General features: G+C 38.2%; 4 protein-coding genes across 4 annotated transcripts; 3 read left to right on the top strand and 1 right to left on the bottom strand.

The window, feature by feature from the left end:
• The first annotated feature begins 11,706 nt into the window (after positions 1-11,706).
• LOC127411529 (speedy protein A-like) lies at positions 11,707-14,080 on the top strand. The gene is made up of 6 exons (XM_051647183.1): positions 11,707-12,442; positions 12,552-12,610; positions 12,698-12,783; positions 13,010-13,181; positions 13,399-13,699; positions 13,935-14,080. Exons 1-6 carry the CDS (start codon positions 12,247-12,249, stop codon positions 13,994-13,996), a joined length of 876 nt encoding a protein of 291 aa, XP_051503143.1. The 5' UTR covers positions 11,707-12,246; the 3' UTR covers positions 13,997-14,080.
• Positions 14,081-14,204: 124 nt separating this feature from the next.
• Positions 14,205-18,003, bottom strand: LOC127411528 (tRNA (adenine(58)-N(1))-methyltransferase, mitochondrial-like). The gene is made up of 7 exons (XM_051647182.1): positions 16,953-18,003; positions 16,733-16,835; positions 16,323-16,513; positions 16,016-16,107; positions 15,668-15,864; positions 14,787-14,870; positions 14,205-14,552 (listed from the first exon to the last, which is right to left on the bottom strand). Exons 1-7 carry the CDS (start codon positions 17,682-17,684, stop codon positions 14,518-14,520), a joined length of 1,434 nt encoding a protein of 477 aa, XP_051503142.1. The 5' UTR covers positions 17,685-18,003; the 3' UTR covers positions 14,205-14,517.
• A 2,149-nt stretch (positions 18,004-20,152) lies between these two features.
• Positions 20,153-57,157, top strand: LOC127410798 (WD repeat-containing protein 43-like). Its single transcript, XM_051646003.1, has 18 exons — positions 20,153-20,389; positions 21,637-21,771; positions 25,761-25,882; positions 27,712-27,832; positions 27,936-28,054; positions 30,496-30,598; positions 44,376-44,440; positions 45,665-45,827; positions 45,907-45,993; positions 49,135-49,263; positions 49,367-49,510; positions 49,640-49,726; positions 51,182-51,213; positions 51,298-51,361; positions 54,840-54,953; positions 55,215-55,284; positions 55,880-55,935; positions 56,017-57,157. The coding sequence occupies exons 1-18, from the start codon at positions 20,189-20,191 to the stop codon at positions 56,161-56,163; spliced, it is 1,959 nt and encodes a 652-aa protein (XP_051501963.1). The 5' UTR covers positions 20,153-20,188; the 3' UTR covers positions 56,164-57,157.
• A 122-nt stretch (positions 57,158-57,279) lies between these two features.
• LOC127410804 (gap junction beta-4 protein-like) lies at positions 57,280-60,164 on the top strand. The gene is made up of 2 exons (XM_051646012.1): positions 57,280-57,859; positions 58,394-60,164. The coding sequence occupies exon 2, from the start codon at positions 58,438-58,440 to the stop codon at positions 59,227-59,229; it is 792 nt and encodes a 263-aa protein (XP_051501972.1). The 5' UTR covers positions 57,280-57,859; positions 58,394-58,437; the 3' UTR covers positions 59,230-60,164.
• Positions 60,165-72,089: the final 11,925 nt, after the last annotated feature.

Raw genomic sequence — 72,089 nt, forward strand, 5'->3', positions numbered from 1 at the left:
TATTCACATCAGTAAAATAACAGAGAAAGAGAATGACGAGTTAGAGTTAGGGTACTGTTACTTTAATCCCATTTGACTAAAAATGATCAAAACATTAGGGAACTATAAAACAATGAATCTGGTCTGTCTCTTCGGATTCCTAATGATTCTCTTTGGTAAGATGGAGTTTATAAGATTTTTATATTATTATATTAGAATTTTTGGAAGTGTAATGTTTTAGTTGTATGTATGTAAAACCAGAGTCACATTTCATTGGTACATTACAATTATTAAATAATATTAAGTAACATTTTTGTGCAGCTGGTGCTGAGAATTCTCCATATGAGGCCAATCCCATGTGTGAGAAGGAACAGGCAGTCACGTCCCATGACAACTTGGCAGGTGGCTGTAATCACTCCAAGGTAAAATGAATTGGGTTATACAGTATCTGTAAGAACATCTCAAGAACAACGTCATCTCTCAACCTTTATGTAAAGAAGGAAAAAGCATGTACAAGATATTCTTTCTTTTTTATTTTTTTTTACTTTGGAATAATCCTTTATTATTATTTAAACATTAATATTAAATAATATATATATATATATATATATATATATATATATATATATATATATATATATATATATATATATAAAGAAATAAAACAAATTTGTTTTAAAGTGTTATAAGTTTTGAAACATTATCTATTTATTTTATTATTATTATTTATATTTTTTTTACAAGAGATTCTTAATACAGATAGTGTGGTGGTGGAGGGTGCTAGTTTGTGGAGTATGCTTTCCATCAAGGTGCCACACCTGGGTATTCTGTATGGGCAGAATTTATTTTACACTGATCCTGAGATCTGCTGAGATAATGATAATATTATATGATATTAGAAATATTGCCATTATTACCATTTTCAGTTGTTATCTAATTTTAATCTCTCTTCCTAGAGGATCACCATAAAATGCTGTGTATGTTTGAAAACAATAAAGAAATATTTACCCATGGTAAATGCTTTCATCAACAAGGTAAATTTGTAACTAATTCTAAATATTTTTTTTTTTCATTTTTGGTCATTTTTTTAAAAAAATAGCACAAAATTTTATTTTAAACATATAACTTTATTTGAAATGAGAGAGAAAAAAATAATGTTTTAAATGCTATTTGCTAACTAAACCATCCCAGGAAATATCATGGCCACATTTCTGCTATTTATATTCTCTATGAAACTATTTACACTATTGAATGATTCTCAGTAAAATGACATATCTTTGTCTGTTATACAACTCACATTTTTTACATTGTTTAAGTTCATTTAATTGAAACATTTTATTATTTGATTCCTCCCTCAGAAAATAAATGCAATATGCAATGCCGTTTTTTTTCTCAGAGGACCATGCAAAAGGTTTGCCTTCGGTGTAAAAAATAAAGTGATCAGAGGATTTTTCCCTGGAGGTCCTGTGCTGTCCTGTATCAAGTACAAAATGTGCACAAGAAAGGCTTGATTAACCTAACAAAATAGCACAAAAAAGAAGTCAATCAAAAATCTGCTCTGGGAGCTGTTGGGAAGTATTATTTTAGTTAATAGTTTTTTCACATTAAGGCAATAAATATTTTAAATTCAAAAATAGTGTGTGGAGATGACTCATTCTGTTCTTTTCAATTACATTTAAAATACATCTAAATTAAAGGAAAAAGAAGCAAGCAAGAAAGTAACTGAAATCTAAACACAAAACACAAAGGTAATAGTCTAAGATGGGCTACAATGATGATGTTCTTTTTGCCTCTTAGCCTATACTGTTCTACGTTTGTATAGTGTCACTTAGCAGTTTAATAGCTGCACATCAGGTTTGGTGCATGGTGCAAAATATGAAACATCAATTACTAAATAATTCAATTATTCTAGAATTCAGGCAAAACCAAAAATGTAATACTGATGGTAAGGTGAACCAAAAAGAAAGCAGACAGTGTGGAAAACACTGACAGTGCAGCTCCATAAAAACACGTTTGACACTTTGGTCCACAATGGTTTTGCAGCCCTTAACATCAGCACTCCAAAAGACTTGAGTAGACATTTATTAACCTCAATGGTCTACTTAACTGTGAGAGAAGAGATGGACATACATAGAGATGGACAGATAGACAGAGAGAAAGAGACAGAGTTTACAAAGTATCACTTCAACTGAAATTCACACCTTAAAGGGTGTTTAGGGTGTGATCCATAAAGAAAGCAGACATGTTGTAGCAAAGCACCAGTCCAGCAGCTTCTTTCTAACTCGAAGATTCAAAGGATCATGTCACCTGTCACTCATTTTGGACTGCTTATTGCATGCTCAGGTGAGAAGAGCTATCTATAGTAAATATGAATTTGGACTCAAAATATTTTTATTGTGGCTCTTTTGTTGTGTAGTACTGACATTTAATTCAGGATTGCTTCCATTTGCATACTTAATTTATTCAATCAATAGAGGTAGCTATTATATTTATCAAATACATTTTGTTCTCTCTTTGTGGCACAGTTCTTGTTGGGTGTAGCAGCATTCCTAACAAGGCCGACTGGAAAAGCATGCTGGAAAGAAATAAGCTGTACTTTCCTGAAGAAGTCAATAACAGTCACAAATTAAATATAGAGGTACACAGATGGATAATGCAATGATATACAATAGATTGACTGGGCAAATTGACTGTCACAGCTAAAAGTAAGCACATTTTTAATTTGAGGTCTTTACTTTCCTCAGACGTCTGAGATGAATGTCATTTTGTGCTGGGTTTGCAAGAAGACAATTCATGAGATCAAGGTCATGGTTCTTCATGAGATTAAAAAGGTAAACTGAAACTCCTTTTACAGTACTTCAACTCAGTTTAACTGTACTGTTTCAGCCTCTATACAGCAGATTTGGGCTAAACTTGCATGCAGAGATCAGTTTTTAGCTCACTTGAAAATGCCTTCTGAACCCTTAATAAAATTAAGTGTGTTGTGTGTGTTTTCTTTTTCTTTTATTTTGTCCAAAAGGAAATAAAGGCAGTATGCAAAAAATTGCATTTCATCGAAAACAGCTGTGAACAACATGCTTATAAATACCAATACCTGATTCTTTGCCTGCTGTTCCATGGTAATAGCAGAGAAATCTGTCAGCATTGGAGCATGTGTCATTGAATTTTACTGCTCTATTATAATGAACATGGCAATTACTTTGTGTCATCAATGGAATTTCATTTTCTAAATGATTTAATAAATTGCAGTGTTGCCTGTTTGCTTTGTTGGACTATGTGCTCTCAGAGTCGTTTGCATTTATTAAAACATGTCATTCAAAAACTTTGGTTATTTCCAACTCAGAAAAATAAATAATAAAATAAAAAAATACTGTTAGCTTTCTAGAATATTTTGTGCATAAGCCTACACTGTCCAAACCATCTAAGCAAAGTTTCTGGAGTCTATGTCAGGAACTGTGTAGAGAGGGCAAGGACTCTTAGAAAGTGAGAAGAATGGGCTTTTATTTAATACTCAAAAAATAAACAAAACAAACAAAACTACCCTAAAGGGGAAAACTCCAAAGTTCAGGGCAGAACACTGCAGAACAGACTAGGTTCGATGCTCCGGACTGGAACAGACAAGACAGAGCAAGACAGGAATGACACGGGAGAACCTACCAGGGTGATAAATCACAACGAACTGGCACAAGACAAAAAAACACAATGGAGTTAAACAGGAAAGAAAGCGAGGAGGGTAAGAAGGAAAGCAGGTGAAGCAAATTAACAAATAATAAGGTAACAAGGGGGCAGGGTCAGGACGAGAGACAGGAGAGCACATGGCAAACAACTTATCAAGAACCATGTGCTCACACCAAACACAACAGAACAGACAGGAAGAGCACATGGCAATGAAGCTGTCATTAGCCATGTTCTCAAACAAACAGACAAAATCAGACAAGAGCGCATGGCAAATGACCCGAAACCGATCACGAAGCCATGCGCTCACAAAGACAAGACATGGAGCACGAATGTCCGGATCCCAACTCAGAAACAAGACCGAACCACCCTTACACAAAGAAAATATATTTCCTTATATATTAAGGCTCAATATATTAAATAATTTTCAGTATATTCATAATTATATAGTTAATATATTACAATATACTGAGTAATACATAAGGAATTGCCACTTTTCATATATTGGGAAATATATGACAATATATGTCCTTATATATTGTAATGTATGTCATTTTATATTCAATAATACACTTCATAATATATAGATGTGCATATGATTAAAAATGGTAGTGTGTGCTTAAATATATTTTAACATACTTGCTGTACATAGTCACATTTATATGTGAACATGTATGTAAAATATATGTACACAATTCTGAGCAAAATATATACTGAAATATATATCCATATATATATATATATATATATATATATATATATATTTATATTCATATAGTTACAAATATATCTATATTGAGTATACATACATTTGAAAATATATGCACTATATTTTAACATAGATATGGGAACATGTATGTTAAATATATATACACAAATCTGAGAGAAATATATTCTGTAATATATATCCATATGTATTAATATATACACTACCGGTCAAAAGTTTTGAAACACTTGACTGAAATGTTTCTCATGATCTTAAAAATCTTTTGATCTGAAGGCGTATGTTTAAATGTTTGAAATTAGTTTTGTAGACAAAAATATAATTGTGCCAACATATTAATTTAATTCATTATAAAACTAAAATGTAATAAAAAAAAAAGTTTTTTAAATGGATGACTTGGACCAAATAAGTGCCAATAAGTGCCCAACATAGATGGGAACTCCTTCAATACTGTTTAAAAATCATCCCAGGGTGATACCTCAAGAAGTTGGTTGAGAAAATGTCAAGAGCACATGTCTGCAAATTCTAGGCAAAGGGTGACTACTTTGAAGATGCTAAAATATAACACAGTTTTGATTTATTTTGGATTTTGTTTAGTCACAACATAATTCCCATAGTTCCATTTATGTTATTTCATAGTTTTGATGACTTCACTATTATTCTAAAATGTGAAATAAAAATTATAATAAAGAATGAGGAAGTGTTTCAAAACTTTTGACCGGTAGAGTGCATATATATATACACATATATACAGTGCATCCAGAAAATATTCACAGCGCTTCACTTTTTCCACATTTTGTTATGTTACAGCCTTATTCCAAAATGGATTAAATTCATTATTTTCCTCAAAATTCTACAAACAATACCCCATAATGACAACGTGAAAGAAGTTTGTTTGAAGTCTTTGCAAATGTATTAAAAATAAAAAACAGGAAAAAAAAAATCACATGTACATAAGTATTCACAGCCTTTGCTCAATACTTTGTTGAAACACCTTTGGCACCAATTACAGCCTCAAGTCTTTTTGAGTATGATGCTACAAGCTTGGCACACCTATTTTTGGGCAGTTTCTCCCATTCTTCATTGCAGGACCTCTCAAGCTCCATCAGGTTGAATGGGGAGCGTCAGTGCACAGCCATTTTCAGATCTCTCCAGAGACGTTCAATCGGGATCAAGTCTGGGCTCTGGCTGGGCCACTCAAGGACATTCACAGAGTTGTCCTGGAGCCACTCCTTTGTTATCTTTGCTGTGTGCTTAGGGGCGTTGTCCTGTTGGAAGATGAACCTTCGCCCCAGTCTGAGGTCCAGAGCGCTCAGGGGCAGGTTTTCATCAAGGATGTCTCATTGCTGCATTCATCTTTCCCTCAATCCTGACTAGTCTCCCAGTTCCTGCCGCTGAAAAACATCCCCACAGCATGATGCTGCCACCACCATGCTTCACTCTAGGGATGGTATTGGCCAGGTGATGAGCGGTGCCTGGTTTCCTCCAGACATGACGCTTGCCATTCAGGCCAAAGAGTTCAATCTTTGTTTCTCATGGTCTGAGAGTCCTTCAGGTGCCTTTTGGCAAACACCAGGCAGGCTGTCATGTGCCTTTTACTGAGGAGTGGCTTCCGTCTGGCCTGATCGGTGGAGTGCTGCAGAGATGGTTGTTCTTCTGGAAGATTCTCCTCTCTCCACAGAGAAATGCTGGAGCTCTGTCAGAGTGACCATCGGGTTCTTGGTCACCTCCCTGACTAAGGCCCTTCTTCCCCGATCGCTCAGTTTGGCCGGGCGGCCAGCTCTAGGAAGAGTCCTGATGGTTCCAAACTTCTTCCATTTACAGATGATGGAGGCCACTGTGCTCATTGGGACCTTCAATGCTGCAGAAATTTTTCTGTACCCTTCACCATATCTGTGCCTCGATACAATCCTGTCTCGGAGGTCTACAGACAATTCCTTGGACTTCATGGCTTGGTTTGTGCTCTGACATGCACTGTTAACTGTGGGACCTTATATAGACAGGTGTGTGCCTTTCCAAATCATGTCCAATCAACTGAATTTATCACAGGTGGACTCCAATCAAGTTGTAGAAACATCTCAAGGATGATCAGTGGAAACAGGATGCACCTGAGCTCAATTTTGAGTGTCATGGCAAAGGCTGTGAATACTTATGTACATGTGTTTTTTTTTCATTTTTTATTTTTAATAAATTAGCAAAGATTTCAAACAAACTTCTTTCACGTTGTCATTATGGGGTATTGTCTGTAGAATTTTGAGGAAAATAATGAATTTAATCCATTTTGGAATAAGGCTGTAACATAACAAAATATGGAAAAAGTGAAGCGCTGTGAATACTTTCTGGATGCACTGTATATATATATATATATATATATATATATATATATATATATATATATGTGTGTGTGTGTGTGTGTGTGTGTGTGTGTGTGTGTGTGTGTTTTCACACATTAAATATATAATACTATGTGGAAAGCAAATCTGTCACTGAATTTACATTTATGTCTTCATTTGCCTGAATCTGTAAAGAATGGTGGACCTTTGTAGGCATATTGGGAATATATTTTTGAGACATTTAATGCTGTATGTAAACCCATGCGTTAACTAATGAAAGAGAAATTATTTGAGTGTTTCAATAAAGCTATCACATGTAAAAATGTAGTACAGTTTTTGTCTTGTTATTGCTATATATTTTTTTTTATATGTATCAATATATAGCATACATAGTTCATGCATATATTGCGGAATATTGAAAAATATAAGCACTAGATTCCCATATATGAAAATAGCATACAACCATACTACTCTTACTGTTTCTGCAATATACAGATAGGGCCAAACTAGTAAGAGTAGTATACTAGTATGCTGTTCAAAACAGCGAAAGAGACACTGCCGCATTCATCGCTTTTGTGAATTTAAATGAGAAACGGAAAACTGGAGAAATAAGGTGATCAAAAATGGATATCCAACAGTTTTGTGTTAAAAAACACACACCACACAAATCGTCAGATGAGAAAAAGGATGAAGAAGCAGTAAAAACCTCCTCATGGTTTGGGCAGCTGCATTCCCAGCACCAGCCTGAAGATTCATCTGACCCAGGTAGACTGTTTGTGCTTGGACAGGTTAACATGTTGTTCCAGAGTAGCTTTAGGCTGGAGAAAGTAAACCAGAGGCATACAGTACACAGTATATAAACTACAGCTAACTTCCTTGAACCTCATGAATGAAAGAAGCTGAATTTATGTCTTCTGTTAAGCTGTTATAATCAATATTACTCTGGTCAGTTTCAAATATTTAGATATATAACCCTTAAAACAAAGAGTGTTACATGTGTGCTCTGGGAATTAGCTTTTAAATCAAGAGCCAGGACATTTGCATTTTTTTGCTAAACTCTTTTATTAAGACACAATGCCATGAACCTCGCAAACATTGCAAAAATCTACCAAATATTTGTTCTTCTAAGCACAAATTTTAGCATATTTACAGACTACATGCTACATGCAAGTTACAACTTAGCCTAGTTGTGGCGTAAATGGGCACTAAGTCACAATTTACACAACACTAAATATTTGAGCATTGCACCATTAAACTTAGGCAGGACATAACCCTACGTATAAACTAAATATTTACGGAAGACTCCGACCAGGAGTAACGGATGGAACAAAAAAGCAGACAGATATTTTATGACATCAGAGAGCTCATGTTTTGGGTGACAGGCATCAATCATTTCAACATACAGTATGATGTTGACATTTATACTCGTTTACATTTACGAGAGAGAAAAAAACAAACTTTCTCAGAGCACCTGTAACTTTTCAGTATGAAACCAATCTAACAGTGAAGTTTTCAGGGTGCGTTTTCTCCCCAATTTGAAATGCCCAATTCCCAATGCGCTCTAAGTCCTCATGGTGGTGTAGTGACTCGCCTCAATCAGGGTATGAGGAAGAATCTCAGTTGCCTCCACGTCTGAGACTGTCAATCCGCGCATCTTATCATGTGGCTTGTTGAGCGCGTTACCATGGAGATGTAGCGCGTGTGGAAGCCCAAACTATTCTCCGCAGCATCCACGCACAACTCACCGCGTACCCCACAAAGAGCGAGAACCACATTATAGTAACCATGAGGAGGTTACCCCATGTGACTCTACCCTCCCTAGCAACCAGGCCAATGAGGTTGCTTAGTAGACCTGGCTGGAGTCACTCAGCACACCCTGGATTTGAACTCGCGACTCCAGGGGTGGTAGTCGGTGTCAATACTCGCTGAGCTACCCAGGCCCCCTAAGTTTAAACACATTTAAAATATATGTAGGATATTAAAATGAATAAATTTCTATTTTTCCAACCTGTTGTAATAGTATTTATTTATCACCCCTTATTTATTTTAGATGCAGTTCCTATATATTGTTATTTACACAGGGCAAATATACTATTTATCAAATCTACTTTTATTACTTATCGTATTATAATGGGGATATAATTTATTACAGCTGACAGTTGCATGAGCAAACAAGGTTTGAACATAAACTGTGTAACAAGATTAAATTTCACAGCTTTTTAATACTTCTGTGTACAAATTTGAAAGCTGTTTATTGGATCAATACAGGTAAACGTCATAATATGCGACTACACATTACTTTACGGAGAGCTTACGATCTACTAGTTAAGTCTTGCCTTAAGAACAGGTGGTGCAACCAAATTAAGCACTGACTTAGTTACAAACTAACTAGTAGTTACTAAGCCCTTAGTGTGAACTTTACGTCCCAACTTATGTGAGACCTTACGCACAGCTGGTGCAACCCTACCCAGGTGCATTAATAATAAGCGGTAAAACTGTCAGTTGTATACAATGTGCGGTAAACTACGGAAACACAAAAGGGACATAATAATAGTGTTTTTTAAACCACATTTTAAAATACATAGTATTAAAAATACACAATTTCTGATATTTGAGCAGCATATCTGAGACAAAAGTGAGTAGGATGTTTTATTTTTAGTTTCAGTAATATTTAAATATTAATTATATAAATGACACCTCACAGATGTAACATTTAAAACTTTTATTATAAAGTGTTTTATATTACTAAATGTAATCAAAGGTGGCCTTACGTATCCACAGGAGTCTGGGCTTAGCCCCGAATATCCACTGACCCTAGAAACGCACCTGGTGATAATAAAGGCACTTCTGGTTTTGTTTCTAATGGTCAGTCCTTTAATCGGATGTGGGTCCAAATCATTTGTTGGATTCAGGCCTTAAGGTTTTGTTTTATCATTTCAAACTGAATAATGATTGTTTAATATAATAAACCACATGAGAGACTTCATAGTAGACCTATAACTAAGTGACAATAATCTCCTTTAAAGGGGACAAATTATGCAAAATCCACTTTTTCTATTTTTTTTTTTTTTTACATAATTATTTGTCCCCAGTGTGTGTAGACAACCACAAATATGGTAAAAGACCATCCCCTCGTTTCTTTCCTTTCCCTTATGACGTCAAAAGGGGAAAGGTACCACCCATTTTCCGTGTAATAAAACCGTACATTAATTCAAAAACGATTATGAAACGATAGTGGTATTTTCGACAAATAGCTGTTTTTCATATTTCATAACTCGACCTTTGTTATGCAGAATACAGTAAGATGATTGACTCAGTGTGTTCTCCGTGTTTATAATTTTTTTACTGTTTAAGTTCTCCTGCATTGTTGTCGCGGAGGTATCCATGGCACCAGCAGGAAAGGCACAGCCCACTTCCAGCTCTTTGCATTTAAAGCTACAGACACAAAAACATCCCGTTTGGGAAAAGTCTACAAAGGCATGGTAGAATAAACAATCTGTGAGGTATTTTGAGCTGAAACTTGACAGACAAATGGGGAATTAATTAATTCATTGGGCTAATGGGGGAAATAGCAAGCCTATGACACATAATGCGACCAGTAGCGGTTTTAACCACCACGCAAACGCAAAAAAATGCTTGAGGGGTGACATGTTGTTCTCGGTACATGCGCAAATACACTGTTGTCAGCGCTCTTGGAGCGGTTCACGTTAGAAACCGCTGGGGTCGGGACAGCTGAGTTTTTTTAAGTAGGGTTCGGGTTTGTAATTTATGAAAAAATATATAGGCCGTCCGAAATTGTTTCGTGCACGCGCTCTCACTCACAGATACGCGCAAACTGATGAGTTAGGGGCTGTTCACACCGAACGTGTTTTTGCCTGCGTCTGCTCTGTTTTGCCATTGTTTTCCTGTGTAAACACGCGCTGGACAAACGTGCTGCACCGCGTCTCGTTTCTTCAGTGTCTCGGCACATTTTTAGACACTGTGTCAAGTTAATAAGAGCTTCAGGTTTCAAAAATGCACACCGAGACACCTGCGTTCTGTATCAGTCGTTGAACTGTGTCTAGATTGTTTTTTTTAGCGCAGGTGTCACAAAGATTTTACGTTCTGAACAAGTTCAGTTGCAAAGAGGGGACTGTTTCAATTATTCCAGATTGTTCTGCAACAAGCAAATTTCAGCGCTTGATAAACGGCAATGTTTTTTTTCCCTTCTACTCTAGTGTGCTGAGGGGCCGCCGTGCTTTGTATGTTTATTGTTAGTTACGAATGTTGCCTACAATGCTTACATAAAATATAGCCTCAGTGTCAGAATATAAGCTCCAGGTGAAAGTAAAGTAAATAAGACAGGCATATATTACTATTGTATACAACAAATCCTCAAAGTAATCAAAATACTGTATCATATTATAATTACTAACTGGACAACAATAAATAAATGTTGGTTTATAAAATTAATAAATAACAACTGAATTCCAAAATGTTACTGGGTGAAGTAGTAGATTTTGCACACCCTGTTCAAAAAAATGTTTGTATAAATGTATGTAGGTAAATATTGCTTTTATTTTTATTACTGTACTGTGGAAAAACTGGAAAATATGCATTAATTACCTTTAATTAGATTTTTATTTCATTAAACATTTTGAATGTACTTGGCTACAATGGTTGATAGGATAAATTAAAAATTATGATTTAAAATAAATGTTATGTAATTTTTTTAAGCAAAAAGTTTCAAAATGGGGCCCCAGCTTGGTCGGTTGCATGGGGCCTCAGAAATCATAAACGTGCCCCTTAATGCTACTGTGGGATATTTCTCTGGTTCTGTTCCTACACCAGTCTGCAACACTGAATACAGAATACATCTTGTAAATACATCATTTTGTGAACAGAATAAAGTAATCAGAATAAGATAATTTTATCTTATCTATCATACGGTAACACGTGTTCTCCCACCTCTGATTGAAATGACCATGTGACTGATGACAGAATTCCCGCGCTGCCTGAGAAAGAGTAGGCGCTCGTGCGCGAGACTTCCATATTGAGAGGTTTAAATTGTTAATTTCTTTTTAATCCTCATGTACAAAAATGACACATCAGTTAATACTAAATCTTACCTGCGCCGGTGGTCGATATAAGGACTTACCTAAGGGCGCGTGTCATTACCGAGTCGCGGGTTTTTAAACTGAGGTAAAGTTGTGGTAAAGGATAAAACAGAAACGCAAAACTCGTTCATATTCGACCAAAAGCCACCATAACCACATAAATTGCAGTATACAAATATTTGCGCTTTAATTTATGTCGGATATGATTGTTCAAATCTATTTTGTTCTTTAACTGATGCTGGCTGATTTCGCCGAGATTTAGCTAGTTTAAAAGCACAGTTGTAATGAATTTAGCAGCAGTCTGAGACTAGAAACAACACATCAGAGAACTCAAATTAAGCCATTCCTACTAACATATTTTTTAAAGCTATTTCGCTTCAGCATTAATACTTACGCGGCGGATACAAAGTCCTGTAATCTCGGGTGATTTTGGAGAGACATGATTAAACTGAGCCGTGCGTGGACCGAATCCGCCCCGGCTCACGGTCTGCAAATCCGGAGAGGCCAGCGGAGACCGAAACCGAACCAAGCTGGCCGGAAGCAGCCTGACGCCTGTCAGCAGCAGCGCAAGCAGACGGCGGGCCCGACCTTGCTGATCCAGAGGCAGGAGATGGCCTCCTTTTTCAGACTGTTCGGTGGGTTCAGCAAAACTTCTGCTCATGAAACATTATTTACATAATGATTATTACACCTGAGTTTAGCTCTAATCTAATGCCAGTATTCTGTGATTTGCTGTCTGCTCAGATGATGATCTGATACAGGATTTTCTGTGGATGGACTGCTGCTGCAAACTTACAGACAAGGTAAGATGCAATCTGCTAGGTTTGTGATTTTAGAAACGTGTATATGTGTCTCTGTTGCTAAATCTCAGTGTTTGTAAATTGTTCTAGTATTTGCTGGCTATGGCGTTTGTGTACTTCAGGAGGGCTCGTTTCAGTGTCAGTGAACACAACAGAATGAATTTCTTCATTGCCCTGTGAGTTTATTGTTGTTTGCATGTGGATGTTCTGTAGGGTTGGACTTGAGCTTGAAAAGATGTTCATTTAAAAGCATTTCACTGTATTGTGTTTTGGGTCTGATGCTTTATTTGGAGTGGAATCAACACTCGTATATATTTCTGAAGAAACCCTGCCATTATATTTATGCTGTGAATACTCAGCTATAATGCCTTGAAACGAAGCACTGAATTTTTTCTATTGCAGTTATCTGGCAAACACGATGGAAGAGGATGAGGAGGAGATGAAGTATGAGATCTTTCCCTGGGCTCTTGGAAAGAGCTGGAGGAAAAATTTCCCTCGATTCCTGAGGCAAAAAGACCAACTGTGGGCACGCATAGAGTACCGAGCTGCTGTCAGCAGACGAAGCTGTGAGGAGGTATATACAGCTCTCCCTCTCAGACAGATGTCCACTCTACGAAGTGCTTCCTGAACATTCTGAAGTGTTTTTTACAAGTTGATGAATCTGATCAGTCCATCATACAGCTCATCAAATATTTCAGCCTTGTGACATACCATCTCTGATCGCCTTAATATCGTTATCACTTGCGTGGTTGTTTAGCTTTGTGATGCTCACAACTTACGCGTGTTTACAGGTAATGGCTATCGTGCCATCTCACTTCATCTGGCAGCGGGAGCGTTCAGAACATCACAGTGGAGCTCAGAGACAGGACCGAAACCGGGAGGAGATCCTCATTCCCCGTGGGCCCTCTGGTTCTCCAGAGACTTGTTCTCTATGTGCCAAGACCTCTTCTCATCCCCCACATCGTCCATCCTCTGCTAGCACCCGCTCTTCATCTGTGCCCCTAGAGACTAACCCACAAAAGTCCCAAACTTCTTGTAGATCTAGTAAGATGTCAAAGGCTCAGGGCACCTGTAACTTCTCAAATAGAGCAGGTGAGTGTATGATTCCCTCTTGTGGTGAAAAAATGGAAATGATCAATTTATGGGCTTCACCAGGTTGTGCACCCATGTTTGATGTTGTAATATTTCAGGATACCAAATAATCCTGTTAAGATCTGATACGATACGCATTTTTCTGTTGTGCTGCCCAAACGTTTACCATGGCCTCAGCTGACAATGTCCTTCCTTAGAAATATTTGTCATTGGAGTCTCTTATTCTTGTTTACAGGAGGTGATGTGACCAGTGAAATGTGTCGAGATAATTCGATGGACTGGATCAGTGAGGAGTAGCTGAATTGCATGACAAACTGACTACTTCAGAGGCACTTTAGTCTCTAAACTGACCTTATGTTGTACAGTATTTGAATGAGTAGGGTTATGTAATTTATAATGTAACAATCATTATTCCTTATTGTTGTACAAAATACTTCATTTCTCTGGACATCTAAATCAGCCCTTTATTTTATTCAGGGGAAGTCTCTTAGACATACAGTAAATGTAAATGTTAACTGGTTTATTATTACTGAAAGGATTTGCTGCATTAAGTGAATCTCTTAATGAAACAAGTACAACACCTGACTGAAACATAAATATGAATAAACAAACACATGAAAATCCCATGAGTGAAGCAGATTATTAGACAGCCACTATTTATTTTATGCTTTGAAATACTCAAAGCAGGAAAGGAAAAATGTATAACAAAAAGCAAATGATTTATTGTAGAAGCTTATTAATTGAAAAAAGAAAAAAAAAAGCAGTTGAAGTGTTGAAATTTTTTGTCCTCTTGTACACACATTTAATGTGTGGAACAGCTACTTCAAGATCTTTCGTAATTTTACAAGGAAGGCTGAAAAGAATTACAACATGGCATGAAAATCATACATTTAAACAGAATGCTTAAATATGCATTGACTCACAATCACATGCAATGTCCTTTTTACATACATGCTCAGCTATCACATTACACACAACAGATGTGAAGGACAACGCAGATCGGTATCAACTGAATCAATGCAATATTGCTGCTGAAATGCCTGCTTAGGTATTGTAGTGCATTGCAAAGGTCTTTGCTATAACTCACCTGTATGGCCTGTCTGTTCCGGATGAGGACGTGCAATGTATGGAACATCTCCGAACGGCACTAGATCTGCCCGTGTCCGATCCCCTTTAACACATATGGTTATCCTGAGTTTGATTCTAAACAGGATTGATTTGCACACATATTTCTGTTTGTGTAATGCATGTGAAATATGTGTTTGTAAAAGGCTCCAGCATCCCTGCACATGCAGTGAAACAAAATTTAAAGGAATAGTTCACCCCACAATGAATATTTTCTAATTTACTCATCCTCTTGCCATCCCAGAGGTGTTTGACTTTTTTCTACTGAACACAAACTAAGATTTTTAGAAGAATATCGCAGCTCTGTTGGGCCATACAATGCAAGTGAATGGTAGCCAAAACTCTGAAGGTCAAAAAAGCACAAAGGCAGCATAAAAAGTGATTTAATCCATGTCTTCAGAAGCAATATGATAGGTGTGGGTAAAAACAGATGACATTTTTTTACTATAAATCTCCACTTTCACTTTGGGCAATTTGCTTGCTTCATGCATATCACCAACTACTGGGAAGGGAGGAGTATTTATAGTAAAAAAGGATTAAAATATTCATCTGTTTCTGAAGATACATATTTAACCACTGGAGTCCTATGGATTACTTTTATGATGTCTTTATGTGCATTTTGGAGCTTCAAAATTTTGGGACCCATTCACTTGCATTGTATGGACCCACAGAGCTGAAATACTCTTCTCAAAAACGTTGTGTTTTTATCAGAAGAAAGAAAGTCATACATATCTGGGACAGCATTAGGATGAGTAAATGATGAGAACATTTTCTTTTCTGGGTGAACTATCCCTTTAAGAACCGTGTAAACATCTGAGGAAATATATTGCTATATCATCTCACCTTCAGCATCTTCACTGGGTTCATATTCATTATCATCATCATCTTCCCTAGGGGCTTTTCGTCTGTTAAATGTGCCATCTTTTTTGAGCGATGGGGCAACAAGCCAATCCCTGTACTGAACCTCAACAATGCGTTCGCACACCAGAGGAAGTTTAGAGCATCGCAGACCCTCCATCAGATCAATGACCTGTGTAATACTAAAACACACAAGAAATCAGTTACATTGCTATATCAATGGTAACTTTTCAAACAAATGAATTCAGCTTCTTGACCAAGCAACCTGACTCTTAAACAACCTTACATTTGCAAGCTGTGCAGTTTACATTGATATGTTAGAGTTTGCATTACTTTGCTTGATAGACAGCACACACAGATCCAGGATGGAGGTGAGGTACCACAGCAGGTAAAGCCAAATGGGGATTAACCATATCCAGGGCAATCTAACATGCAAAAGAAAAAAAAAACAAAAAAACTTCACCACACTTGTTCCTCTCCAATACACAATGCAGTGAGTAAACAGAATTTCACTCCACAGTTTTTGGCCTGCAAGTTACTGCTCTAACTTTGATCAGCCAGTTGAAGGCCACCTTTTAAAAATCACTCTTTTGTAGATAGCAAATGATTCTGATATAATAAAGAACATTTGGCTCTTTACCGAGTTAAAACCCCGTCCAGCTAGAAGAGAGCTGGCAGATATGAGGTCACCATGGTAAAAGTGGACATTGTCAGGCCATTCCTCCCCTCGCTGAAGGATCCACGAGGAGCACCAGCGCTGGTAGTTTAATACAGCACGTCTGTGATGGTCCTCCCGAATCTCCACACTCAAAACACTTCCTTTAGAGCCCACTGATGACACAAACATATATATGTATATTGCAACTTGAACACTGAATACAAAGATCATTTCAGAGGGATGTATTGCTATAGTATGCCTAGATCAGTGTATAGATATATACAGTACATGTGCAGGACAATACTGTTTAGCAACTGAGGTCAGATTCACAGACAGGTGATCCATCATTACATTGCTGCTGATGCATATCTATCAGAAATAGTATCACAAACCTGCCCTGGACAGGAAGAGGCTCATAGCACCAGACCCAGATCCTGATTCCAGAACACAATCTCCTTCAGTGACATCCATCATGGTTAACATTGCACTGGCATCCTGCAAAGGAAAGGAGGGTCTGTTAAACTCTTTTTAATCATACATGAAAACAAAGTGCAGATTTTACAGATTCACAAATATATAGATGACTGCTGTTTTGTGATATTGATTTCTTACTTTAGGATATGCAATAGCTGGCCCTCTCTTCATGAAGAGGGTGAACTCCTCCAGGCTAGGTCGGCGAATAAGAATTGGGATTCCCATTGAAGTGTGCAGAACGCTTCCAGAAGGACGCCCTTCCATGTGTTCATGAGGTATTAATCCCCAATTACTATGGAGCTTCAGCCCCTCCTGAAGTTGGAACATCTTCCGGAACTCTAAACGTCTGTTTCGACGGTATTCAGCAAGCAGAGTCTCTCCAAATAATATAGGCCTTTCCGCAGGGACACACACATGATGTGAAGCAAAAGAGCCTTGCGGTTCTAATGTCACCTGTACATGAGAAGTTGCATCCTCTCTCTCCTTCCCTTGAATGCCCTGTTCCACATCACTTCCTCTCTTTTCTATATTTTGCAAATCTGTGTTTCTAGTGTCTCGCAGATCCCAAACTTCCTGACTCAGACTGTCTTCAGGTAACAGCTGACTGACCCGCTCCAGTGGGGACAAAGGTCGACGTCTACCAAATAAAGAAGCTCTCTGAGAGAACTGTGGGAATGTGGAAGCAGGTGTCACTGATGCATCTGAGCCACTGTTGTCTCTATCAGAATCATTCGGGTCAGTCCCAAAGCTCCTCAGACCACTGATAAATGGTTTAACTCGAACCACATTATGTCTCTCCAAACAGATGACACAAACTCTGACAAATTTACGAGTTATAAAGGAGAAACCCAAATGTAGTCCAACTGTCATAGTTTATGACTTAGTAGGACTGAAGGATGAAGATGGTCAACAAACACAGTAGCTACTTGACACTGATCAAAACTTCAGATTGTGTGGAGCAGCTGACATATTGTGCATCATGTCTTTCACTGCAATCACTTTAACCTCTGTAGATCACAATAGCCTTTATAAAATACAGTCAAACAAAGTTAGATGGTAATTTCAAACGACCGGATTCAAAATAGTGTCAGAATACAAACGTAAGAGGAAACTTAACTTATGTCAATTAACTGCGAAGCCCTGTACAGATAACAGGACGTCACTGGAAAGCAGCGTGATTCTCACAGGGCAGCGCCATGATGAAAATAAATATTTCAGACGTCACTGGCAGATGCTTTACCACCTGGTCATCGGCAGATGGAGCGCTTTACTCTTATTTATAACAGCACTTTATTGATGTTGAAAATAGCTTTATCTGGGCAAGTTTCTCTTACAAAAAAGAATCGTTTTTTATCTTTTAAATAGAAATGCCATGGCATGTACATGTTCATCTCTGTATTTCCAATTTCAAATTACTTTGCAAGATTGTGTTTACATACAATATTGCCAAAGCAACAATACACACAACGAGCAATGAAAATAAGTATAGAGAATAATAATAATTAAGCACTAAACAATAAAAATATAATTAGAATAAGGTGCCAATTAAAGGTACTAAAATAATATCAATATACACTATTATTATACTAATATAATCTAAAACAATATATTTCTATCTTTATATCTCTATATCTTTATCTCTGTACACAACAGCTACAGGTCTTTTCTAATTTTGATTAGGTCATACGTTTAGGATATAAATATGTTTTATATAAAACTCAGTCAATATAAATATTTTGCTAAAGCCTCACAATAACCGAATTCTGAATTTATATAATATTGGAACTCTTTTTTAAATGGAAAAATGATTATGCATTGAGAAAAAAAAATATGGTTACAAATCCACCATCTACCCTAGAAGTACCATTACAGAAACCAGGTTAATAAGGTGACTTTTAAACTTATACACTGATTCTATACAGTGTCATTATTTACAGAAATTCAAAAAAGATATAAATACTGACTGTTGTTTTTTTATTTTTATATTAAATGTTTTCTGCCATGACAACCATGAAACTACTTTGCATTTATTTTGACATTGCATTCATGCAGTTGCATTGTGGTGTAATTAATGAGATTCAGTGTTTAAGACCCCCTTTTTTGGTGGTTGTAGGAAAATATAATTTGTGCTTTACCAAAAGAAGATGCATTTTTTAAATCTTATTAATATAATTATAATTCTTACCAAATTTAAATATAAATAACTTTGAAATAAGACTTTGAATATTGGTGAGCTTTAGAAAGTGTTTATTTGAACTATATATGTACTTTTTGTACATTTACTTCATTTTGTTTTACATACTATTATGTCCCCCCTACAATTTTCTTTTTAGGGCCCAAGCACTGAAAGTGCAGAGGCCCTATTTTTCTTCTAAGGATTATTATTATATACGCTGTAGTGCCCCCTTTAAAATGGGCGTGTAAGACGGCCTCTGTAGCACCCCCATTTTCACCTACTGTCACCAAAATTGGTACATATACAGTTCTCATTAAGCCAGACAACTTTCATAATTATAATTATTAGCTCTGCCCAACAGGAAGTCAGCCATTTGGATTTTTTTAAATTGCAGTCTCTGAACTTTTAAACACTCCTCCATGAGACTGTCACCACCACATTTAGACAACATTATGCAAAGACATTGAAGATGCTAAATTGTGAACAGATTTTTGATAAATCAAACGGTGTTGCCATGGCGAGGCATTAAATTAATGGCAAAAAATGGGAAACAGGAAGTGTGTCTTGTCTTCTGTGTGCAATGTGTGATTTAGATCAAAATTGAGATGTATGTTTACCCTTGGGGGCTAATCACATGGATTTGACTATTTTGGGTCACGGTCATAGCGCCACCACCTGGCAGCAGGAAGTGTGGCTCTTACAACAGCCTTTAAAATAGTCCTCTTATATTTGCCCAAATTGCTTCAAAATTGTTTAGAATAGTGTCAAATGCCAAATGCATGTGTCCACCTTGCATTGTTTTCCGAAAGCCACTGGGTGGAATGGACCCATGGTGCTTCGGCCCGTCATCGCTTGCAGCTATATTTTTTCTATTTTTTTTTTTGTCCTCCAAGTATTTTTACACATATCTTGATGTAAAATTTGTAATATGCAGAATTATAAAACATTTATAATATTTATGTTTATTGAATAAGAAATAAAAAGGGAAAATTAATTCTGAATTATTGTTTATTGTACAGATAAAAGTTCAAATGAAGAGCAAAACAAGAGAATGAAAGTTCCGTATCTGCTAGCGATTGGTTAAAAACATTAATGGCACGCCCATAAAATCCTGTATGCATGTGCGCATGCGCGCTTTGCAACCATCCCTTTCACACGTGTTTCCCGTAGAGCTGACGAACGCACGCGGAATGGTAAGATGGCGGCAGATGGAGGCCGAGTTGCGCTACCCTGCTCCTTCAGCCCCAAATCGCGGCAGTTTCTGGCCCTCTGCGCACAAGACGGACGATTGCGGATCTGGAATACCGACAGCAAAACTCTACAGCAGGAATACGTGCCTTCCGCGCACCTAAGTGCAGCCTGTACATGTGTGACATGGGGACCGTGCCGAACGGCTCAGGTAGCGCACTGGGTCCGGGGGGCAGTGGGGGGATTCGGCCTGTGGGTAACACAGCACACCGCTACACGGCCTTCAGCTCCGATATCGCTTTGTCTGTGCATTCTACTTATTTTGGTCACAGAACTGAACGCGAGTCGTTTCGGAATATATACTCCGCTTGCTTTAGTGCTGCGGTGATGGATAGAGCTGCGCACATGTTGCGTGTGGGCACATGTGCAGTAACAGGCCGCGATGATACATCATAGAATTCAACATAAAACCTTCAATTTCGCTAAACTAAGCTCGGCAGTTCGACTGCATGTGTACATTGGGGCTAGAGAACATAGTTATAATCATTTGTTGATTGTCTGTTGCTAATAACACATTCAGAACAAGTTGTTGTGGCCTAAAATGGTGCATTTACACAATTTTTTTTTTACAGTAAATAATCATTGCATTACATCAGTCTGCGTGTAAATGCTTTGTAATGCTCTATGTTTTAGTCGTTAGTGTTGTATTTAATCTGTAGAGTTGTATAATGGTTGTATAGTCTTCAGTGATCTAACACATGAAGTGGGTTTCCATCCAACAGTTTTCATGCGCATATAAAAACCTTAATGGAAACTCTTGATATGCGAATAAACTTTCTAAATGCGCTTGAAATGTAATGCGCTAGGAGGAGGTGAATTTTCTAGAGTTGTTAAAGTTTATTAGTCGCATTAGTTAAAATGCATATTAAGGTGATGGAAATGGTTTATTCGCAAATTGATGGAAACGTGCAACAATTCGTATTTTCTTAAGTCGATTTTTTTAGAAATGCGAAACATTTTGGATGGAAACCCAGCAATGGTCACATAGCTGGTGAAACTGTTCAGTAAAGTTTCTGTCAAATCACTGCGTGAACTGGAAGCTCGTGATTAAAAGTAAATTGCGGATAATCATAATATAGAGAACGACACAGTCGTTTATCCTAGTATTGTGTCGGATAAAGTCATCCTTTAACCGTTTTGACCAGAGGGGGGAAGAGAGGCTGTTTAAAAAAACGTTATAAGCCAGAAATAACATATTATAGTTCTTTTGGTTTGTGATATTGAACATTTTAGTAAAAAAGCTGACCTAGAAAAGACTAGCTAAAAAGTATATATTACAAGAAGTGTCATGTTAATGTCATCTCTGCACACAAGACAAGACTAGTGTTACTCTAAAAGTCAGGATGAATCCTAATAAATGATGGAAACAGTGTATCTTTCTGTGTGTGTGTTTGTTAGGAAGTGCCACAGAGGAAGAGGAGGAAATGTGAAGCCAGACAGGCAGCTGAGCAGTCAGATCTGTTGGCACTGGGCACTGGTGCTGGGTCAGTCCTCATCTACAGTACAGTGAAGGGAGACCTGCACTGCACTCTGGTAAGAAATAGTTGTAGATAACACATCCTGGGTTGCTTGCCATTTGGAAATCTCTGTATCCCAAGTCATTTTCATTAACCTGATTACAGAGATATGGAATAATTCCTTGGCGAGTAGTGGTAAGAGTCTTTGGGTTAAAGCGATTCGATTCACGATTGATAGGTTGTCAGTTTGATTCAAAACTATTTTTTGCAAATTCTGCGTTTTTGCAAATTCAAACATTCATAACTACAAAAGTATTCCATATTTCACTGTTTAAAATATTCCAAGATTTTTCGAGATTATTAATTTGCATGAATTTTCCAGGCCTGGAAAACAATTTTAAATTGCCCTGTCATTTCTAGGTTTTCCATGACCATGGGAACCCCCAAATCAGTTAAACAATCGTAATACTGACATTATTAAAGAATCATCATATGACTACATTGTTTTCTCAAGGACTATTATACAAATAAGGAAAAGAAAAAAGCATCAACTTGATGATTTTAGCTTCAATGTTTTCTTCTTGTTAAGCCCCCAACTAAACAGTGATACCAGTAAAATGGCACTACTTATCTTACAGAAAATAATGGCTATGTTTCCCCACAAAGAAAGCATTTTATTTCAGTAGTGGCCACGTAATGAGTTGGCAGCTGTTCACTGCTTTGAGCGTATTTTACTACGTCAAAGCTCAAAGAGCAATGAGGGCGCTATAGAGAACTACACATACGTCTCCATGATGCACATGTAACTAATTAAATATTATATATTTTAAAATATTGTACACCGTTTTCTTTTCGAATAGCGATTCATCCAATTTTTAGCATTTTAAATCGATTATTGACCAACACTGACTATTCTCGATTCAAAAATCATATTTCAAGATCGATATGTATAAATTGGCAGAATTAGTAATCGATGCATTGAGAAAACAAGTGAATTGTTACAATGGTGATAGTAGTGTTTTGGATCTTGGTATTTGTATCTTGGTTACCCTATAGTTACTGGGTGACCACTTTGAATCTGCTCAAGTACCCCGATTCTTGAAAATTAAGGGCTGGTCTAGACTTTGAGCTTGCGAAATTATTGCGGATGCCGCACTGAAACAGGAGATGTTGTCGTGCATGAGTGCTTCTGGGTTATTAAATAATAAATCACAAATAACAAATTATTTTCAAAATGTTAACACGTCTACTAGGGATGTGCGGAATGACTAATTTCACTGATGTTTAAACGAAAATGAGGCGATTAGTCAAAGTATGAAACCCTCAGAAAACATTAAAAAAAACATTGTGTTTTTGTGAACATTGTGTGTCAGTTGAATCTGACACTAAATTCTTCTGAAAAGGGACATTTATCTGCGATGTGCTTGCCTTGCATTACGATCATTGTACATTAAATGTAGAACATGACACTCATTCACTGAATCAACATTATACCTGTAAATCTGCCTGTAACCGTGGATACAGGCATATTTATTGAAAACAATTGAATGTGCAGGACCAAGAGGTCAACCAATAGCCTGTTCTAAATGGAATTCACCAAGTTAATTAACATTTGAAAACAGTCAGGACATTGTTGAAAATAAGATCAGGTAAGCCAAATCTACTCGTCTTGCGTGAGGACATTGTCCTGCGCGCACCGCGAGTAAGAGAGGGAAGAAGCATGCACGGCCTGAGGTGAAATGAAACTTTGTTTACATCTTCTCTAGATATCCTAATTGTATTATTAATTATACTTAAAATGTAACATTAACATGACAGTAATTTAAGCACATCCTTTGTAAAAATATAAAACCAAACATAAATGTGTATAAATATTGAATGGGAAAAAATATTGTCCGACTAGTAATTACAGTGTCAACTAGCAGCATCAATACCGTTTAGTTGACTTGTCTTGCACATCACTAATGTCTACTCCCTTTCCTGCAACAATAAAAATATGTAATTGAAATATGGATTCTTTGAATTGAGCCAAGAGCTCAGTGCATGACGTTCCAATCTTTTGTAGGTTACATGTCTTCTCGTCATCCAGATTCGCAGGTCAGAGTTTTCTAAACTTGGAATGCATCTACAAATATGTTGAATATTTAATTTACACTTATTTTTTATCCAAATGTACAAATATTTTTTAAATGTGCATTACCCATTAAAAATGTTGGTAGATATGACGACTGGCACAGGGGGAACCACCATTTGCTAAAGGGATAGTTCACAAAAAAAAAAAAAAAAACAAATTTTCATGATTTTTTCACCATGTTTCAAACTTGACTTTCTTCTGTGGAATACAAAAAGAGATGCAGACAGATTTTAAATTTTTCTATACCTATCCCTTTAATCAGCCAAACAGGCATGGATATCAGACCATACTCCTAACCAATTAGTTGGCCTGGGTGATATAGCAGTTTATCACTTAATTCAGTTAAATTTTTTCTGGTCAAAAATGTTTTGCACTTAAACATGCCCTAGGCTTCTTAAAAAAAAAAAAAAGAACAGCTGAGAATATAAGCCGACTTGCAAGTGAGGTTGCTGTGTGTGCAATTTAGTCTGACAGCTGTGAGTGATTTCTTATAATATTAAAGAATGTTAAAGGATAATATGAAAATAAAAATTCTATAATCGTGTTCTTCCAAACATTTATTCCATGGAACACAAAATATATTAAACAGAATTAGGGATGCACCGATCCGATACCTGGATCGGTATTGGCTCCGATACTGAAGTTTTAGACGGATCTGGTATCAGTTCGATGAGCCCGATCCAAATCCGATACTGTATGTTAGTCAAGTTCGTTACTGTCAAGCTCCAAAAAACATAAAAGAACCATAAAAACACCATTAAAGTAGTTCATATGACTCATGCATTTTATTCAAAGCCACTTGGAAGACGTGCGATAGCTCTGTGAATCACAAAAGGTATAGTATGCACGTGCAGCCCCAGTGCATTATTGAATGGCCCTGCTCTGTCTACACACACACACTCGCGGCTATTTTTAGCCTTCACAGCGGTGTGCAATATTTGAGCGCTACTGAAGAATAGCATCTCAGGTGTAGATGCTCAATAGTTTGGTTCACTTATATGCATTTAGAACGGCGCCGGAGGTGCATCTTACCAGATTTTGAATAAGAAGTTTGTAAACTACTGTGAACTTGCCTACAAACGGACACATACAGGACTTCCTGGAGAGTTTAGAATGTTAAAATAAAAGCGTGAGGGTTTAAAAAGTGCACGATTTAAATATATGACTGTTGTATTTAAAATTAAAAGTCAATAATATTAAAAACAATTTGTTATTATTATTATTATTGTCATCATTGGTATTTGTTTACAATGTATAACAATATTTAAGTTGAATGGGTTCCAAAAAATAACTGTGTGAATGAAAAATGGACTGATGTCTTACAACTAAATTGAACAAAAAAAGAGATCTGAATCCTTTAAAGTCTAGATGCAAGTTGAAACATTTTTGGAAAAAAAGAGAGAACAAAGGCAAAAATAAAACACTGGTTTATTTTCTACTGAAGACTTGAAGACTGGAATTACTGTTAATTTTGCTGCTTCATTATCCAGTATACTAGTTAATAATAAAGTGTTTCTTAATAAGCTATACATTTATATTGAAATAATGTTGTTAGGGGTTTTTGTTACTTTACATAATAAAGAGTACTCCCAATTAGTTCCACACAATAATGTAAAGATATTCTAAACTGATTATGCTAAAAAAAAAACAACACTGGTATCGGCTTGGGATCGGTATCAGCCGATACTGAGATTTCCAATATCTAAATCGGTTCGGAAGAGAAAAAGTGGTATCGGTGCATCCCTAAACAGAATGACAGCCTTCGACACCATTCACTTTCATCATATGGAGAAAAAAAAATGCAATGAAAGTGTTCAGTGACTAACATACTGCTTAACATCTTGTTTGTGTTCACAAAAGAGAACAAGAGGATAATGACCATTTCCTATTTGGGTGAACTATACCATTAATATGGCATCTTACCTTGTCAGGATGGAGAACACAGTGGACCAGTTAACAGCATCCAGTGGCATCCAGACAGCTCTGTATTGTACAGTGGCTCAGATGACACACACATAGCAGAGTGGGACCTGCAGACAGGAAAAGTTAGCTGGTAAGTAACTACATTTCCATCCAAGGATTTTTTGCGCATCAAAATAAAGCTGATGGTAACGCAAATTATCACTAAAATTTCACAAGTGTCGACATAATAATTTTCCGTTTAACTGTAGCACATAAACTCTGTCGATACTTCAAATGTCACGAAAAACTGGTTTGGAAACACTTTGTCGAGAATTTGTCATGTGTGTCATGACCTAATTTGACCCAATCGTTAGCCTGTGTTAAACATGAGGACAAGGTATACATTCTTGAAAGCCAGTTTATTGTACGTGATTATGGATTGATCTGAACGGCATAAAGATCCGATCACTGCAAACATGAGCTTCCAGGAGTGCCAACACAAATATCTCAAATCATGCACATTGACAAGTGCACGGAGATCAAATTAATGGCCACTGTTTGCGATTAATTTAATCGCGGTAGACATCCGTTTATTTATTAAAGTTGCTTTTCCACACCACTGAAAATAATAGACGGCAGTCACCTAATTAGCCCACAATACAAAAAAACATATTATTTCTGTGCACAAAGAGGTTTTAAATTACAAATAAATACACAATGCTAAGAGAAAAGCATCAGTGTGATTTTTTTCTTTGAAACACTAACAGCCCAATTATAATAAATTATTGTTTAGCTTACTTTTGAAAAAATGCTGGCACAATTCCCTGTACTAAATTAAATACATTTCCAAATTAAAAAAATTATATTTTTAAACCTATATATGCCTTTACACAAACTTAAATTAGCCGTACCCTGTTCTGTAGGTGGAAAAAAGTTGACTGAATTAAATTATCAGAATGTTCTGTGCTTTTTTCAAGACTATAAACTATCAGGACTATTTGTCCAATACTGAGTTCACTTTCAGAAAACGAGCTTTTGAACATTTTAAAACTTTTAAATATTTTAAATCTAACCCTCTTTACCTCGGATCACATTTGCTGAGCTTCATCAGAAAATGTCAATTGCATTATGATGCTAAAATTAATTTTAAATAACAAGTTCAGTTTGTTGTTAAAAGTTGCTGGACAAATATGCGGGACATAATGCAGTTGTGATGGTGATGCTTTAGATTAGATGATTGTTCAAGATAGCCTATTGAATATCAGGAATATATCATATGTAAACCCTGTTATTACACCGCATCAATGTTTCTTTAATAGCTGTGCACACAGCATATACACATTGATGGATGGTCCTTAAACTTAAGACTGAAAGTTTCCCCCACTACTTGGTGCAGGTTTCCAGCTTGAACAGGGCCATGACAATTCGCTTTCGGGTCGGAACCGGTGGCAACCTGCGATAGGCGCAACATCAGGACCAATATTACAGTCCTACCAGAAGGGCAACTGCTCACTTTTGATTGCAATTCCTCATCTTCTGATTGCTTTTATTTGTGAAATTAAAATTACAGTAATCTGTCTAATTTAAATGAATTGTCTCAATACTCTCCCCATTTTACCAAAACTTAGGAGGAAAAAAAAATTAGGGACATCTGGCAGGCGAATTCGCGATAAACACACATTTCTGTTTGGAAACAGGTTCAGGGCAGATTTCTTTTGCGCTAAACCAAAAAGTGTTTTTTTTTTTTAGGCATGATGTCATCACACACCATTTTTATCGATAAAAGGCCATTTGAATGGAAACCGGCAGAAGACGGCAAATTTAGCAAAAAAAAGATAACAATAGCGCGAAAATTGGATGGAAACTAGGCTAGTGTTGTGTTGAATTTTGACTATGGGTTGTTTCATGCTGTTTTCTGCATGAAATTGTTTTATGTGATCTCACAAACAAACTCAGTGTTTTTTTTCCCCATGCATTCAGCAAATGGAAGGCAGACAGATCAGCGGTCAGCAGCCTGTGTATAAGTCCAGATGGAGAGCTGCTGCTCTCTGCTGGAATGACCATCAAGATGTGGAACCTGGAGACTAAAGAAGTATACAGGGTGAGATTAGAAGATGATTGATGAAGACTCAGATGTGATGTACATTTTGAACAGGCAACACTTTATCACAGATTTTGACAAAGCGATTTTCTCCAATTTGCAGAAATTTACAGGTCACTCTACCATGGTAACGACCCTGTGCTTCGCCACAACACGACCCCCAGACAGTAACGGACTGTACTTCCTGTCAGGGGCGGCTCACGACAGGCTCCTGAGTGTGTGGTATGTTTTGTTTAGAATGTTTTCAGTTTGGTGTTTCTAACTGTACACCGCACACAGAAATAAACAAATTATTGAGAATTGTGACCAATATTGGTGTCCAGACTATAGAACCAAATGAACTTAAGTGCAAATCAGCATCATTTAATTGATCTACTTCCAAAGTGATAGTTGCTTGTGCTGGCAAACAAAGTAATAAAGATAAACTGTTGCCAGACTTAAGCTCATTTGTTTCTGTAAATTAATCATTAGATGGATAATCTTATGTTGGTATTAGAAACCAACCTTAGTTGATGATAAACTGCAGTGTTTCCCCTAGGATTTTCCTCAGTAGCTGTGCTGTTGTGCGCGCGCCCACGACACTGGACCCGTATTAACGCTTGCTGGTCGAAGAATAGATTAAAACGGGTGTCGAACTCAATTTCAGCCTGGGCCACATCAGGGTTTATTTGTGCCTTCAAAGGGCCCATTGAAAATATGGCACCAGCACCTGCTTTGGTAGCACCCATGTAAATAATATTACATGTTAAGTGCATTGATATGCACATTTGACAGTACAGTATTGATTTTGGTGGGGATGCAGATAAAAATTATGATATTAACAACAGTAACGTCTGTGGAAAAAATGAACACTTAATTTTTATATGGCTTAAATTGAAATATTCTTGACAGTGTGAATAAGTTGGGTCTTCTTTACAGATTCCTTTCATCAGGCTCCTACTGATAAAACAACAGTCATCTCTTAGAATTTCTGAAGGCAAACAAAACAACTTATATTTCCCAACAATCAGAGAGCATTACAAGAGTACAGATGGAAAACTGATTGCTTGGTCCATAATTATGAAAATGCACCATATTTCTTCCATAGTGTCCATAGTTTTAACAATGATATTTGTAGTAGTTCATGATAACCATAAAACCACTACCATGGTTAGTAACTATGGTTTCTATATAAAGAACTATGGCATTTTTGTAATGAACAAAACAGCTGTCTAAATACATTTAGAAAGATTTTCTGCCATAACTACCATAGATAATACTGTACAATTAGTGTTACTACAGTAAATCCATGGTAAGGTTTTGTAAGCGTTGTGATCTGAGAATTGAAAAGCCTTCTAATTTGTTTTCTCCTGTTTTCTTTCTCACTGCCATTTAGAACGTGGAGGCTGTTTGTTTTATAGTTTCATAACTCAGACATAAGAGTTTTGCAACAGACAATTCTGTACCGCATTCAAACGGGTTTCGCAATCCCCGCCGCGCATCTCACTGGTTCACAAGTACATTTAAAACAGTCTGTGCGGTTGAGACCTGTCCGAGAATTACCTGCTTTGCCCTCGCGCTGCTATGAAGTCGTGTTGATAATTGATCCGTGTAGCGCTGTTTCATTTCGCTTTTGAATCGAGAAAAATGTGTTCCAAAATATACAGATGACAGGGAAAGACTCATTTATATTAATGAGGAAAGCGCTAACTGATTGTTCAGTGAAATGTTGCGATCCCCTGCCATCCTATGTTTCAGAAAAGAGCTGGCGGGCCACTTGAAATGAAGTGAGTTTGACACGTTATGCGGTGATGTCACCGAGTAAGTACGTGAATTTGTGTGTTGTGGGGTCCCTTTCACTGTGTAGAAAGCGCACAGCTGACTGGGGCTGGCAAGCGTTATGTTTCATCAAGAATATTAAATTAGCAGAGGGCCTGGGTAGCTCAGCGAGTATTGACGCTGAATACCACTCCTGGAGTCACGAGTTTGAATCCAGGGTGTGCTGAGTGACTCCAGCCAGGTCCCCTAAGCAACCAAATTGGCCCGGTTGCTAGGGAGGGGAAAGTCATATGGAGTAACCTCCTCGTGGTCGTGATTAGTGGTTCTTGCGCTCAATGGGGTGCGTGGTAAGTTGTGCGTGGATCGTGGAGAGTAGCATGAGCCTCCACATGCGGAGTCTCTGTGGTGCGATGCACGACGAGCCACGTGATAAGATGTGCGGATTGACTGTCTCAGAAGCGGAGTCAACTGAGGCTTGTCCTCTGCCACCCGGATTGAGGTGAGCAACCGCACCACCACAAGGATCTACTAAGTAGTGGGAATTGGGCATTCCAAATTTGGAGAAAACGGGATAAAAAAAGAAAATTAAATTAGCCATGTGAAATCCCAAGAGCAGCGCTCATAATTCAGCAGTGGCGCAGCACCGCTGCAAAATGCATAAAGGGGAAACACTTAACTGTAGCCATAAATGTTTGGAGGAGCTTACACACAGCTAATGACTTGTAGCTAGAATGCGCATTTTTGGGATTCTGCAGAACTTTTTGTTTAAAAAAAACTGTAAAATTCTCTGGTGGATACACGTGTAAAAGTTGAATTGGAGCTGAATTGTAAAAACAAAACAAAAAATGGATTCTGTAGAAATTTGAGGCTTTAATGTCTGATCAAGTTCCCTTTGTGCTGCTCAGGCAGGTGCGGTCTGATGGCAAAGACAAGAACTCTGTGGTGTCTTTTACTCTGACAGATGAACCCCAACACATAGACCTTCAGACTTCCAACAGCAAAGATGAGGTGAGAGTTTAGGCATTTGTTTGTTTTTTATTTTTTTAAGGGTTATTCCAGGTTCAATACAAGATGAGCTCAATCAACATTTGTGGCATAATGTTGATGACCACAAAAAAATAAAATAATAATAATTTTGACTTGTCTCTGCTTTTAAAAAAAAAAAAATAAATTAAAAAAAGCAAAAATCTGGGTTGCAGTGAGGCATTTACAAAAGAAGTTAATGGGGCTGATCCGTACAAAAAAATACTCACTGTTTCATAAGTATAGCAACAAGACGTAAACAATATGCATGTTAACAATTTTTAGTGTGATTTAAAATAGCTTTCTAACCTTTTCTTTCGGAGTAGAAGGAATTGTTGCGCTCAAGACTTGTATAACTCAAGGTACATAGAAGCAGAAAATGTTATCCAAAATCCACGAGATGCAGTCCGCACACTGAATGACAAACAGATTGAAAAAAAAGTCTATCAAAAATATATATATATATATATTTTTCAACTTGCATAGTGAAAAAGTGTATGTGTTTAAGTTAAAAACAGACCAGCGAGCAAACGATTCAGCCCATAGCTTTCTTCAGTGCTCACCACATAAACAACTCATCCCTTTTGTAGACACATGATTAGAGATTGAGACCAGCTGAGCTTAATTGAGAAAACAACACTAAATTACAGAGACTTCAACAAAGTTTTAACAAAAGCAGTACAGAACAAAGAAGCAGAACAGATATCAATATAAGAAATTTAATTAGAGAAAACAAGCAAGATCCATCTCTTCATTCATGCCATTGAAAGCTAGAGATTACAACTCAAAAATACAGAAGGCCTCTCTTTGTAACAATTTCTTCTCTTTATCCCCCTCTCCTATGAGGAGGGACCCTCTCGATGCCCAGAAACTTCAAATCTGAAGAGTAATGAGTAGAAGAATCAAAATGATGAAAAAATAGATGTGTTCTTGCCTCCTGATGGCACTTGTGTTCAAAAATTCTAGTGCGTAATGCACGTTTTGTTTTGCCAATATATAACCGGACAGGTACAGATTATTATATATACAATGTGTTTTGATGACCTGCAAAGCTACACATATTGTATATATTATAATCTGTTCCTGTCCCCTGTTATATATTGGCAAAACAAAACATGTATTATGCACTAGAATTATAATAGTTTTTCTGTTTTCGATCAAGATCAGCTGGTCTCAATCTCTAATCATGTATTTACAAAACGGATGAGTTGTTGTTTATATGGTGAGCACTGAAGAAAGCTATAGGCTGAAACATTTGCTTGCTGGTCTGTTCTTACACACTGCAAAAAAAATATTTTTGATAGACCTAACCTTTTCTTTCTAAAATTAAATCCAATTTGACAACAACTTTGCCATGACGACGTAATGCCCTTAAACCCTGTAATCCCAGTAAACAAAATTTTAAACAACCTACAGCTCAAATAAAGACCTATGCACACCAAAAATCGCTGCAAAAATTCAAGTTCTCATCTCGATTAACATTTTGAATGGAAACAATGGATGCCTTACAAGCCATTCACACCTCGTGCAAACATTTGCGCCGAATCACGTGTTTTTTATTTGTTTTATTATTTTTCAGCGAGCGTGTCGATCGGGAATGTGGATGGTCTTTATAATTTATTTCAGATATCTGCATTTTTTGCCTTATGCATTTAATCTTGTATGAGTTCTCATATCTAATATGAAATATATCACAACACCTTTGTCTTTGTATCACCTTTACGTACCTTAAAGGGATAGTTCACCCAAAACTGAAAATTCTCAATTTTCTCACCCTCATGCCATCCCGGATTTGTATGACTGTCTTGATTCAGCAGAACACAAATGAAGATTTTTTTAGAAGAATATTTTAGCTCTGTAGGTCCATACAATGCAAGTGAATGGGTGCCAACTTTTTGAATCTCAAAAAAGCACATATAGCCATCATAAAAATAATCTATACGTTTCCAGTGGTTGAACTGGCCTCTGAAGCGAAACTCTAGGTGTAAGAAATGGATCAATATTTAAAACTTTTTTTTTTTTATTAGCTACAATAAATATTTATGCCACTATGAGTGCAATCTTCTAGAAAGCACACGCAACTCAACAAATTCCAGTGGTTCAAACGGGGGGCTTGTGAGTGCCTTCAGCATCAGGTTTAAATCCCAAGCTTTTTATTTTATTGTATGCATTTATAGACTCTTGGAGCATTCAAATGTCATCACATTTAAGGGTTTTGAACAAATTAAAAACAAGTAGATGTACATGGCAATAAGATACAATTAAAGGAATAGTTCACCCAAAAATTTACTCACCCTCAGGCCATCCAAGATGTATCTTGAGTTTCAATGAGTGAATGTACTCCATTTTTTGACGGTCAAAATACATATTTAGGGTGCATCAAAATAATCCACACGACTCCAGTCGACAAAGTTCTTCTGAACGCAAATGGTTGATTTATTTTTAGAAACAAAACAATACTTCTATACTTTTTAACTACAAATTTTCGCTTCTGTACATCTCTGTGACCTGTGCTCATGAGAGGGATGACGTGAGCTCGTTGGTAAGGTCACACATCGCGTGGAGGAGTCAGGAAGCGCGTCATTGTTTACAAGAGAAACTTGTGCCGTTCACAAACAAAAAAATTTAAAAACAATATAAAATAAAATAAAAATCATTTCCAAATAATAATAAAAAAAACAATATAAACAATGACGCGCTTCCTGACTCCTCCAAGTGATGTGTGACCTTACCAACGAGCTTACGTCATCCCTCATGAGCGCACGTCACAGATGTACGGAAGTAAACATTAGTAGTTAAAAAGTATATAAGTATTGTTTTGTTTCTAAAAATAATCAACCGTTTGGGTTCAGAAGACCTTTATTTGTCGACTGGAGTCGTGTGGATTATTTTGATTCACCCTAAATATGCATTTTGGAACGTGTAGTACATTCACTTGAATTGTTTAGAGGAGGAGTCCTGAAATTAAATCCTAAAAGTCTTAAATTCTGTTTTGAGGAAGACAGAAACTCAGATACATCTTGGATGGCCTTATGGTGAGTAAATTATCAGCAAATTTTCATTTTTGGGTGAACTATTCCTTTAAGCATTTGTTTTAACAGTCAGTGTGAATGTTCATTAGGGGTGGGACGATATGGTTATCTCACGATTCAATTCTATGTACGATATGAGGTTCACGATTTAATATAGTCTCTATTCAATATAGTAACGCTTAAATACAAAGTATGTAATTTTTTTTGAAAAATGTTTGCGAAAAATGCGCAATTTCTCATCATAAAGTTCTTTAATTCCCAATATAAATGTTCAATTTAAATAGGAGTTACTCGCATGCATTTCTCTATAAGAAAAGATCCCAAACAAATAAGTCTTCAAAAATTGTGGGCTACATTCAGGCTCATCAGGTGCAGAAAAAGCAATAGAATTGAACAGAACCTGTCAAAGTATTTGAAAGTGTATTTTTTAATAATTTGTTTATCATTATCACATTTTTAAACTTTTTAAAAATCGTCTTCGGTTACACATGTAACCTCGGTTCCCTGAGATGAAGGGAACGAGACATTGCGAGAATCGCTATGGGGATTCCTTCTGACAACGTATTTGAAGCCTTTATACAATAATGCCAATCTTTATACACCAATCCTGTACAATCAGCACTGGTGCCCCCCAGGGATGTGTGCTCTCCCCACTATTCTCCCTCTACACCAACGACTGCATCGCCCAAGGACCCCTCTGTCAAGCTCCTGAAGTTTGCAGACGACACTGTTATCGGCCTCATCCAAGATGACAATAAGTCTGCTTACAGAAGGGAGGTTAAACAGCTGGCTGTCTGGTGTAGTCAAAACAACCTTGAGCTGAACACGCTCAAAACGGTGGAGATGATTGTGGACTTTAGGAGGAACCCCCCAACAATGTCCCCTCTCACCATTCTAAACAGCACTGTGGCAGCAGTGGAGTCATTCAGGTTCCTGGGCACTACCATCTCACAGGACCTGAAGTGGGAGACACACATTGACTCAATTGTGAAAAAGGCCCAGCAGAGGTTGTACTTCCTCCGTCAGTTGAGGAAGTCCAACCTGCCACAGGCGCTGCTGATACATTTCTACTTGGCAGTCATTGAGTCTGTCCTCTGCACTTCTGTAACTGTCTGGTTTGGTTCAGCTACGAAATCGGGTATCGGAAGACTACAAAGGACAGTTCGGACTGCTGAGAAGATTATTGGTTGCTCCCTGCCCTCCCTTCAAGAACTATGCACTTCCAGAGTGAGGAAAAAGGCTGGAAAAATCACTCTGGATCCCACTTACCCTGCCCACTACCTTTTTTGAACTGTTGCCTTCTGGCCAACGCTTCAGCGCTCTGAGCACCAGAACCGTCAGGCACAGGAACAGTTTTTTCCCCCAGGCTATCCATCTCATGAACAGTTAAAACTGCCCCTTTGTACTATTTTTAAAGAAAACATGAGTGAGCAGGCAAAACACATTTCTTTTATTTCTTATGGGATTCATATTCAACCGTAGGTTATAACAGAATGGCACAATCATAAAACAAAACATGGCAACAAAGAAAAAAATTAAATGATCCGTTCAAAAGTCTGCATACCCTTAGTTCTTAATACTGTGTATTGCCCCCTTTAGCATTAATGACAGTGTGCAGTCTTTTGTAATAATAGTCTATGAGACCCCAAACTCTTGCAGGTGGTATAGCTGCCTATTCGTCTTGGCAAAATGCCTCCAAGTCATGCAAAGTCTTTGGTCGTCTTGCATGAACCACACATTTGAGATCTCTCCAGAGTGGCTTGATGATATTAAGATCAGGAGACTGTGATAGCCACTCCAGAACCTTCACCTTTTTCTGCTGTAACCACTGGAGGGCCAACCTGGCCTTGTGCTTAGGGTCATTGTCATGCTGGAAAGTCCAAGAGTGTCCCATGCTCAGCTTTCGTGCAGAAGAATGCAAGTTGTCTGCCAGTATTTTCTGATAATATGCTGCATTCATCTTGCCATCAATTTTCACAAGATTCCCCATGCCTTTAGAGCTCACACACCCCCAAAACATCAGTGAGCCACCACCATGCTTCACAGTGGGGATGGTATTCTTTTCACTATAGGCCTTGTTGACCCCTCTCCAAACATAGCGCTTATGGTTGTGACCATAAAGCTCTGTTTTGGTCTCGTCACTCCAAATTACAGTGTGCCAGAAGCTGTGAGGCATGTCAAGGTGTTGTTGAGCATATTGTAACCGGGCTTTTTTGTGGCATTGGTGCAGTAAAGGCTTCTTTCTGGCAACTCGACCATGCAGCTCATTTTTGTTCAAGTATCGTCGTATTGTGCTCCTTGAAACAATCACACCGTCTTTTTCCAGAGCTGCCTGTATTTCTCCTGAGGTTACCTGTGGGTTTTTCTTTGTATCCCGAACAATTCTTCTGGCAGTTGTGACTGAAATCTTTCTTGGTCTACCTGACCATGGCTTGGTATCAAGAGATTCCTGAATTTTCCACTTCTTAAGTGATTAAACAGTACCGACTGGCATTTTCAAGGCTTTGGATATCTTTTTATATCCTTTTCCATCTTTATAAAGTTCCATTCCCTTGTTACGCAGGTCTTTTGACAGTTCTTTTCTGCTCCCCATGGCTCAGTATCTAGCCTGCTCAGTGCATCCACGTGAGAGCTAACAAACTCATTGACTATTTATACACGCACTAATTGCAATTTAAAAAGCCTTTAATTGCCAAACATAATTGTTTGTCTGTAACAAGGCCAAACATTCAAGGGTATGTAAACTTTTGATCAGGGCCATTTGGATGATTTCTGTTATCATTATGATTTAAAAAGGATCCAAACAACTATGTGATAATAAATGGCTTCATTTGATCACTATCCTTAAATAAAAGACTGTTTTTGTTTTTGCATGATCAGTCATTTTCAAAATCAGTGCCAAAATTTCACAATTTCTGCCAGGGTATGCAAACTTTTGAGCACAACTCATATATATATATAAAATATTTGTCTGTGTATTCTATATTTACTATTTTTCAATATTTTCAATTTTAATTCTTTTTTTAAAGACTTGTTGCTGTTTATGTATTGTGTACTGGATGCTCCTGTCACCAAGACAAATTCCTTGTATGTGTAAGCATACTTGGCAGTAAAGCTCATTCTGATTCTGATTTGTTTTTAATGAGAGCATTTGCGAGAGTGCAGAACTTTGTGCAGAGCGTCATTGAGCTTGCGTCAAAATGCAGGTCTGAAACCTGCAGTGAGTGACAGCAGTCATTGTAATGGGAGAGTTTGTCGCGTTGTTCGATTTCTGTGTACAATTTATTAAAAATGTAGTAACAGTTTTGTTTTGTCATGTTAGTAAGTAGGCCAGTGTGAATTTGTTTTGTACAAAATAGCAATAAAGTAATTCAACTGTTCTAAGTTTGTTTTGGAGGTATAGCCAACATAAAGAATATGGCATGCATAGCATATTTCAGGAATCGCCGTCATTATCGCGTCTGCTGTAATAAGACCCATTTGCCACGTAGCTGGTATTAGTAGATTTAAAATTTTCACGAATTGCACAAACTCCGATCGCAAATTACTTTTTAATTTCCAAAGTGCACCACTGAGGCCAAAAATGATCTAACGATCACCATTGAAGATCTAACGGTATGAATGGTCCCCTGTCTCGCCACCGAAGGGCTTACTGAACGCAGTAAGTAACTTGGTCAATTTAAATCGGCTGTTAATAAGTTTGAAAATTGATTGTCATTATTTACTGTATGTGGACTAATAATTTAAGTAATTTAGCAATTTAATTTTATACCATAGATATCCATTTAAAATAAGTTTTATTTGGCCTAACATTAACAAACATTATTACAATATTTAATGTTTAAAAGATGCTTAAAAGAAACTGCAGGGCAGCTCAAATCCATCATTGAAATCTGCTACTTTGCTTTGTGACGTCACGGTAATTTAATATTTTAATCGACATTAATAATCGCGATTACAATATCAAGGGCAATAATCGACAATTATGATTTTTGCTATGATCGTGCAGCCCAAATCCACGCACAACTTACCACGCGCCCCATTGAGAGCGAGGACCACTAATCATGACCACGAGGAGGTCACCCCATGTGACTCTACCCTCCCTAGCAACTGGGCCAATTTGGTTGCTTAGGAGACCTGGCTGAAGTCACTCCGCACACCCTGGATTCGAACTCATGACTCCAGGGGTGGTAGTCAGGGTCAATACTCGCTGAGCTACCCAGGCCCCCCGAAGAGCACCAGTTTGTAAACACACTCTCCACTTAGCGCATAGAGGCATCTCGCAGACAGTGCTGTAGCTTGCAGAGTGACATTCACCCCAGCATGGCATTTACGTAAGCTACCACTGTCCTGTTGTCCGATCGAATCAGAACTTGGTGATTCGCTACCTAGGAATGCAAAGCCTTCAAGGCTAAGGGACAGCTAGTATTTCCAGACGACTGAAGTGCTAGGTGCCGAAAGCTGGGCACCCGCCACACAGTGCACCTCAGCCTGCGCTGAACGCATCCGTGATTACCACCTATTTGCCCAAAGACCTGACCCTGCACGATGCTGTTAAAAGGTTGCAGCTGTCCAAGGTGGTAGAGCAGTCAGTCAGCGGTGAGTTATGCCAATATGCATGCGCCCCAGGTGCCAGGCGTGCCTCCAGCATTGGAGAGGTCTCATGTAAAAGACCTAACAGTGCGATGGCGGATGCTTTTTGCCTAGTTTGATATTGCCATTTGTACAGCCTGTGCCTCAGAGTAGTAAATTCCCGTGCTCGCACAACAAAGCCTCTGATTGGACTAATAGTAGCCCATCATAGAAACGGAGCGAGCGCTGCATTGATACACTTCGAGAGTGTGGAGAGCCAAGGAAAGGAACTCTGAATTAATAAGCTATTCCCTCGAATGCAAATCTCAAAACAGCTTGAGACGAGGTGCAACTTATACATGAAAGTATGCGTGCGTCCTTTAGATCAATTGATGCAAATCAGCCCGCGGGCGGATGCGCAGTAAGATCTGTTTCTGAGATACTGTTTTAAACGGGCCATTTGCGAGCGCGATTCAAGCGTCTCTGATCTAAAATGGGCTGAAGCCCGCAGTCTCACTTCGGAACGGAAGACATGGGCTGTAGAACCTTAGCGTGCGCCGCAGTTCAGAACAATCTGTAGCTTGTTGTCTGCGAGGAAATTGTGAGTTCCTGCGTGCAACATAGGCGCATCCCGAACCGGGACCATAGATGACCGAATGCCGTAAGCGAGATAACTGGTGCGTTGACTCGCTCGCTAGAAGAGATGGATTGCTGATCGCCACCAGGAAGCGGTTGTGCGCAGAGTGTGTGGGTAAAAGCGTGAAGGGCTTCGAGTGTGTGTGCCTCGTGCAGTGCAATGAGCACTTTTCTCTTTATGAGAACATCCTTTATTTAAACAACACACAGAAGCAATATTCTGTGTAATATCCCAGTCCCAATGAACTTTAGAAAGTTTTTGTGTCTCGTGAAGGCGTTTTGTTTTGTGAGAAACATTCTTTAACACATCACATGGAAACAACATTTCGTGTAACATCCCGGCAAACTCTGGTGGGGAGTGACCAGCGTGTGATGTGTGCGTCTCCTACAGTGAATGCTTTCTCTTATGTGAGAACATTCTGATGTGAACGCCACACACACAAATATATTTGTGTGTCATCCCGGCAAACACTGGGATTGAATGAGCAGCATGTGAATGTGTGTGTGTCTCTTGCAACAAGCGCTTTCTCTTGTGTGAAAACATTGGTTGTGTGAACACAACACACAAATACATTTGTGGATCTTCCCAGCAACCTACGGCGGGGAATGAGTAGCAGCGTATGAATGTGTGCGTCTCCATGTTTGCGACCAGCACAGTTCTGCTTTTTATGAAAACATAGTTTATGTGAAATCCATTCACTGAAACTGCCTGCTTGAAGCCTCCTGGCAACACCAGCGGGGAGGGGAAGCAAACAGCTTGTAAATGTGTGTGCATCTCGAGCCAGTGCAGCCCAAGCTGATGCAACAATCACTTTCTCTATTGTGTGAGAAGGTTGTTTGTGAAAATCATACTACAGAAACAACACATGTAATCTCCCAGCAAACCCGTGCTTGAGGAGGGGATGTGAACGGTGTGTAAATGTGCTTGAATCTCGAGCCGGTGCAGCCCAAGCTGATGCAACAATCACTTTCTCTATTGTGTGAGAAGATTGTTTGTGAAAATCATCACACAGAAGTAATACACATGCAATCTCCCAGCGAACTCTGGTGAGGAGGGTGAGTGAACAGTGTGTAAATGTGCATGTGTCAAGCATGTGCAGCGTGAGCAGATACAACCAGCGCTTTATCATGTGAGAAAATCACCACACAGAAACAACACACGTGTAATCTCCCAGCGAACTCCGGCAAGTAGGGGAAGTGATGAAACTGCGTTCCGATAGGCTGGAGCTCATCACGCGTATACTGTACTAGCACGGATGCTACATCGGTAGATCGAGGGGATTGCGGGCTTTGCACCGGCACGGGATCTTCCTTGACTTCATCCAACTCAACCTCATGGCCCTGCTGTGCCTCCCTGTGTGAACCTTCAAGATCTAACCCAGAGGAGACGGCTTGGAGGGCACGGGAGTTGGGATCGTCCCTCAGAACAAGGGCGATCCTTGAGCGGAGCATCCGGAGACTCATGCCCTCGCAGTGAGGGCAGTCTGTCTCTATGAGAGCTGCTTCGCCGTGGGCCCAGCCAGTGAACGCAGCTCTCATGTTCATCTGACGGCGGGATGTGCCGCTTGCATGTGGAACAACATGCCGGAACGCTGCGGGAAGACGGGGTGTCTCGCTGAAGCGCCGCTTTCAACAGCGAGCGTCTGAAGCAAAGAACCCGTTCACCGAGTAGCGTCTTCGATGGTGAGGCCAAGAGAATCTTCACCAGAACACTGCAGGGGAGGGGTGACTCTTCTCACTGCATGTGCCGAGTGGTACAGGCGATGAGTCGTCCTGTCTGTGTCTGCAGAGAAGATCCTGTCCACTGAAGAAGTGTATCTCGACGGCTAAGCAAGGAGGGCTTTCAAGACGAGAGGTGATGTCGCTGTCTTGAAGGAAGAAAATTCAGAAAAAATGGGGTTCACGCACCCGCTTATAGGCTGATGGGGCGGGGCTTAAACACCATTGCCAATCTCAGGATTGCCGTTATTGTACAAGGGCTTCAACTAAGTTGTTGGAAGGAATCCCTATAGCGATTCTCGCAATGTCGGGTGAACTGAATCGAAAGGGAAATACAAATTCCACATTCTACAAATTAATATTATATCATGAAATTGTATTAATAATTATGTCACTGTCAATGTTTGAAATAACGTGTACAATTTACAAGCTATATTGGTACTGTCACTTTAAGAGTTTAACACACATCTCACGGACTCTCACAGGTGAGAAGCCTTTGTTTTTTTAGCACATCCGTGCTATTTGCGATCAGAATTAAGATTTCTATTTACTTATCTGACTGTAAAGAACAGAAGCTAAACTTGAGCACTTCAGGGACCTTGTGTGATCCCTGTAAACGGCATAGAAAAAAACACAGTAGGGATAAATCAAACGATAAAGAGATTGATTTTTGACGGGTCATTTAATACATGAACACATGGACAGAAAACAATATCGCAAATTTCGAAATATCGAGTTTTGCCTCAATATCATTCATCCTTTTTTTGGTATGGGATATATCGAAATTCGCTATATTGTCCCATCCCTAGTGTGCATAAAACTGTGATTTTACACATGTACTTCACAAGTATATGTGCATGGCAGATAATTACATGTGTTTCTGTGTGGTGATTTTCTCATACGATAGAGAAAGCGCTGGTTTTGTCTGCTCGCACTGCACATGCTTGACACAAATGCACATTTACACGCTGTTCACTCACCCTCCTCGCCAGAGTTCACTGGGAGACTGCCTGCGTATTACTTCTATGTAGTACATTTCAGTACATCTATCAGAAGCTAATTGGCTGATTGCTTAAAGGCACAGTTAACTTGGTGTATCTAAACTTCTGACCCACTGGAATTGTGATATGTGAAATGATCTGTCTGTAAATAATTGTTGGAAAAATTACACATCATGCATAAAGTAGATGTCCTAAATGACTTGCCAAAACTATAGTTTGCTAATATGAAATCTGTGGAGTGGTTAAATTAGTTTTAATGTCTTCAGCCTAAGTGTATGAAAACTTCTGACTTCAACTAAGTTTTAACTTGGGTTAAATGATATGGACAAAAAAATCTAATTGCAGTTATTTTGAAAATTATTGTGATTTGTGTTATGATTAACTAAAAAAATAGTACCGTTAGTGCTTCCTTTTGACCAAAACTAAGTCATGGGCAAACAGGCTCTTCTGCCAATAGAAAAACTGTTCAAGAAAGGGTGTTCAGTCCTTAGAGGTCTGCACGGGCCTTAAAATGAAACCTGACCTGTACCCGAGACCATGTGGCCCAACCCGGCCCGAACGATACCATCAGATTTTAAGACCAACCCGAAACTCTGTGCAGCCTGAACTTGTTTAGAATGTTGAATCTTTGACACATGCCCTAAAAACAATCGAGACACAGTGCAAAGAATGAAACGGAGCGCAGGTGTCTCAACGTGTTTTTGAAAATTTGAGACGTGGTGCAAATGTCAAAGACCTTTGTCCAGCATGTGTGTACATAGGGAAAACAAAACAGATGCATGCAAAATCACGTTCGGTGTGAACGGCCACTAACTCGTCTGTTTGCGCATGTCTGTGATTGAGAGCTAGGGATGTAATTGTTCAAATATCTCAAGGTTCGGTTTGTATCACTGTTTTAGGGTTACATGTTTTGATACTGTTCGGTATTTGCTTTGTTCAGAAAAAAAATATTACTGCCAAATCCAAAGAATAATCTATTTGGTAAACACTTCAACAGGTTTGCCCTTAAATAACAATCATTGTTTTGCAACAGTAACCATAGTTTAACCATGGCATTTGTAGTAATATCATAGTGACCACAATAAACATGGTTACTGTCTTGGTTACAATATATAGTAAATTCATGGTTACTATATAGAAACTACAGTATTACTGTTATAATACCTTGGTTAATTGTATCAAAACAATGATTTCTGCTCAGAAAACCATGGTGACAGCAGTCATGGTAACTACAATATTACTTTAGTAAAACCAAGGTTCCCTGAAAGGAGAAACGCCAGGGGGCTTCTCTAGCAGTGGCTCGTTTCTCCACTTGCCATTTTCAACTACACACAAAGCTTTCAGAACCGTGATGTCATCAAGTTGACCCACGTGAAACACAGGTGGAGCGTCCATCTACATAGCCATACAGGTGCATTAGCGGAGGTTGTAATTGTGCCTGTCTGTTTGATGATTTGTTCGAGGCCAAAACTTGTGCTCCATATGCGTCATTAAACTTGAGGTGAACTGACCGCGGTGCCAATGCTTCCCGAACCGTACGGTTCGGTTTTTTACCAAGAACCGTTACACTCCTAGTGAGAGCATGTGCATGAAACAAGTTCGGTAAGCCTGTTAATTTTTTCATTAATTACAAACCCGACCCGAACCCGAAGGCTTACTTGAAAAATTGGTCTGGTGGAACACTAAAGGAAGATTTTTTTTGTGGTAGAGTTTGCAGTGGCATTGTAATGCAGAGAAATACTCTGTTACTCTTCTGTCCACAAAAACCCAGTGTTATGGGGTTACTAAGGCTGTATGATTATGAAAAATTGTTATGCAGATTATTTCCTTTGATATTGTAATTGTGATTTCATTTCGATTAATAGAATTTACATTAAAATACTTATTTTGTGTGGGGCAGTTGCATGCCATATTCTTTATGTAGGCTATGCATCAAAACAACTTGAGAACTGTGTTCCTGAATTGCTTAAATATTTTTATTGCATGTAAAACAAGTGTTCACATTTTTATTAAATTGTACACAGTTAATTTAGATAGTGAGCATTACTTAGATGCCTTTAGACTAATTTAGACACGTCAGATTTGCCAGCATTCATGCCCAAAACGGCCCAAATAATATGTTTTAAATAGAAAATTTTTGTGCAGCGGATTAAGTACATCTAAATGAAATGCTGTAATTGAGGTTTCATGATTATATAATTGCGACACCTGTAATTGTAATCTCGATAATTTTTTCAATTAATTGTGCACCGCTTAGGGTTACTTTACATTTGGATTGTAACTTTTAGCGGCCATGCAATTTTGAAATTACGCAAATGTGATATTTGTGAATCTATAGAGTGCTGTAAATAGAACGCGCTTAGCTCGTGAGCCTTACGCGTGCTTTGAGAATGTGTAACACTACAGAGAACAGAGCTGCACACATACAGTAAGCAGACTGTTTATTTAATTACATTGCAGCCCTTGTGGTTTGATCATATCGGGATTTTGATGAATTGTTCAGCCCAAGTTTTAATAGAAGAATTTATATAAATGCATTTAAAATTATAAGCTTCATTTCTGATTTTAAACTATCCTAAAATTGGCCCCATTCACTTCCATTGTAAGTGCCTCACTGTAAACTTGGTTTTTGCTGGGGTTTTTTTTTTTTTTAAGGAGTGACGAGTACATTATTTGTGTTAATCAACATTATGCCACAAATGCTGTCGATTGAGCTTAACTGTATTGAACACAGAATATTTCTTTATTATCAGTGACTCTGTGTGGAGATCTGTGTGTGATCTGTATTTGTTTAATTCTCAGGCTGTGAGGTTAGCAGTGGTGTGCAAGGATGGTCAGCTTCATCTATTTGAGCACTTTCTGAATGGGTAAGTCTTTTCATCCTCTTGTAGCAAGGAGAAGTGTCAGAGAAACTGCCTTCATGTCTTGAAGGTTCACAGGGCTCAGGGATTTGTTTTCTTTGACTATTGAGTCATCCTTATTGATGAGCCCTGGATTAGCTCTGTCTCTCTCCTTCCTTGTATTTTGCTTTTTCTCTTCAAAAATTTATTTTCTACCCATAGTGTGTATTCACATTAGCGCCATATTTGATTTTTGGCATGGATAAAAAAATGAGGCTCTTCAATGGCAGGCACTGTATAACACCTTTTTCTAACCAAACGCAACACGAGAGGTTTTCAGTGACAAGCAATCTGTCTGTCCATGCTAGGTGCGACGCAACACTGCGATATTCAAACACTACAGTTATGATAAGTCACAATAAATAAAAGTCAGACATAACAGTCTGCACTAACGTAACTCATTTTCTCACTGAAGCTGCAGATGGTCATTCACTTTCTATGGAAAACCCGAGGGAATAAATATCCAATCACAAACACACACAGGGCAGAGTTACTTTATGAATCACATCCAAATTCAGACTTGTTACCATTGTTTATGTTGACGCGGTACTCCTGTTATTTCACCATTCTCCACGTGACGGAAGCAGAGACTAAGGACCAGCCGGTTTGTCTCCACCATTCAGCATTGGTGTGTGTGACAGACCTTCGACTAAAGAGAGCGAGACCTCAAGCACAACATTCAGTAGTTATGTGACACCCTTGGCAAAAATCAAGTTGTTCTGAACCGGCTACTGAGATGCTGGCCGCCCGGTACGATGTAGCAGAAATAGAAACATTCCAAAGATGGTTTCACGTGTGGCTGTCGTGGCTGGTTAGGAAAAAAACTTAGATTAACATGGAAAAGGTACCTTTTATCGTGTGTTGGGGCGTCACGTCTGGTTAGGACACAGGGTTAAACTTTATAAAGCTCCTAGATCATGATTTCTGTATTTAATTTTTTCATCTTCTGAAATATCTTGGAAAGTTTTTTTCTCAATGTTTCGTCAACAGAATGATCCACAACGCTTTACAGTACAACCCATTGAAGAGACTTTTAAATTCATACCTCACAGCTCACAGTTGTCATTCCCATCAAAAATTAAAGCTGGTGCTGCAGTGAATAAGGTCCATTTCAGGCCTTGACTTTTATAGTCTGTGAATGCTTTTTTTCAAGCAGTAAAGATAGTGAGTTACTTTGACTCTCTCCCTCAGACCGTGTAAGAAACCGCTGTCTCCGCTGTGTTCACTGCAAGTGTCCACTATGAAGGGCGAATCACCTGTGCCTGTGCCCTTGCTTGCAGCAGCTCTATGTGCAGATCAACAGAACCTGATGCTGGCATACGGACATCACCTTCAGCCTGTCATAGAGAGAACTGTGAGTACAGCAGATTGTGATCCTTGTGATTTGAATCCTGTTTAATGTTACTTAATTGTTCAAATCTTTCTTCCTACAGCCATTTAACACATCAGAGAGGCATGTTTGTTTAGTCCGAGATGTACATGCCACTCTGTCACTCTCTGTAGACATGGCTGTCTCTAAGGTAAGATCCAAGCCCCTTTATATTTACAGTGCATCCGGAAAGGATTCACAGCGCTTCATTTTTTCCACATTTTGTTATGTTACAGCCTTATTCCAAAATGGATTAAATTTGTTATTTTCCTCAAAATTCTACAAACAATACCCCATAATGACAACATAAAAGAAGATTGTTTGAAATCTTTGCAAATTTATTACAAATAAAAAACGAAAGAAATCACATGTACATAAGTATTCGCAGCCTTTGCCATGACACTCAAAATTGAGCTCAGGTGCATCCTGTTTCCACTGATCATCCTTGAGATGTTTCTACAACTTGATTGGAGTCCACCTGTGGTAAATTCAGCTGATTGGACATGATTTCGAAAGGCACACACCTGTCTATATAAGGTCACACAGTTAACAGTGCATGTCAGAGCACAAACCAAGCCATGAAGTCCAAGGAATTGTCTGTAGACCTCTGAGACAGGATTGTATCGAGGCACAGATCTGGGGAAGGGTACAGAAAAATTTCTGCAGCATTGAAGGTCCCAATGAGCACAGTGGCCTCCATCCATAAATGGAAGAAGTTTGGAACCACTAGGACTCTTACTAGATCTGGCCGCCTAGCCAAACTGAGCGATTGGGGGAGAAGGGCCTTAGTCAGGGAGGTGACCAAGAACCCGATGGTCACTCTGACAGAGCTCCAGCATTTCTCTGTGGAGAGAGAACCTTCCAGAAGAACAACCATCTCTGCAGCACTCCACCAATCAGGCCTGTATGGTAGAGTGGCCAGATGGAAGCCACTCCTCAGTAAAAGGCACATGACAGCCCGCATGGAGTTTGTCAAAAGGCACCTGAAGGACTCTCAGACAATGAGAAACAAAGATTGAACTCTTTGGCCTGAATGGCAAGTGTCATGTCTGGAGGAAACCAGGCACCTCTCATCACCTGGCCAATACCATCCCTACAGTGAAGCATGGTGGTGGCAGCATCATGCTGTGGGGATGTTTTTCAGCGGCAGGAACTGGGAGACTAGTCAGGATCGAGGGAAAGATGAATGCAGCAATGTACAGAGACATCCTTGATGAAAACCTGCTCCTGAGCGCTCTGGACCTCAGACTGGGGCGAAGGTTCATCTTCCAACAGGACAACGACCCTAAGCACACAGCCAAGATAACAAAGGAGTGGCTCCAGGACAACTCTGTGAATGTCCTTGAGTGGCCCAGCCAGAGCCCAGACTTGAACCCGATTGAACATCACTGGAGAGATCTGAAAATGGCTGTGCACCGACGCTCCCCATCCAACCTGATGGAGCTTGAGAGGTCCTGCAAAGAATGGGAGAAACTACCCAAAAATAGGTGTGCCAAGCTTGTATCATCATACTCAAAAAGACTTGAGGCTGTAATTGGTGCCAAAGGTGCTTCAACAAAGTATTGAGCAAAGGCTGTGAATACTTATGTACATGTGTTTTTTTTTTTTTGTTTGTTTTTTATAAATTTGCAAAGATTTCAAACAAACTTCTTTCACGTTGTCATTATGGGGTATTGTTTGTAGAATTTTGAGGAAAATCATGAAATTAATCAATTTTGGAATAAGGCTGTAACATAACAAAATGTGGAAAAAGTGAAGCGCTGTGAATACTTTCCGGATGCACTGTAGCTTTTTAAGAGAATTGTCAGTGACTGAAGTGTCCTGCATTGTGACATGCAATATATAATTCATCTTAAACTATATTGAGCAGTTTTTGTTCTTGAATAATTATTGTATAATTATTATACATGCATATTTTGCATTATACATGCATAATTATTGTACATATATGTATTAAACAAAAAGTAGCATGTGCACATCCAAAAATTATGCAGGTGCAAGATCTAAAATCAATGCAGAAAACAATAAAATAGGGACTGCACAAATATATGTATTGTACCATATCTTATTTAAACATTTCTAGTAAAGAACAGTTTCATATTATATTTTCAGACTTTTTTTTGTTTTTCATCTCCCAACAATTGTCACTACTGAAAATTAGAAATGTACCTTAATAAAAAGGGTTATATTTGTCTTAATTTGTTTCCATCCCCCCAAACAATTAATGACAATTTTAAAAAACTTCACAGGTTAAAAAAAATTTTTAGTAATTACTTACACAGGCCTAGTTGTTCCTGTCATCTGTATTTTGAATTGTCAATGAAGTAAAGAATGCATTGTCATACAGCTTGTTTTTCATACAGATGAGGAATAGTTTAAAATAATAAATCAACTGGTTTCAGTAAAAAAACAAAAAACAAATGCTCAGCAATAGCATTGGTATATTAAGCCTTAGCTTCTGAGCACTTTAACTAATGTATCCTTAAAGTCTACTGAAATATTCATGTCACTACCGAAACTTTATCATATGATTGGTAGTGACCATTTCGGTAGTAACAATTTTAGCTCATTTTAATTTTAGCTAGTTTTAGCTTATGATTAGTAGGAAATAATCATAAGCTTTTAACAGCTGCACCCACATATAAACATAATATTTTAGAATAATTATTTAATTGCAGAGAATGTGTTCGATAGTACAAGTGACAATCCTTTGAGTTACACTGATTTTTTTTATTTTTATTTTTGTTTGAATTCGGAGCACATTTACTTTAAAATGATGGGATCTAACTACTTGTCCATACGACAATGGTGGACAGAAATGCATTCACTTCCTGCTCAAAAATGCAAGTGTGTGTGGTTAAAGTCAATGGAGTAAAAGTTTTTTTTTGTTTCAGTAGTGACATGAAAATGTGGGACACCTTTTTTAAATGAAGTTTAATTATTTAAAAATGAATCCCTCAATAGAATTTCCTTTTCTCTTAAAAAGCAATAAAGACCTTTTAAGAAACAACACTGAAAATTACAAATCAAGAATTTTAATAAGTTGAAATTTATGGGTTAAGGTTTGGGATAGCCACTTTCTCTACTCTGTTTTGTGAATATTTAGCATTTATCTCAATGTCTTGGGTTTAATTAGATTTTTAATAGATATTGTTATTGTGGGACCACAGTTTGAATGGCCCATCACAAACCTTTAACCTGAAACACAGAAGGTTCGTAATTTACTGGTCTTGATTGCAATGGTTTTTTCAAAGCTTTAAAGCCACTCTCTGTATTAATTTGAATCTCCTAGGTGAAGACACCCATTATTAATAAACAACAGAGCAAAGTTTTAATACCAGGACTTCCAGGGCACAAACCACCAATCAGATTTACACCCAATGAACCAGAGAAGAGGAAAAAAGGGCCCAGTACAACAGAGGTAATACTCAAAATACTTCTAATGTCTACACTGAAGTCCTATTTGTGTAGATTTGTTTTGGAATTTAAGAACTACATTTAACAGAATTTCTCTATCTCTCTAGATGTCTATAGAAGAGCGGTTGGAGCAAATTGAGTTGAGATTTGGAGGTAAGGGTGCTGGTAAAGGGTCGTCCTCCCTGCAGACAGATAGTTTTGCTGTTCTTCTCGTACAGGGCCTGGAGAGTAAAGACGAGAAGATCCTAAATGTAAGTTGTACATACCTCTCACTACATCTGTTAGATGAACCCAGACAAGTTCCAAATGTAAAAGTTGCATTTGGCTTTTGCATATGAAAGATGTTCATGTTCTCATTCTGATTTAATTCATTCTGACAGAAAATTTTTCAAACCAAAAAAGAAATGTTGATAAAAAACACTGTTGCCCGGGTACCACCTCCAGCTGTGCTGCCATTGGTGGAAGAGGTACGTGTTGTCGACATTGTCATCAAATCAAATCACTTTTATTGTCACACAACCATATACACAAGTGCAATAGTGTGTGAAATTCTTGGGTGCAGTTCCGAGCAACACAGCAGCCATGACAGTGAGACATACCAATTTACAATAAACATCAAATTAACACAACACAATTTAAAATCTAATATACACACAATTACACATGACACAATATACAAATAACATGCAGTGTACAGTAAACAATACACACAATATAGAATACACATTATACAATAAAAAATAGTATGTATGTATATATAGTATATATAAAATGTACAGTAGGTTGTATTCTATCAGTGTACACCTCGATGTCGTCATCAGAGGTGGACCGGAACATCTCCCAGTCCGTGTGATCAAAACAGTCTTGTAGTATAGAGTCTGATTGGTCCGACCAGCACTGGATCGTTCTGAGGGTGGGTGCTTCCTGTTTCAGTTTCTGCCTGTAAGCAGGCAGAAGCAGAATGTAAGAGTGGTCCGAATTGCCAAATGGTGGGCGGGGAGGGATCTGTAGCCATCCCGGAAGAGAGAGTAGCAATGGTCCAAAACCCGGTTCCCTCGTGTGTTGAAACTGATGTGTTTGTAGTATTTTGGTGCGACTGATTTGAGATTGGCTTTATTAAAGTCCCCGGTCACAATGAATTCCTGCTTGCTCATACTCCCATACAGTTCCTTGAGTGTGGTGGCTTGTGGCGGGATGTGCAAAGCTGTGATAATGACTGCATGAATTCCCTCGGTAGCCAGAATGGTCAACACAGAAATTCCAGATCAGGAGAGCAGAAAGACTTGATGGAATGTACGTTCCTCTGATCACACCAGGATTTGTTGATCATAAAACATACACCACCTCCTCTGCTTTTACCTGAGAGGTCTTTCGCTCTGTCCGCTCAGTGCACGGAGAACCCCGCGGGTTCGATGGCTGAGTCTGGAATCTCCGCAGACATCCAAGTTTCTTGCAGCAGTCCCTCGTCTCTCGTTGGAAAGAGATCCACGCTTTCAGCTCACAGAGCTTGTTATCCAGAGACTGAACATTTGCCAGTAGAATACTGGGTAGCGGGGGTCGATTTGCACGACGTCTTACTCTGATGAGAACGCCGGCTCTATTTCCCCTTTTCCTTCTGCGTTTCCGCAGCCGGGCTGCCCAGACAAAGGGCTCTGTTTGTAAACAGCGGGTCGGCATTGAGGAATTTGAAGTCCGGTTTACGGTGTGTAATTGCAGAACCAATGTCCAAAAGTGTTTGTCTATCGTAGACAATAAGGCAGACAACATCCAATTGTAAACAAAACAAACAAAACACTGCCGTGTGTCGGAGCTCGCAACGCAGCAGCCATACTCTGCACCATCTAGAGTCTATCATTGTTAAATATGTATTGATAGTTGTTTTTTGCTGATTTTAACTGCAATGATTTTATGGTTTTTCATAGCTATCCAGAAGACTGCAGGGGCATCCATTTTCGTAAGTTAACTTTCTTTTCCATTTAGTTTTTGTTCATTGCAATATTGCGTTAAATTAATTTCTCTGTTTAATGTTTCTCTGCAGGGCTTTGCTTATAGTTCAGTGGTTTAAGGCCGTACTTACACAACACACATCATACTTGTCTTCCGTAAGTGTGTGTACACCTGTACCTGTGACTGCACATGCAGATCTGCATAAATCAGTGCACAGCTGCAAGAAACCCCTTAAGTTAAGAAACCCCTTAGTTATAATTGTAAGTTAAATGTCTCTAAGGGTTTTCTTAACCCTGTAAAGTCTGACATATGAAAGAATTGTCAGAACATTCAAATTTTTTGACATTTAAACTGTTTTTATTATCATTAGACAAACTATAAGAAGTCGTAAACAGTTTTTTTCACTTTTTATGCATTTCATTTGATACATTAGGCTTTAAATGTCATTATCCCCCTGAGGCACATTAATTCATTTTTGTTTAGGACATTTGTTATTTTAAGTTTTTCTTAGCCTATACATGCTACAGTGGTAAATCTTGGGGTATTATCAGAGGACTCCCTGGGCTTTTCAGAGATACCAAATGTTTGGCCATGATAACTTCCTCTCCTTGGTCTGTAAATATGGATTGAAACGTATCACATTTCAATTCATCACATCAAATACAATATGAATAAAATATTATTTTTTCAGTAAACAATTATCAGGTATTTTATGCACCAAACACTATATTAACGTTTAACAGGGTTTCCACGGGTCCTTAAAAAGTTTTAAATATCTTAAATTACAAGAAGTCTTAAATTTCATTTGCTGAGGTCTTACATTTTGGGGCATGAATAGAGTAGACCCTTAAAACAGCAAAATCTGCTCGAGTCAAAATCATCTCTCTCTTGTGCATCCATCATTTAGTAGCTGACGCTTGAGTTTAGTGTGAGCGTGCTCAAGGAAGCGTATTTTTACTGAACTTACGATGTTACACATGTATAAACCTTCATAAACCCGTTAATTGGAAATGCAAATGCCGTTATTTTGCGTCTCTGTAAGCGAGTGATGCGCTAACACTATCACTCCTGCCTATAATCGACAAAGCTGTCAACGTTGCAATTTGCAAGCACGCGAGGTTGGAGTGGTCTTTTGACACCTTTCAAATCGTGGTGATTCCTTATTTTACATCACCTTTGACAAGAATTGTAACGCTAACAGAACTACTCAGCTGCAGAGTTACACCTGTTACATCTCTCATCTCCATCTCTGACATATATACAGGTGTTTTCTCTGCCATCTGAATCAGTCAATTTAAACAATTGTTGTAATAATATACAACACAATATTATAATTATATAAAATTATAATAATATACATATGAAAACATATATTTAATATTTAGTATATAATCTGTTTTCAATATAAATCATAACTAATTATGCTGCACAGTTCTCCATAATTTAATCTGTTAACATTTTCAATTTTGTCAACTTTAAACGACTATTTTTAAGGTAACTGACGAGTTTTGAATTTTACTTGAGATATTTACTTGAAGTTGTCATCACACCTTCATGCTGTTGCAAACCTGTATGACTTTATTTCAGTGGATATAAGGAGATATTAGGAAGTTTCAGTCACCATTCACTTACATTGAATGAAAAAGGTGCAGTGACAGTGAATGGTGACTGAGACTAAACGTTTTGCGTAACATCTTTTTTGGTCCATGGCAGAGAAAAATTCATAGACTCTATGGTGAGCAGTGATGACAGAAATTTCATTTTTAGATGAACTGCCCTTTGACTACCTGTTAAAATATTTGCTAAAGGTATCTGCCAAGAAATTCAGCACAGCAGCGCCATGTTTAATTTTTGACAAGAATGACAACGAGGCTGTGAGGGATAGACTTGCAGTCTCTTCAATGGGCTGTACTGCAGTTTAAAGTATTTTTGGACCATTCCGCAGACAAAACATTGGAAAAATATATTTTCAAGGGCACTCAGTAGACAAAAAACTCCAGACAACATGAGTTGTGGAAAATCAGATTGGATCTAGGAGCTTTTTACAGCTTTATACCATGCATGCCATTGAAGAGATGGTAAGTCTATCCCTCACAGCTTCATTTTCATTCCCATTAAAAATCAAACATGGCACTACTGTGAATAAGACCAATCCTCTTGTTAAAAATGCGCAGTAAATTGTGGGAGAAAGCCCACTGACTGTTGTTAGATTTGACAGATTAGAGGATTAAACGAAAGGATGACACAAAACCATCATAGATACAAACATATTCTTAGCGATACAATTTCTATAATGAAATGAGTTAATAATAAACATGTAACCATGTTCGTTATAAATTTTTGCTGCAAAGTTGTGAGTTGAAATGATCTCCTCAGTCCAGTCAGCTCTGTTGATGATCTTGAAGCCACAGTAGTCAACGAGAGCCCTCGGAATAATATTTCAACAACATTGATAAGTTTACTTTTTGCGCATGGTTTTTGCCACCACTTCCGTGTTTGACATAAGCGGTGACATTGCCAAAGCACTGGTCTTTTGCATCACGTCTTGCTGGAAAGTAAGTGACTAAAGAGAAGGGTCACAATATAGGCTACATACTTTAGGCTACGTGCATTCTTAATGAATTCATGTTGAGTTTTAATGTTGAATTAACTTATTTAAAAAAAGGAAACCCATAAATGCACAATAAAATATAAAAAAAACATATCCAGAGACATCCAAGTAGTATCAGTGGTTTTGTATTTACCAGCTAATTAATTTTTTTATTATTATTATTGCGAAAGTGGTCTTAAATATTTCTTTTATTTGGCCTTAAGTCTTAGTCTTAAATTGAATTCCTTCGAACCTGCTGAAACACTGGTGTAAAAAAAGGGAAATTGTAAAACATTTTTCGCTGGGGCTCAGGAACTTAAGGTAAGATGACATCATAATAGCTTGTAATGTTAAATAATGAGATCTTATAATGACAGTAGGCTTCATATATGAAAGTACACAGAAATATTAGTTCATACTTTCTAACTTTATAAAAAAAAAATATATGTCAGATTTTTTATTTTTGTGGTGGGCATGAATATAATGTAATGGTGACAGAGATATACCTCAAAAGCCTGTTGCATCATATTTGATGCATATGGATTTCAACTGGGTTTTTCAATCAAAAAATATTTTTAAAAAAATGTAACCTAGCACAAGTTGCTTATATTTGGCAAATACTAATTTTAAAATATCAGTAACAATGTAATAATTACTGTAACGTTTACTTTATTAAAATAAGCTGTCATTTATCCCAACATAAGTCACTTTTCGTGCAAGTCCGCCACCATTTGAAATAGATCGATATAAACATTGAAAGCGCTTTTTTCACAAATAACCACTAGATGGTGCCATAAAATGTGAAACTTGCATACCATAGGTCCTTTGGTTCATCAGCTTGAACAGAGAGTGAAACAGGAGCTGTCAAACGTTGTGTATCATATTTGATACACACTGTTACAGGGTTAAGGGTTTTCTTGCAACTGGCAACAGATATTAATGTTTCATCAGTGCATCTTTAGGCTTGTGCCCACAGTAGATTTATTTTTTCCCCTCAGTCCTCATTTGATCTGTAAACTATTTTTTTCCCCTCCCCAACACAGCTGCCTGATCTTGTGTCTCATTTGGGGTCGATCTACCACATGATTGAGAGCAGAGTGAAGTTATATCAGCAGCTCACCAGACTTCACGGCAAACTCTACCTGCTCATGACACAGGTGAGCTACTGAAATGTATGAAAACATAACACATTAGCTCCAAATGAGGGGTATGGTTACTCCAAAAGTGGTTGCACCAACTCCAAAAGGGGGCATCACTTCCACTCATGGTTAAGGTTAGGGAAAGGGTTAAGTAAGGGGCTCCCTATATCTTCAATGACGGTTTGGAGCAATCGCCCCTTTTTGGAGCAATGCCTGCAGCTGTACCCTTCTCAACTGTACATGTACTCGATTTAGAGTTGTTGTTTTTTTCCCCACTAGGTGGCGACAAGCAACAGCACTCTCAAAGTTGGTGACATTGATCACACAGCCAAACTGGTTTATGAAGAGGGTAAACGAGCTCTTTTTATTTATTCTTTTAGTCAGAGCTAGTTCATTTTTCCTCAAAGAATGCTATATTTTTAATTCAAAATAGTGAATCTGTAATATGGATCTTTGTAGTTTAAACTAGGGGTTCCAATTGGTGGGCATGTTCTATTTGTTCTGGCATGTGAAGGACAGCAGAGAATAGCAATGCTATAGGCAAATTAAACAAAGTGAAAATAATTAACTTTGAGACACTCAGCAAATGGAAGTCTTATCTGCATGTGTCCCATTGATTTGTACTGTTTGATGTTATCTGATGTTTTACAATTTTTTTTTTCTGTTTTCAGCCTATGTCATTTTAATAATGCATATTGCTGGGCCTATACAGTTCATAGTAATACATTTTATTGGTTGATTTTAAGGTCATGTTTGATTTTAATAAACCTTGGAACAATTAATTATGGTGCTCTGTTGGTCACTTGATGTCAATGTAAAGTCTGGGACCTGAAGCAAAACTTGTTGAAAACCACTGGTTTAAACATTACTATGCTTCATCTCATTCTTTGAACAACAATGGAAAAAAAACATTCTAAGTATTTGAATATTTTATTATTCTGCAGAGTCCTCAGATGAGGAAGAAGGTTCTGAAGATGGACGACCTGAGGATGACTCTGATGTAAGGTGTTTTTTTTTTTTTTTTTTTTAAATTGTTTCTGAGTGCTTGAAATGTGGGATTATGGGATTGTTCTGATTTTAGGACTGGGAGGAGGATGAGGCTGCAATGGAAGTGACGGGAGACAAACAGAAGCATACAGAGGATGATGAAGAGGAAGATATGAATGATGAATCAAAAGCGAATGGTGATTCAGATCTGGACCCTGAAAATGAGAGCGAGGAGGAATAATATCCAATAAGGCCACAAGATTAAAAAAGACCCTTACATTTATGTGTATGCTTTCATTTTATTTTTCATTATTTTGAATTTTATTGTGACAAAACAAAAGTTTGTTTTATAGAATTTCGTTGACCATTGCGGCCTGGACTTGTGGTTGTCTCTCTCAGAATGGTCATGAGGGTTGTGACCCCTGACCCAGAATGAGCGCTCCACGTGCAGACAGTGTACATATGTATTTGAGGTCCATTCGGGTCACTGTTCCTTTGACTTCATACTGCCTCTGTTTTGTTGCTCGGCAATTGTGAAATTGTGTGGGATTCCCAAAGCAAATTCTTCTCCATCCCCTGCTCGATTGTATCCTCAAAGGGGTAGTTCAGACAGAAATCAATGGTCTTCATCACCATGTCGCTCGAAAGCTATGTTTTTCTTCTGTGGAACACAAAATAAATTTTTTAAAATTTTGATGCTGCTCTTTTTTTCATACAATGAAAGTGATTGGTGATAGGCTGTTGGACTCTAACATTTCATTTTGTGTTCCATGTAAGAAACTCATGGGTTTTGAACAACATGAGGGTGAGTAAATGATTTCTCATTTTTGGGTGAACTATCTTTCTAAGAGTGTTTCTGATATCCATATGGTTTGACCACATAATGTTATCATAGCTAGTCCTTCCCAATTATGCCAACTCTGCTCACATCTTTAACTTTGTTTTCAATCCTCTCCCTGTCAGTCATTTCTCACGTTTGACTTCTGTGTCCTGTGTGTGAATTCATTTAAGGGTTTTCTACTCTCTGCAGTCATGACCCAGTTCTCATTCTAGAGAACCAAAAATGTGAACCTCTCCTTAAGAAAACATGAATCTAAAAAACAGAGTCCCAGAAGCTTGTACCTTTTGTTAATTATACAGTGGTTGCGATGAGTGTCAACCAAAACTTTTCATGCAAACAAATATATCGGCGACTGTTGTACAGTTTAAATGAAATAAATACAGTTTTGTTCTCATCTTTTGTTTGGCTTTATTTCTAAGAACATTTTTCTTTCCTGGCTCTGAATATCAGCATTTACAAGAATTAGTAATCTGAATGCTGATATGTAAAAATTCTGTAGTTATTAGACTAGAATATAGCTGACACTTAAGGGCTCGACAGAAAGTTTTGTTTTTTTTAACAGTTGGGCCAGTAGTTCAGATATTTAGCAGGCCTTATGGGAAGAATTGCAAAGAAAAAGCCACTTGGAAAAACAAAAAGAAAAGGTTAGAGTGGACAAAGCAACACAGACATTGGACAACAGATAATTGGAAAAGAGTGTTATGGATCTTAAACCCATTGAGCTTTTGTGGGATCAGCTAGACTGTAAGGTGCGCGAGAAGTGCCCGACAAGACAGCCGCATCTATGGCAAGTGCTACAGGAAGTCAGGAAGGGGTCATACATATTTTATGTATCTAATGAGCATCACTGATTTGCAGTTTTTCCAAGAAAAATCTGTAAAGTTGCACTTCTGTGCCTGTCCACTAGGCGGCATTAAAACTACACTCTTATTGTCCACTAGGTGGCATTGATGCGTATATTTTATCACACGTGTCACAGTTGTTCTTGACGCCCGTGGCTCACCCGATTCCACCTGCATGTCAGCGCTGTGACCGCGGAGCACAAAAGTATCACGGCGCTCAGACTTCACTGAAGACGACTTGGAACTCTCAGATTGTGAGTACACAAGCCTTTTTTTTTTTTTTTGTCTTTTGTTCTTTTTTTTTTTTTTTAATTAAATTATTATAAATACGGCGAATTTTGACATAGATTACATCTCTGTTCAGAGTATAAAGAAAACTTGGAGACATGAGCTGAAATGGTTTGCGATTGCATAGACTAACTGAAAAGTTTTGTCAGGAAGATTGTTTAAAATGTTTGGATTCAGGTTGTTCGTGATTCATGCTTGCAAATATAAGATTTTATTTATTGTAACCTCAGCTCCAAACCGTGGAATTAGTCAAATGTTCCCCGTAACACTGTCATGACAAACCTGAACAAAGGTTAGTCATCACAGTAGTTGTTTAATTTATTCTTTGTAGTACAAATATTAGACAAAAGTGAATTTTGGATTTTAAAAGAAAGTTCTATGTTTGGTGTAGTAATAAGAACGTTAGTGATGTGTATGTGGTCACAGAATAAAAACAAAATCCCACCAACATATTTGTTTCTAGTTTACGATCTCTCTGTCCCCTCACTTTTTATTTTCAGGTAAGAGGTATTCAGGTGAGAATGCCTGAGACCTCACAGGTGCCATGAATTGGGCTTTCCTTCAGGATCTCCTGAGTGGGGTCAACAAATACTCCACTGCATTTGGTCGTGTCTGGTTGTCTGTACTCTTCGTCTTCAGGGTCATGGTCTTCGTTGTTGCTGCTGAGAAGGTTTGGGGTGATGAGCAGAATGACTTCATATGTAACACGGATCAGCCTGGCTGCCATAATGTATGCTACGACGACTACTTTCCAGTGTCCCACATACGTCTGTGGGCGCTGCAGCTCATCTTAATCACCTGCCCATCGTTTCTTGTGGTGTTGCATGTGGGATACCGCGAGGAACGTGAGAGAAAGCATCGTATGAAATACGGCGAGGGCTGTCAGCGCTTGTACGCCAACACCGGAAAGAAGCGCGGTGGTCTTTGGTGGACATATGTTCTGTCGCTGGTTTTTAAGATGGGTGTCGATGGGACATTTGTGTACCTGCTCTACCACATCTACAAGGGCTACGACTTCCCGACCACGGTCAAGTGTTCCGAGGATCCTTGCCCCAACGTGGTTGACTGCTTCATCTCTCGACCGACCGAGAAGAGGATCTTCACCATCTTCAATGTGGTGATGAGTCTGGTGTGCATCCTGCTCTCCCTCTGCGAGTTCCTCTACCTGGTGGGAAAACGCTGCTTCGAATGTGGCCACAGGTTGAAGGGCTTACACCAGATAAGCAAGGCAAGGTCTATCTCTAACATGATGAGCTCGAATGCTTTTTTAGAATCAAACACCATGAAACTGGGAAGCAAAGAGCAGCCACCACCAGAATGCAGTGAGGTTATTTAATCACAAAAAGAACATGTGCTTGGAAAATAAAAGTGTGACCCAGGAAGGCAGAGAAAGATGGAGAATCCTTCTCATGTTCACCAGACCCACTGGATCATTCTCATCTTTTTCTTGGAAAGTTGTAGCCTATGAAGCAACAATCTGTTTAAAACTATTGGAGGGGAGGGAGGCAAAATGGCAATATTTTCTGGAGTCTTTCGTATGATTAAAGCATGTCAATTCATGATTTGGATGTGGTGTGGCCTTTTAGGCCAAGCTCCAGAATCTTCTCTCGCCAACGGGCACTTTGGTTCCTTCATTCAACAGCAAATACAAAACAATAAAGACCAGGAAATTACATTAATTACAATGTAATTTTTGGCGTTTTCCAACTGACACTTTATAACACAAAAACATGACAAAAATTCTTGCTTAAGCATTCTTCCCTGCACCTCTTTTTAATTGTACTTTATTTTTTCAACCGAAACAACAGGAAAAAAAAGGTGATGGCAAGAGCCCTTGACATTTAAATGTAGATAGCGGACTCTAATTTATACTTAAATTTAAATGTAAATTTGAATTAGTTTGTTTACAAATCTATAAAACATGTACTATATTTAAATTTGTATTAATTTTGTATTGAATATTTTGTCTTTTTTTTTATTGCCAGGTTTTTGCATTGTATATCAGCTGTTGTTGACGTGTGCCAAATATTGTGGTGCTCCAATCTTAACGATATGTCTTCCAAACAAGAATAAATTGACAAAGATTTTTATTGCTGCCAGGTGAACAAATTCAAAAGAGGTTGTTTTGTGTGTAAGTGTGTGTTTGTAAGAGGAGAGATTTCTCATTCACTGATAAACATGTATCCTTTGTATTGACTTAGGTTAGACCTCCTTCGATACAGTGTGTTTAGCATGGTTTACATTTTGAGATTCATTAAAGTTTGCTTTTTATTTCCTTACAGTTTGCTGTCTGTTTATATATTATTAATTAAGGAAAATTTGATTAAATGGGTGATTTTACTTTAATAATCATCCATGCAGGATGTGTTGTGCCAACATAGTCTCATGATAACTTGTAATAATTAATACGAGATGGTGAAATTGTAAGATATTGTACGACTTGTATGAAAAGGTAGGACTACAACCAATCAACAAACAGAATTTCAAATCGATACAATAGAGCGCAGCAGTCAGGTTCCGGAAGTAAAAATCGCATAATTTTTTTCCTTGGGCGAATACATTTTTAACAATAACTTTTAAACCTTTAAGGACAGACCTACCTGGAGCTTTGAGGTTGTTAATCGATTGTATGCTTCCGTTGAAGTCATCAGTCCATGTTATTTCAGCTTCATTTTTTTAGAAATTGTATTTAATAGCAGAATTCCTGGTGAAGAACTACAATACCCTTCATCCTAAAGAGAAACGCTCCACCAATCAGGGAATAGTGGCCATCAAAGTGTTCAATCCCATGACTGTGAATGACGCAATCAAGTCGATCTTCCTACACTCTCAAACTATATTTATAAATATAGTAATATTTTGCAATAAAACTAAAATATAGTTTCTATACTTAAAATCAAAAACTTTAAATTGATAGTTTTATATGAAGGATTTTATGAAAAGCCTATGGATGAAATTAATGGAAAAATTACTTTTAGAACCCAAGCGGCTGAAAAAGTGGGTGGGCACTGTTGAGCTCTACTGTTGTGCTCAAAAGTTTTTTGGCATTGATTTAGAAAAAATGACTGATCATGCAAAAAAAAAACAAAAAAAAACAGACTTTTATTTAAGGATAGTAATCATATGAAGCTATTTATCATCACATAGTTGTTTGACTCCTTTTTAAATCATAATGATAACAGAAATCACCCAAATAGCCCTGATCAAAAGTTTACATACCCTTGAATGTTTGGCCTTGTTACAGACACACAAGGTGACACACACAGGTTTAAATGGCAATTAAAGGTTAATTTCCCACACCTGTGGCTTTTTAAATTGCAATTAGTGTCTGTGTATAAATAGTCAATGAGTTTGTTAGCTCTCACGTGGATGCACTGAGCAGGCTGGATACTGAGCCATGGGGAGCAGAAAAGAACTGTCAAAAGACCTGCGTAACAAGGTAATGGAACTTTATAAAGATGGAAAAGGATATAAAAAGATATCCAAAGCCTTGAAAATGCCAGTCAGTACTGTTCAATCACTTATTAAGAAGTGGAAAATTCAGGGAACTCTTGATACCAAGCCAAGGTCAGGTAGACCAAGAAAGATTTCAGCCACAGCTGCCAGAAGAATTGTTCGGGATACAAAGAAAAACCCACAGGTAACCTCAGGAGAAATACAGGCTGCTCTGGAAAAAGACGGTGTGGTTGTTTCAAGGAACACAATACTTGTTGATCCTTCTCCAAACATGGCGCTTATGGTTGTAACCATAAAGCTCTATTTTGGTCTCGTCATACCAAATTAGTGTGCCAGAAGCTGAGGCGTGTCAAGGTGTTGTCGGGCATATTGTAACCGGGCTTTTTTGTGGCATTGGCTTCTTTCTGACAACTCGACCATGCAGCTCATCTTTGTTCAAGTATCGTCGTATTGTGCTCCTTGAAAGAACCACACCGTCTTTTTCCAGAGCAGCCTGTATTTCTCCTGAGGTTACCTGTGGGTTTTTCTTTGTATCCCGAACAATTCTTCTGGCAGCTGTGGCTGAAATTTTTCTTGGTCTACCTTACCTTGGCTTGGTATCAAGAGATCCCTGAATTTTCCACTTCTTAATAAGTGATTGAACAGTACTGACTGGCATTTTCAAGGTTTTGGATATCTTTTTATATCCTTTTCCGTCTTTATAAAATTCCATTACCTTGTCACGCAGGTCTTTTGACAGTTCATTTCTGCTCCTCATGGCTCAGTATCTAGCCTGCTCAGTGCGTCCATTGAGAGCTAACAAACTCATTGACTAATTATACACGGACACTAATTGCAATTTAAAAAGCCACAGGTGTGGGAAATTAACGTTTAATTGCCATTTAAACCTGTGTGCATCACCTTGTGTGTCTGTAACAAGGCCAACCATTCAAGGGTATGTAAACTTTTGATCAGGGCCATTTGGGTGATTTCTGTTACCATTATGATTTAAAAAGGAGCCAAACAACCATGTGATAATAAATGGCTTCATATGATCACTATCCTTAAATAAAAGACAGGTTTGCATGATCAGTCATGGCATTGATTTATTTTCAAAATCAATGCCAAAATTTCACAATTTCTGCCAGGGTATGTAAACTTTTGAGCACAACTGTAAACTGGAATCAAATTTAAGTTATCCTCCTATCGAACACTCCGTTTTAAGGAAATGTCTGTCCAGTGTTGGTTAACGTTACTTTTAAAAGTAACTTGTTAGAATATTTTATGTTAAGTAAAGCGTTACGTTGCTTTTGCATTACTTTTTTCTCACCGCCACTCTCTCTTCTGCTGTGTATTCAATACAAATACAAGAGATATGTAGAGATATTACAGGTCATGCTAGCTAATGAACAATACTCATGTCAAAACAACATACTAAACAAACAGATATTTAGAAAGTCTACAATCAGTAGGCCTTCACGTCATATTTATAATAAAGACTCAATAACTGGAATATACATGATTTGTTTTTCCATCGACGTGGCTGCCAACATGAATAATGAAGAATAACCACTCTTACCTAAAGCAGCAAAGTCCAACACTTGAACCTGCATCTTATATGTCATCATGTGCTGTGCCCATTGACAATGTCAGAGTCAACTTAAAATGTTTTTCAGAAGTCAGGATAAATTTCAGTGGGGAATGCCAGTCTAACATGTTCAAGGAACAAGTCTGATGAATAAATGAATATTTTCCGATTAACATTTTTTTATTGATTCAACCATTAAATATATACATAGCAGAACACACATATGCAGAATTAATATACAACCCACACTACCCCACCTCCCCCCGACCCCCAACAACACCCCAGTGGTCACACAACAAAAATAAATAAATTAATTAATAAAACAATAAAATAAATAAAACAAATCACTCACAGAAAACCCCTACACCTCTCTCTCCACTGTCCCTCCCCGAGAGCCCTCTAAAAAAGACAGATATCTGCCCCACTTCTTCGCAAACATGTCCAGACTCCCCAGTCTTCTGGATACCCCCTCCACAAGAGCTGCCATTCTGGCCATCTCTGAACACCACTCCTGAAAAGGGGGCGCTCCAGCCGACTTCCAACTCCTCAAAGTGATCTGTCTTGCGATCATAACACTAGATAGGACCCAGTTTTTCACGTGCTTATTCTCCAAATTAATGACTGTCCCATCTCCCAAGATACAGAGTCTGGGGCAAAATAAAATTTGAGAGGCCAAAACGTTGCACATATAACTCTGAATCCTCATCCAAAATTCCTGCATCTTAACACATCCCCAAAAGACATGGGTTGTTTCTCCATCTTCTAACTGACATCGCCAGCAGGTGGGTGTGTCTTTAAGACCAAGCCTATGCAATCTAGAGGGGGTCCAATAGACTCTATGTAAAATCTTAAATTGCATGAGGCAAACCCTTGCATCTCTGGATGCAGATTTGAAATTTTTTAGAATCCTAGCCCATTGTCCCTCTTCCAATACCAAATTTAGATCTTTCTCCCATAATCTCTTAAGAGAAGTTGAAGTTCCGTCTCCCAGACTCTGAATTAGTAGGGAGTAATACACCGATGCCTCATGACCTTTTCCAAAAGCAATAATCACCTCTCCCAGAGTGTCTGCCGCTTTAGGAGGGTGTAAACCACTCCCAAAAACAGTACAGAGCAGGTGGCGCAGCTGTAAATACTTATAGAACTGAGATCTAGGAATCCCAAAAAGTTGAACCAAATCTTGAAAGGATCTCAACACTCATATAGGGCACCGAGTGTAGTAACCCCCCTCCCAATCCACTCTGACCAGCAAAAAGGGGACTTTTTGAAGCGTAGTTAGGGGTTCAGCCATATGCTCGAGGCAACATTTTAAAAAATGTCAGAATTAAACAGTCTGGACACTTTAGTCCATACCGAGTTCAAGTGCGAGATAACGGGATGTACTTTAGCTTCTCTGATTAATTTGATAGAAAGGCTCTGCAGTGGCGAAATAGGGGCAAGAACTTCCTGTTCTATACAGAACCAGGCTCTCTCAGGTGAAAGTGACCAATGAGCCAAATGTCTGAGACCGAATGCATAATAATAAAATAAAATCTTGGGTAGGCCTAGCCCACCTTTGTCAAACGGCCTATGTAACTTATTGAAATGGAAATTGGGACGCTTACCATTCCAAATGAAAGACTTTGCTATGCTATCAACTTGCTTGAAATAAGAGAGGGGGACATCTACAGGGAGAGACTGCAGTAAGTAATTGAATTTTGGAATACAATTCATTTTAATAACATTAACCTTCCCAATCATAGATAAATGTAATGAAGCCCACCTGCCCACATCACTCAAAAACCGTTTTATTAAGGGGTCAAAATTAACTCTAACTAAATCACACAAATTTGCTGGAAATAAAATACCCAAATACTTAATGCCCTGTTTGGGCCACTGGAAAGCACCTGGCTGGAAAGCCGTTTCTGGGCAGTACACTGTCAGAGCCAAAGCTTTGGATTTAGACCAATTGTCTCTATATCCTGAAAACTTAGAAAAGGAATTCATAATTCTGTGGAGGCAAGGCATAGATCTACTGGGGTCAGAGACAAATAATAGAATATCATCTGCGTAAAGCAAGAGTTTATGCACCGTACCTCCCACCACCACCCCTGGAAAATCCTCCTCCTTTCTTATCGCGGTTGCTAATGGTTCCAGGGCAAGACAGAACAATGATGGGGAAAGAGGGCAACCCTGCCGGGTGCCCCTATCCAAAGTAAAATAATCTGAAATTAATCCATTTGTTTGTACCGCCGCTACTGGGTGTCTATAAAGTAACTTAATCCATCCAATAAACGTACTCCCGAACCCGTATATTTCCAAAACCTTAAAAAGATAATCCCATTCTACCATATCAAATGCCTTTTCGGCATCAAGTGAGATGGCAGTGACAGGAGATTGTTCATTCGCTACTGACCACATGATATTGATGAGACGCCTAATGTTATCAGAAGAACTGTGGCCCCTAATAAACCCCACCTGATCTATATGTATAAGTGATGTCATAACTTTACTTAATCGATTAGCCAAAATTTCGGACAAAATTTTTACATCTAACTGGATCAGGGAAATTAGACGGTAACTTTTACACTCGCTTGGATCTTTGTCCTTTTTAAGAATCAGACTGATCCGGGCTTGTGTCTTGGTTGGAGGAAGCTTTCCGTTCTTTAATGATTCTGTATAAACTTCTAACAAAATTGGAGCCAGTTCTGTCGTATAAGATCTAAAAAATTCAGCAGCAAAGCCATCTGGCCCCGGAGATTTGCCTGTAGGTAGGGACTTAATTACCTCGTCAAGCTCCTCCAAGGTTATCTCAGAATCAAGACAATTTCTTTGCTCAGTCGTCAGTTTAGGAAGTTTTAATGGTTCCACAAAGTTTCTAATATCTTCATCAATAGACGAAGACATAGAACTATAAAGATCAATATAGAATTCTTTAAAATCATTATTAATATCAGTGGCCGAGGTAAATATTTCACCACCAGCAGATTTCACTGAGGGAATAGTGGGAAAAGACTCTCTCTGCTTTATATATTTAGCCAAAAGCTTCCCTGCTTTGTCACCCGACTCAAAATATGACTGTCTTGCCCTGAATAACCAAAACTCCACTTTCCGCGACAAAATAGCATTATATCTGTTTTTCAATCTAGTCAATTCTCTGAAGCCATCAGACGACATTCTGCGCTTCAGCTCTGCCTCTGCACTTTTAATATTCTCTTTAATATACTCTACAAGTTCTCGTGCTTTGGATTTTTTGGTGAATGAGGCATACTGTATGATCCGACCCCTAAGAACTGCCTTAAGTGCCTCCCAAGCCATGCCCACAGAGGATACTGAGGACCAGTTGGTCTCCATATAAACATTGATTTCGGTCTTTAACATTTGTTGGAAATCAGGATTTTGCCACAGGGATACATTAAAGCGGCAACTATATGATTTATTTTTCACCGTATGTGGCAACATCTCCAAACTCACCAGGGTGTGATCCGAGACTAAAATGTTTCCAATTGAGCAATCAACAACAGATGAAATGAGGGACTTAGATATCAAAAATAAATCTATTCTAGAATAAATCTTATGGACTGATGAAAAAAAAATGTATAGTCCCTATCAGATGGGTTCAAAAGTCACCAAATATCCACAAGACCAAGATTTTTACACATCCTATGAAGTGTCACCGTTGCTCTAGGGGCTTACACACTTTTGCTTCACTATGATCAAGGATTGAGTCCATCAAAAGATTAAAGTCTCCTCCCAATATTATATCATGAGGGGTGCCAGCAGCTTGCAACATCCCTTCAAGATCTATAAAAAAGCCCTGATCATCAGCGTTAGGCGCATTAATATTAGCCAAAATCAACCTTTGCCCCTGAATTTCATCTAAAACAATAATGACTCTTCCTAATTTATCTTTAATCTGTTTGAGACATTTGAATTGTAGATGTTTATTAATCAATATAATGACTCCCCTACTCTTACTTGAGCCAACACTAAAGAAAACATGTCCACCCCGTATCTTCCCAAGTTTTTCAGCTTCCTGCGGGGAAAGATGTGTTTCTTGAAGAAACACAATATCATATTTCTTATGTTTAAGAAAAGAAATAACCTTCTTTCTTTTTATGGGGTGCCCCAACCCATTCACATTCCATGTGGAGAGAGATAGTACACTCATATTAACAACTGACATATTGATATAATAAAAATAAATAAATTGTGTGTCAAAAACAAGATTACACAGACCACATTCCCCATTAATGCAACAATCAAACCCTGAACTTCCCCCCGATCAAAACAAACAGAAAAAAGCAAAACGTGCGCATTAACACCGCACACGACAGCGCCAACCGGCGTCAATCCCTTAAAACTCAAAGAGCCCCCGCGACAACTTTGCCATCGGATTGCTCAAGTCCGGTGCTTCTATACAAATTTTGTAAGGCAAAATTACATAACAGAAAATACTTTGTAAAACAGACCCCAGCCAACAGGCAGAATAACAGAAAAAACATGTAGACTCATACACAGAACCGTCTCGAAGGTGTGTTCCTCCACAAAATAAACTCCAGCTGATATAAATCCATTCAGTTTCCTCGGACAGACAAGCAGTTGTTCAGTGAGCCAGCTGTTATGAGTTCAGCGGATGACATAATCATTCCAATGTCCCGTAAAAATACTCAACAAAACAGACTCCAGCCAGCAGGAGGAATAAGCACAAAGAACAAACAGATTTATCCACAGCTGTTCCAAAGGAGTGATATTCAACAGAACAAGCTCCAGCCGCTAGGTGGAGCCAGCACGAAAAACAAAACCGGCATCCCGGTTCCTCAGATGATCAAGAGCCAAACTAACTGGGAGGCTGCAAAAAAAAAAAAGAAAAATACACCATAACTTACTCAGCCCATCAACTTTATAAAAGACATCCTTTATGTGAGCATGTAGATATTTTGCAGTCATCCAAAGTGTCCATTCTCGATCTGGCCGGAACCTTCAGTGTAAAAAAGATCTTCCGTCAATGCAAAAGTTTCTTGGAGTTATGCCACAACACAGACTCCAGTCGCTAGGCGGAGCCAGTGCAAAAAGAAACAAAAATGGCACCCAGCTTCCTCAGATAATAGAGTTCCTGAACCGCGAGTCAGTCCACTAATATAAGAAACATCATATGGCTTACTCACTCCAATGTATTTATGAAAGAGAGTGCCTGTTTTGGACATGTAAATACTTTGCGACCATTCTTCGTTTCTATTCTCAGTTTGGCCGGGAACATCATTGCAAAAGTGATTTTCTGCTGGTGTAAGAGTTTCTTACATTCCTTGAACCGATCGCGTTTCTCTCGTCGAATTCGCAAAGTCCGGGAACAAGACAATATTATGGTTCTTCCAAGAAAGCTTTCCTTTGCTCCTCGCCGGGCGCAACACGAGATCTTTATAGGATGATTTCAGAAATTTGGCCAAAATCGATCGGGGCCTTTCTCCCTCAGTAGATCTGCGAGCAGGGACTCTGTGAGCTCCCTCAATTTCCAGCTTGTGGCCTGTTATGTCGAGCAGACTCGGAAGAGCTCATCCAGGAATTTCACCATATATCTGCCCTCTTCATGCTCAGGAATTCCAACAATTCATATGTTATTCCTTCGACTCATATTTTCAAAATATTCCAGTTTTTCGGAAATTAATTCCATATCTGTTTTGGATGCTGGCGGATTAGCGGATAATTCCATTTCCGATGACTCAAGATAATCGATTTGTTTTTCAACTTCTGTCACTCTTGTAAACAACTCAGAGAATTTTGTTTCCATCGCCGTAATCGATCACCGTATAACAGCGAGATCCTCCAAGTCAGCAACAACCTTCGTCAACTTCACCGACATGTTGGACAGTTGATGCTGAATTTCATCTACCGACATGCCATCCAAATCGAGTCCCTGTCTCGCAGTCCACCCAGAGGCCTCAGCTTGAACATGTAAGTGTCTTTTAATGTCTCCAGAGTCTGAGGATTTTGACTTCTTTGCCATGTTTACCTCAAAGAGTAAGTATGAAATTGGGTGTATCGAATCTCACCGGATTATAACATGAAAATAATTAAAAAACTAGCAAAGTTCGCAGAGCTCGTGTCTCACACATCTGCTTCTCGCATGGCGTCCCCGGAAACCCCTGAATAAATGAATATTTTTCACTTAAGTCATCTCAGTACATGCTTGTTTTGAGCTGATCCAAGGTGCGTACAGACACCACTGGTTGATCGCATACAACTGCGCATGTTGATACAACTTGAATGGGATCTTTTTTAACGCTACCAAAGTGTCTTCAAAAATTTATGTTTCACGAATCAAATTACTTGTTTATTATAGAACAAAAATGTTGAATCTTTTAAGAAATTAAGACATTTTCTCTGTGTACACAATCTATGTAGAACGTTGCTCTGAGCCACTGATCCAGAGTCAGCTTTTCTTATCCCATTCTCCCAGTTACAGGGAGCTCTAACACGGAGCAGTTTGGCTGCATAAGTCAGTGAACTGAGCGAGTATTTTACCCTGCATATCACGCCGTGGCCAGTGTAAGGCAAGTCTTATAATCCCTCTGCCTATTTTTTTTTTTAATGCAGGGTGTATTTATACATGAATATTTCATGTTTCACTCAACTGAATGTTGAATGTTAAATGCTTTAACACAGAGCAGTTCGGATGCAAACTGATCCTAGAGATGTAGTTAAGGGCAGCTTTAAATCAAAGCAATTCGGATGCACAAACAGTCAGCGATCATTCTACATTGTAGGTATCTGTACAGTCATGCTGTGGCCACGGGAAGACTTCTCCGGGCTTATGCCTGTGCTATATTATACCACTAAAAATGCGTGTTTACATACTTTTAAATGCAGCCTACATGAATCAGTCGCGAGAATCAAAGTATCACTTACCCGAATGTTAAATTTTTGACAAAATGTTGCCTTATGAGAACACATTTCTTAACTCTTGCTGTGATTGTCATGATGATAATGGCAAAGTTTATGACAGCTGCTCATTTAAGCTCCAGTGCACAAAAAAAATCCACTGCTGCAAATGATGAGTACAACTGAATTTCAATTAATTGTTCAGATTTACATTCCTTTACCAGCAATATTTTACCATTTTTTAAACATAAATCTTAGGGTGGGCTAAAAGAAGACTTGTTGTGCTCTGCCCATCGCTGATAAGCATAGCTCATACTCTTTAGAAGTACAAAACCCATAATGCACACACATACTACAACTTCATTGAACATCTCTAGTAAGCCTCCCACTCTCTTGAACTACAATGCCCATCATGCCCCTCCTCGAAGTTTGAACACTTTTACTCCTGATTTATCACAATACAGGGAAAGGAGAGGTGTACAAAAGCAATGCATTACTTATTTTTTTAAAAATAACTCTGATATTATGGTCTAAAAGAAAAAAAATATTGCGTTACTTGAAAAAAGTCATCTGATACGTAACACACGTTACTTTTATTGCCCCCAACACTGCGTCTGTGAACAAATTTGATTACTCGTAGAGCTGTTCAGGTTGTAGTCCAAAAACCCGAAAGAGAATTTGCATTTTCAAGGCATGGGTTCCCTTGGGATTTTCCTATTCCTTAAAGATATTTGGACATAAATCATAAATCACACACTTTCATACCGAGCCATGATTTTTGTAAGAAAATAACTTGTGTCCTACAGAAGAAAGAAAACATAGGGTTTGGAACAAGACAAGGGAAGCGTATACAGGCGATTGACATACACTCACCGACCACTTTATTAGGTACACCTGTACACCTACTTATTCATTCACTTATCTAATCAGCCAATCATGTGGCAACAGCAATACATAAAATCATGCAGACATGGGTCAGGAGCTTCAGTTAATGTTCACATCAACCATCAGAATGGGGAGAAATGTGATCTCAGTGATTTCGTAGCATGATTTTTGCCAGACAGGCTGGTTTAAGTATTTCTGTAACTGCTGATCTCCTGGGATTTTCACACACATCAGTCTCTACAGTTTACTCAGAATGGTGCCAAAAATCAAAAGCGTCCAATGAGCGGCAGTTCTGCAGGCTGAAACACCTCAATGGAGAATGGCCAGGTTCGAGCTGACAGAAAGGCTACAGTAACTCAGATAACCCTTATGAACAATTGTAGTGAGCAGAATAGCATCTCAGAATGCACAACATGTTGAACCTTGCGGCGAATGGGCTACAATAGCAGAAGACCACGTCGGGTTCCACTTCTGTCAGCCAAGAACAGAAAGCTGAGGCTAAAAATAATACATTTTATAAGATAAAATAATAAGATAAAAAGTTGCTAACAAGTTGCTCGATAAGAACTACTATAGTTTTCCCTTTCATCAGGCACATACACTCACATGCTTGTGGTATTTGTAGTCCTTATCTAGCAACTCATTAGCAACGTACATTTTTTAAAACATGGCGGCTTTAAAATTCATGTTTCAGGCAGTGGTGGACGAAGTACACAAACCAAGTACTTGAGTTAAAGTAGAGATACACTATGTAAAATATTACTCCAGTAAAAGTGCTCCCTTTACACTTTCACTTGAGTAAAAGTACAAAAGTATTTGCCTTCAAATGTACTTAAGTATCCAAAGTACTATGATTTATTATGGCTATAATATCCTGTTATCATTTTTGTCACAAGACTCATGCTTAATCAACAATATGTGAAAAGACTCTAATGTTACTCTAAGCACACCAATCTATTAATAGAATGATATTATTTAGTCAGACACTTATGTCTATTAAAATTATCATGAGCTCAACCTTGAAGCTAAACAATTTCCTTTAGAATCAAATGAAATAACAGGATTTCAGAGCAGGTTTAAATTGAAGGTTTATTTGTAACAGTTGCAAGTTTAAGTTTAATAACTTGTATTATACACAGGTTCACATAAGTTTTCTTTTACTATATTGTATCTGAATGTCTCTGTGCATAAATATAAACTGGCCATATCAAATTTACTGTAACAGGAACTAGTTTTTGTGTCAGAAGAAACACACTTGCCAGTCACAGCTGCATGTGTGTACAAAACTCAGTCATGTATTTCTCCACAAAGTCAGGAAGGATGTTATATTAATTTAGTAATGCTTGGATGTGTGATTGTCAGTGTTTGTGCATTAATTCCTATACTGCTTCACATAAAACCTGGTGATACCTGGTAAATAAAATAACTTG

The sequence above is a fragment of the Myxocyprinus asiaticus genome, chromosome 20 (genome assembly GCF_019703515.2).
Source record: "Myxocyprinus asiaticus isolate MX2 ecotype Aquarium Trade chromosome 20, UBuf_Myxa_2, whole genome shotgun sequence".
Lineage (NCBI taxonomy): Eukaryota > Metazoa > Chordata > Actinopteri > Cypriniformes > Catostomidae > Myxocyprinus > Myxocyprinus asiaticus.

Excerpts from the sequence above, each read along its gene's own strand:
- LOC127410798 (XM_051646003.1), top strand. The coding sequence starts at position 20,189 with ATGGCGGCAGATGGAGGCCGAGTTGCGCTACCCTGCTCCTTCAGCCCC. Across the intron at positions 51,214-51,297 it reads CTGCAGGGGCATCCATTTTC|GGCTTTGCTTATAGTTCAGT; the intron begins GTAAGTTAACTT and ends GTTTCTCTGCAG. Across the intron at positions 55,936-56,016 it reads GACCTGAGGATGACTCTGAT|GACTGGGAGGAGGATGAGGC; the intron begins GTAAGGTGTTTT and ends TTCTGATTTTAG.
- LOC127411529 (XM_051647183.1), top strand. The coding sequence starts at position 12,247 with ATGATTAAACTGAGCCGTGCGTGGACCGAATCCGCCCCGGCTCACGGT. Across the intron at positions 12,784-13,009 it reads ATGAATTTCTTCATTGCCCT|TTATCTGGCAAACACGATGG; the intron begins GTGAGTTTATTG and ends TTTCTATTGCAG. Across the intron at positions 13,700-13,934 it reads TAACTTCTCAAATAGAGCAG|GAGGTGATGTGACCAGTGAA; the intron begins GTGAGTGTATGA and ends TCTTGTTTACAG.
- LOC127410804 (XM_051646012.1), top strand. The coding sequence starts at position 58,438 with ATGAATTGGGCTTTCCTTCAGGATCTCCTGAGTGGGGTCAACAAATAC.
- LOC127411528 (XM_051647182.1), bottom strand. The coding sequence starts at position 17,684 with ATGACAGTTGGACTACATTTGGGTTTCTCCTTTATAACTCGTAAATTT. Across the intron at positions 15,865-16,015 it reads TGTGCTGTCTATCAAGCAAA|TATTACACAGGTCATTGATC; the intron begins GTAATGCAAACT and ends TGTGTGTTTTAG. Across the intron at positions 14,871-15,667 it reads ACCCAGTGAAGATGCTGAAG|GGGATCGGACACGGGCAGAT; the intron begins GTGAGATGATAT and ends TATGTGTTAAAG.